The sequence below is a fragment of the Furipterus horrens genome, unplaced genomic scaffold, assembly GCF_987537825.1.
Source record: "Furipterus horrens unplaced genomic scaffold, mFurHor1.1.pri manual_scaffold_15, whole genome shotgun sequence".
NCBI lineage: Eukaryota > Metazoa > Chordata > Mammalia > Chiroptera > Furipteridae > Furipterus > Furipterus horrens.
The window spans coordinates 10,517,114-10,588,281 of record NW_028327185.1 but is presented as its reverse complement, the minus strand read 5'-3'; the positions used below and the strand labels follow the sequence as shown (position 1 = coordinate 10,588,281).

The 71,168-nt window shown below is 47.3% G+C and overlaps 2 protein-coding genes and 2 pseudogenes across 2 annotated transcripts in view; 2 read left to right on the top strand and 2 right to left on the bottom strand.

Moving 5' to 3' along the window:
• Positions 1-19,340: 19,340 nt before the first annotated feature.
• On the bottom strand, positions 19,341-19,853 carry LOC149992394 (ferritin light chain-like; annotated as a pseudogene).
• Positions 19,854-26,201: 6,348 nt separating this feature from the next.
• Positions 26,202-34,164, bottom strand: H3-3A (H3.3 histone A). Its single transcript, XM_090263231.1, has 4 exons — positions 34,068-34,164; positions 32,378-32,528; positions 30,995-31,148; positions 26,202-26,635 (listed from the first exon to the last, which is right to left on the bottom strand). Exons 2-4 carry the CDS (start codon positions 32,503-32,505, stop codon positions 26,507-26,509), a joined length of 411 nt encoding a protein of 136 aa, XP_090119357.1. The 5' UTR covers positions 32,506-32,528; positions 34,068-34,164; the 3' UTR covers positions 26,202-26,506.
• Positions 34,165-51,405: 17,241 nt separating this feature from the next.
• On the top strand, positions 51,406-51,914 carry LOC149992392 (small ribosomal subunit protein eS24 pseudogene; annotated as a pseudogene).
• Positions 51,915-65,831: 13,917 nt separating this feature from the next.
• SDE2 (spliceosome associated SDE2) overlaps positions 65,832-71,168 on the top strand; it is an 11,494-nt gene continuing 6,157 nt past the window's right edge. Inside the window, exons 1-2 of the mRNA XM_090263440.1 lie at positions 65,832-66,009; positions 70,431-70,548. Of these exons, the coding sequence (XP_090119566.1) occupies positions 65,890-66,009; positions 70,431-70,548 (238 nt within the window). The 5' untranslated portion in view covers positions 65,832-65,889. The remainder of the gene's footprint in view (positions 66,010-70,430; positions 70,549-71,168) is intronic.

Below are 71,168 nucleotides of genomic sequence, written 5' to 3'. Positions count from 1 at the left end.
GAAGCGGTGTTCCTAAGTTAGAGGATCTGGGAGAGGGAGGCTCCTGATTTGGCCTTGGACGCACGGACAGGCTGTGGTGACACGGGTTCCCTGGAAACCCGTGCAAGATTGGGACACGGGCCTTTTTCTCAGCTTGCACCCTGTTCTCCAAGGCCTTTGTCGCCATGGAAGTCCGCGCTCGCTGCTCTGCGCTCTGGATGGCCGCCTCCCCTCCTCGGGCTCTCTCCAGCTCCTGTCTTCCAGGCAGCCCAGGAGGAGTGGGTGGCTCTCCAGCAGGAGTGTCATTTCCCCAGAGCAGGAAGTGGAGTGGACTTTGGCCCTGGAGGGGGAAGGTGCTGGAGATAAGCTGGCCCTGATCCACAGCACCGCTGGGAGGTGCAGACCCCTTGCCAGGGCTGTGCAGATGGGCTGCATGTGTGCACAGCAGTGTTGGGAATCAGTCCCCGTCACCCAGGGTGACAAGATCGTCTCACCCTGACACCTGTCACTGGGTGACATGGCTAGGAAACAGTTTGGACCAGGGGCTCTACAGGTTCAATTAACAATCCATTGACCAAATAGTCCTTGTCACCTACTCTCCTAGTGCCAGACGCTGGTGATCCTGGGGGCATCGAGCCCCAAGGGCCTTGCTCTCAGACAGCTGACAGCCCATGGGGCAGAGATGGACCCGGTAAACAAGGGAAGGAGATAATGTCAGATAATGGAAGTGTGAAGAAGGAAGTAAAGGTGATGTACCCCGGCTGTGGCCACTTACTCAGCTTGGAGGTCAGGATGGAGAAAGCTTTCTCGGAGGGGATCTTTTGTCTGAGGCCTGAATGATCAGTGCCCCCACCCCTGTGCAGGTGTCAGGGCAGAGCCTTCCTGGGAGGGAACAGCCAGCATAAAGGCCCTGCCGTGGGAAGCAGTGGTTGGTGTGTGAAGAAGGATGGCCAGTGTACTGGGCCTGAGAGCTGGGCAGAGCAGTGGGGTCAGAGAGGGATGTGGGGACAAGTCAGGTAGGAAGGCTTTGTCAGCCAGCTGCTGTGGGGATCAGGGCAGGAAGGGCATTACACGGACGAGTGACACAATCTAGTTTATATTTTGAAAAGATGTCCTGGCTGCCGTGTTGAGAGTGGGGAGGCAAGAGAAGAGGCAGGAGAGGTAAGAAGCCACGGCCATGGTCCAGCTGCGGCGGTGGTGGCGTGAACCAGGGCGGTGCAGTGAAGATGGGCGTTGATGTCAGTACATTTTGGAGACAGTGCTGGCAGGTGACAAGAACGGTCCTGAGCGGCAGTTGGCAGAGGACTGCTGGGTCAAAAAGTTTAACTTTTTTTCATATGATGGCTCTAGTAGCGCTTAGATGTCTTTTAACTTCATTCAAAACAATTTTGTTAGATTGTATTGTGACAGCTGTCATATCACTGTGCATTTTTAGAAACCTTATTAAAATTGGTAAATTTTGTGTAGCCATTTTAATATTGGAGATGGAAGAAAACACGCAACATTTTCGGCATATTATGCTTCATTATTTCAAGAAAAGTAAAAACGTGATTGAACCAGATTTGTGCAGTGTACAGAGAAGGTGCTGTGACTGATCGAACGTGTCAGAAATGGTTTGCAAAGTTTCTTGAGACTATTGACTCTTTGGCCAAATAATTCTTTGCTGTGGGGCTGTCTTGTACATTGGAAGATGTTTAGCAGCACCTCTGGCCTCTACCCACTAGAAGCCAGTAGTAGGGGATAGCCCACATACTCAAAATATCCAAATCAATAGTTATTGGTGAAAATGAAAAATGTCTTTTATTTTACGGAAAAAAACGTAACAGACTTTTTGGCCAACCCGATATACCAAGGGTCACCCTACCTGTTGTGGAGGAGCCCTGAGCAGGGTCAGCAAGTCGTTGGGGTTCTTTCCCAGAAACCAGGGCTAACTGTAGTTTCTCCCACTCTGGCTCCTGCACACTTTCTGAACTTGTGTGAATTAGCCATGGCCTGTCCCACAGCCTGAATTTCAGTCCCCACCTTGGCCAGGGCTCACCTGCAGAACCATTCATGGGTGCCCCACCCGAGGTGTGTAAGGGAGGCAGCCCCACGGCTTTGGAGAATCTTGCCCAGTGATGTAGAAGTTAAGGGGTCACATGCTGAAACCTCTTAGCATCTGGGGCTTTGAAGCCAGGGCCTCAACTTACTGACTTTGGCGCCGTCTAGTGGACACGTCTGGACATGCGCGGACCCATCCCTTGCGGGCCCAGAGCAAAACCAGCAACTTACCTGTGAGTCGGACTTTGAGTTTCAATTCACAGCCCAGGCACTCTCGCACCCAGCTCAGCATGCGCGGCACGTTGCCTGTTTACAGGACCCTCAATACACCTTCGCCTCAGACCAACAGGGACTTAAACTGGGACTTCCCCTCGACTTCCAGTTCCTGTACTCAAATTTGTGCACAAAAGTGGGTATTGTTATAACAGGCCAGAACGCAACGATCCAAATGGCGTCAAGATGGTGAACACCGACCCTCTGGAATATTATTTGATTATATTATGAACGCGCTGCGCTGGAAGCATGTCCAACAAGCATGTTAAAGAAGAATACTTACCGTGTGATTCCAGCCCCTAAAAGAAACAAACCCAAACACCTGACCTCCTATTCACATAAATTTGAAAATGTGTGGTCACCCATCCCTGGGGAGGGAGGCCTTTCCTTTTACAGGCCCATACTGTCTATCTTTTTAAGTTGATAAGACAAAAGGTACATTGAACAGCGGAGACTCAGCTGCCAGCCCTCCCCATGCCATCATCCCCAGCCTCAGGGAGGAGCTGGAGAGAAGAGGGGCCCACCCGCCTGGGCAAACGTGGGCTGGTGATTCATTGTTTGCACTTACTGTAGTGAACTGTCACCTTTACAAGCAGTAGGCTTTAGGGTTCATTTCCCCCAGCCTCCGCCCCACCCTGGGAGGGACCGCTCGCGGGGCCACTCTGGGGCTCTGTGCCAGCTCGCAGCCTCCCCCCCACCTCGTCCCCACCCCGCCAAGGAGACCCAGTCTGGAGCCTTTGTTCTTCCAGAGGGGACCCTCGATGTCCTGTAACCCCCTAAGTTCCTTCCAGATCTTTTTTACTTTTTTAAGATTTTATTTATTTTTAGAGAGGGGAAGAGAGGGAGAGAAACGTCCATGTGCGAGAGACACCCATCCATATGACTCACATACACCCTGAGCTGAGGATCTGGCCTGCAACCCAGGCATGTGCCCCGACCGGGAATCGAACCGGCGACTCCTGGGTTTGCAGACTGGCACCTAATCCACGGCCCAGTCAGAGCCTGCCAGATCTTTCCAGCCCTCTCTGCTAAACCAGAACCCACCCAGCTCAAGTCTCACCTCCTTTACGCAACATATATTAGATATCTGTTTACTGAAAACCTACCACGTGCCAGGAAAAGTGCAGAGGCCCAGGTGAGGGGCGCCCTAACCCCATCGCCCCCCCTCCTCTTCCTCGGGAGACTTCTCCTGCTAGACCCGCCACCTCCTGCTGCTCCCGTGTGAGCTGTGTCTGTGTTGCTTCCGCCCCCGGGCTGGAGGGCCCTCCCCTGCCGGGGTTGCTGCTGACCCTCAAATTAAAGTGCCTGTGGTCTCAGGCCAGCACCTGGGAGCGGCAGCAAATTACCCTTTCTGTTCTGATTTCACAGGCCAGAAAGCGGCGCCTCTGACCGGCCTCGGCAAAGAAAAGTGATATTTAAAACCCAGAGGATGCCGGAGATTTATCCAGTTAACTGTGTCCCCCACAGCGACTCGGCGGCCCTTCCCTGATCGCTGGGCCTCCGCTCGCAGAGGTAGGGGGACGCGGGGGCGGAGGGGTGGATCCCTGGTTGGGGTCCTGGCTGTGCTGCGTGACCTGGAACCAGTGCCCTCCCCTCCTGGTGACAATTTTTTCGGCTGGGGAGACGGGCGATGACGCGCATCTGCTTTTCTCAGCGGCTAGGGGTTGGCCCCATGCGGCCCCTGCAAAACGGCCGCAGGCCTCCGGCCGGGCGTCGCCCACAGACAAAGAGGGACGGGCGCAGGGGGCGGGGCCTCCGGGAGGTTCCTGCTTGCTCCCCGCGCTCCCCTCTCGCCCCCGCCCGGGTGGGGCCCGGCGGCCGCGCCATACCCGGGCGGCTTGGCAATGGAACCTATGCCGCTGCGACAATGGCCACCACTTCCTCCCGGCGCTGCTCCCCATCGTTTCTGCCGCAGGTCTGGGGCGGAAGGGCGCTTCTCCCTCGTTTTACCGACCCGGTGTCCCTACTGATTTTTACAGAAGTCCGGTTCACCACCAGTGTGCTTCCTTTTTGTAGGAAAAGAATCGCAGCCGCGAGGTCTTGTCACCCCCGCGCGCAGGGGTCCCTGGTCGTTGTCGCCCCACGTAGCTGCGGGCACGGGGACACCGGGCTCCTGGCTTCTGCGCGCGATGGCCACCAGAGGGCGCCAGGGCTCCGTCCCCTTGGCCTTATGCTCCGGGACTCAGAAACCCAACCGAGCGAGGAACCCAGCCAGCCCCAGGCGGGGGCACCAAGGGTCCTCGCCGCGCCTGCCACCCCGACCTTGCGCAGGGCGGCCAGGGCCTGGTGGCGGGGAAGGGCAGGGGTGTGTGTGTGTGTGTGTGTGTGTGTGTGTTGTGTGTGTGTGTGTGTGCGTCTTGGGGGTGGGGTGGGGGGAGAGTCGAGCAGTCCCTCTCCTAAGCCCCAGCTTCCACATGCCACTAGGCAGAGAATCCACCCAGGTGGCTGTGTGACCTCGGGGCAGCTGCTGGCCCTCCCCGTGCCTGGGTCTCCCGTCTGTGAACGGAGAAGGCACACTGCCTGTCTGTAACGCAGCGCACTTCTGAGGCCCCACGGATGGACTTGCCCAGACCAAGCACAGATGACATCTTGCAAACTACCTTCTTAGTGTGTTTTAAAATCAAAAGGCATTTGAGGGTGGGAGCCAGTCCTCTAATTCCCAAGTGTACCTACTCCCAACGCTGTGAATTTTGTCATTAGTCAGTACAAGCCTAGGACATCATGAGCGGGCCCTTCCTTTAAGCATCCTCCATAAAGAGAAATCTGGCTGCCCCAAGACACACGTGTCCCCTGGTAAAAATAGATACAGGGCCAAGGACAGGCATGTGATTTGGGGAGCTGGCTCAGGGCTCACCTGATGGGGGCCAGAACAGGCTACAAAGGGCCCCCTTTTCTCCTATATCCTCCACAGGAGGGAGTCAGGGCTTGGCCCCATCCAGCCTTCGGGGCTCAGCCCCATCCAGCCTAGGATACTAAAGCTGGGCCCCTTTCTGCCTCAGTCTCCCCTCTGCACATTCCCTACTCCCCCCTCCCACATGCCCCCTGCAGCATTACTGAACTCAGCAGGCTATCTCCATGGGGTGGAGGAGGTGGCAGCTTGGGTTCCAGGACTCCAAGTGGAGGGAGGACCATATCTCTGTTCACCAGCCCCAGGCCACCCTGAAGCAAGGAAAAGCTCAACCACCCACCATGGTGAGGGCTGGTCACACAAACCTTGTCCTTCCCTGGGGCTTTTGGTACTGGGCAGGGAGCCACCTGTTAGCAGATACCACTGGGCATTCACTGCTCTTAAGTTCCCTGAACTCGGTGAATTTTTCATTAAGGCCAAAGAGCTGGCGGAACACACAAGCTCACCGGCCTTGGCTGAGGAGGAGGCAGAAGTTGGTGGATGCTGGGGTTGGGCAGGGTCCCCTTTCCTCCTATTTAGGTCAGTGGCCCTGGCCCTCCTCTGGCACTGCCCACACCTGCCCTGGCCAGAGGATGAGGGCCAGAGCCTGGGAAGCTTGTGGGGAGACCCTCAAACCCTGGGGCCTCAGGTGGGAACCCCCTGGCTGCCCTCACCAGAGTCCTCCCTTATACTGCCCCCCACCTCGACCCCCAGAACCTGGGAGGACTCCAAGTCCATCAGGAGACAGGGGCTCCATCCTCTGGGTTGCCCGGGCAGAGGGCACCTGAGGCGGCATTTTCTACCTGCGCTTCATTGATTTGTTCTAAGCACAGGGCCTGACCCTGAGCTTGAGTCAGGCTCTCTAGGGGAGGTGCGATGGGGCTTAATGGCATGTTCTTGTAGGATTCGCGGAGAGTGCTTTTTACTGCTAACGAGGGGTTATGAACTCTGACCTCACTACTTACCAGCTGTGTTACCTGGGGCAAGTCACTCAACCTCTCTGAGACTCAGTTCTCTCATCTATAAAGTGAGATGAATGGTGCCCTCCCCAGAGACCTCCACTGTGACTCTCTCCATAAGGCTGTGACAGGTCCCAGTGGAACTTCATCTGGCCACAGCAGAAAGACGGCCAGGGGCTCTGGGGGCTGTGGAGATAGCTCAGACCCTTCTTCCTGAAGCTCCTGGTCTTCCCTCCATCAGCCCTTGCCCACCTGAGGCTCCTCCAGCCCTCTGAGCTCTCAGCCATCTCTTCCCTGTTGCCTGGTGACATCCAAGGGCTGCTGCCTGTATGACTGGTGATTGATGGACTGACTATCAAGTGCCACTGAGGACTCCCATCTGGGACAGGAACAAATATTCCACAGGAGAGAAAGAGTTCCCTCAGCCCCCAAGTCAGGAGGCCCCTCCCTCTGTGCCGCAGCTCTGCCACTGTCCACTGTGTGCCCATCTCCTGTGGGCCTCACCCCTTCTCCTGAGGGCCTGCTCACATGCCCCTGCGGTCAGCCATCAGCCAGGAAAACGCGATATGCGCTGTTCTCTCCATCTTCTCCACCCACCGAAGCAGCCCACCCAAGAGCCTGGCCTCTGAGGAAGAGCCGACCCCCACCTCTGTTCCCCTCTTCACTTCCTTCTTCCCCCAGAGTGGTCAGCAGCCCAAGGTCAGAGGGGAGACAGACGCTGCAAAGCGCCGCCCCTCCCCCACAGCAATACTAATTACCCTGATGAATCTACAGAGGGGCCTTCAGAGCTACCCGCAGCGGCGCCTGGGGCTGGTGGCATCGAGGAGATGCACGGCTCAGCTCACCGCAATCGTCATCATCATTCTTCATCGCCTGTTAGCATCACGGGCTTCAGTAATGAACCTTGGAGCTGACACTGCCCCTCAGGAAGTGACATTCCCTGCAGGAACAGATAGATCCTCCTATGAGGGAGAATGCCCCCAGTTTCTGACCTAGTTCCCCAAATACTAAAGGCCCCTGTGACGTCCAGAGTACAACTGGCATTTCCTCCCCTCCCCGCAGGGACAGGTCTGTCCTCAGGAGCCACGGGGTGGGGGAGTCAAAGACCTGGAATAGAGAGAGCTCCCTGGCCAGCTTGAGTGGGAGGGTGAGCGGGGCTTTGGGACATGGGGAAGACAGGGATCAATGACCCTTGAGGCCCAAGAAAGGGAGGAGCTTTTATGTTCACAGGGAGACAAGGTGCACATGAGGCCGCCAGCACCTCTCCCCAGGGGGTCAGCCAGAGCCACAGGATTCGGAGGAATGGGAGAGTCAGGACATCACCTGGCTTTGGGTCCAAGACTAGGCCTCAAGCACCCAAGTGCCATCGAGAAAGGCTGTGCTTGGTGGTGGGGCCCCAGGCAGCGGAGGCCCACGCTGTTCCAATAAGGTGGCATGCCCAGCCTTGGGCAGGCAGGGACACAGTGGCATGGCTTCCTGTTCCCTCGGACCTGGGCAGTGTTCCTCTCATTTCAGGGGCCTCTCAGGTAGTCCCCAGGCTTCTAACCCACCTCCGTCTTTCCTGGTTCAGTGTCACCTGTGCTCTGCCCCGGTAAGGGCACCTGCTCCTTCATTTCACATCAGCTCATCAAGACCCAGCCTTTTAGGGAATATACCAACGCAAGGTCCCAAGCGTGAGATCCAAGCAGGGCTCTGTAGTGAGCTCCACTGCGGGAGCGGGACGGGGAGATAGAAGCAGGGGGAGCTGGGGATGCTCCCTCATCCTTTGGGGCCAATGTCTGCCCACCTGCACTTCTACCCCCGGCTTATCTTCTGCTCCTATCAGCCTCCTGCCCTTCTTTATCAGGGCACTCAGGGGGCTGTCTGGCAGCTGATCATTTTCCTGGCTCCCTTCCCCACTCTGACCCCCGAGCTTCCTGTACCTGAAAACCATGTCTCTGTATTCTCTTTCCCAGGGCCTGTGCCAGGGGACAGCTGTGGACTTCAGTGAAGAGAAGTGAAGTGGCCATGTTGAATTGCCTTGGGTGCAGAAGTCTTCGTTTTTCTTTTTAATTTATTGATTTTGTTAGAGAGAGAGAGACACTGATTTGTTCTGCTTATTGATGCATTCATTGGTTGCTTCTTGTATGTGCCCTGACAGGGGATTGAACCCACAGCCTTGGAGTATCAGGACAGTGCTCTCTCTAATCAACTGAGCTACCTGGCCAGAGCAGCAGAAGTCCATTTGAATGTGGCAGCGCCAAACCAGAAGTGGTTAGGAGTGCTCCTCCAGGAGCCGGGGAAAAGGCCCATATACAGGAAGTGCAGAAGCAGAGGAAACTATTTGCTTGGCTAGAGCTAAAAGCCTTATTGGCTGTTTGTAATTAGTTATCTGTCATCTTCATTTCATAATTGTGAAGCAGGTACAGTTGGATGGGGGAAGTGCGGTGGGGAGAGGTCTCATCACCCCCAAGGTCCTTTTCAGTTATCATGTCTTAGAAATGGTGCCATCATTCTATTTCACATAAATTACACTAGAAGAAATGATTGTTGGATCTTCTTCCTTTTCCTCCCTCAATATGCTCTGACTCTGTTCCAGCCAGTGATCAAGATTGGGCTGTGGGTCCACAGGACATGGGTGGGCCCCCTATGAAATGCAGCTCCCAAGTCGCCAGGCGAAGACAAAGGAGCCAGGAACAAGAAAAATAAAAGGTATTAAAATAGGCTTAGCTACTTTGGGGTTTTCCTTTGTATTTATTTTTAGCAAGGATTGTGTGCCTAACTCTGCATTAAAATAGCTGATGCTACCAGTCATTGTTCCAGGCCCTCGCACACTGCAGCCTGGCAGGCTTCCTGCAGCCAAAAGTGAGGGCAGCTGGCAGAGCCCGGCCCACCCAAGCTGGGGGAGAGGCATTTGTTTCCAAGACCCTCCCTCCCTGAAACCTCAACAGCCTGAAAGCAAACAGAATCAGGGCGCTTTGGATCTGACTTGGGGCTGGGAGGGAGCTCCCAGGAGGCAGCCATCCTTGAGTGGAGCCTCCAGAATGCCTCCCCCACAGACTGAGTCCAGCATAGGCTGAAATTCCTCCACTGGACCACGAAGCCTGGCAACCCAGGAAGACAGGCGGCAGCCAGCTGCCCTCCGCTCCACCAGGGCTTTCTCTGAGTACTTCTCCTAGCAGATGGGGGCCAGGAAAGACTTCCTTATCACCAAGTCCTACCTTATAATGCCTGAATCTGTCACATCCTCCTCTGGGCCACTGGCTAGTGGGCTGTGGCCACCTGGGAGAGGCACATGTGGCTGAGAAGGTGGTAAGAGGGTGGGTGGCACAGGGGACGTGGGAACCGAGTGAGAAGGTTTATGAGGCGACCTTGCACTCTGCCCCAGTCTTGGTCCTGGCACTCAGCCGGCTGCATGCAGAGTGGGACCCATCATCCTGAGCAGGACAGTCGCCATAGTGCCTATGAGTGACTCTGGACTGGGGAAGAGACAGTGTGAGGCTGCTGTGTGTGTGACGACTTACATTTTTTACCCTGGGGACAGTGAGTCATCATTTGAAGCACCCTGGGCAGTGCCCACACTCCAGAGGCAGCTATGCCAACCCTTCAGATATGCGCCTGATGGGCGTTAAAAAGAAATGTTCTTTGGCAAAGGGATCGGTGTTGCAGATGTGCGATTGGCGAGAATGAAAGGGACAATGAAAACCTGGTCCTCTGAGTCCAGAATCCTCCCTGTCCCTGCGGTTCCCCTTAGAGGTAATTCTGTTGGCTGATACTACAGAATACTGTGGCATTTGCTTCCAGGAGACCGGTTCTTGAAAGTTATCTGTCCAAAACCGGGGCCCTTGCTATTGGGCGGCAGCACTGTGACCTCGTGCAGGTTAACTTCTCTGAGCTCCATTTCCCGCTTGTAGATCGAAGATAATGATGACCTTGCAAGGTGGTTGTGAGGCATCTAGTTGCTTTAAAGGGTCAAGTTTCTGCTGCAGCGCCCTCCCGCAGCGTGGCCGAACCAAGGTCAGAAGTAGCGTCTTGACGTCGTCAGGGCCCCGGGCCTTCCAGTCTCCGGCTCCCAGAAAGGCAGATGCGGCCCTCGCCCGCGGGGCTACGCCTTCCGGATCTGGGTGCTCCCAGCGCCGCCTTCCCTGCCTCGCCCCCGCCCCCAGCCCCCCCGTCCGCTAATCTCCGACATCTGGCGGCCGGGCAGGCGGCCCTCTCCGCTCCCCCCATCGCTCCCGCTCCGGGAAGCCTGGATCTGGCGCCCTCGCTCCCGGTTGTAGCAGCCGCAGGGCCCGCCTCTCGCCCCGAGCGCTTCGCTCCCGAGGGCACCGGCCAGCCCTTCGGGTGGCAGCTCCCACCTCCCACGCAGGGGACGTGTCTGGGAGGCCCCGGGCCGCCCCTGGGCCAGGCCTGCCGAGAACAGCCGGCCGCGCGCAGCAGCTCCCGCTCCCGCAGCATTGAACTTGGCCCTTCCCCTCCCCCAGCACTTAAAGCAGCTGCCAGGAACTGAAATATTAATAGGCACAAACAAACTTCCTGGAAAGATTTCGACTCCAGGTTAGATGACCCCGCCTTCCTCCATCAAAATAAAGAAATGAAAGGCCGCTGCGGAGTCAGCTGGCAGGGAGCTGGGGGCACTAGCGCGGCCGGGGGACGCTCCGAGCGGGCTGCGGGCGCCGGGGAAGGGCTCTCCTTTGTAAGCGCGGCCCGGGCACGCGCATCTGGGCGCGCGCCCGCCTACCCACTCTCCCCTCCCCCAGCGCCCACGCCGAGCAGCCCGGGGTCGCGAGGCCGCGCGCCTGGCTCCGAGCGGCGGCGGTCTAGGCCAGCACAGTCCCCGGTGGCCGGCCAGCGGTGGAAGTCCGGGCGGATTTACGCGCTGCCGGGCAACCTCGGCCTCCTCGGCTGTACTCTCCAGCCTCGCCGCCCACTGCCCGGCCCCACGATCCCTTTTAGGGGATGTCGCGTCCCGCGGGGTTGGGGGACCCGACGACGGTGGGAATCGGCCATCACATGACGCGCGCGCTCCTCCTCCCGGGACAAAGCCCGAGCAGCCTTCCGCGCTCAGCCGTTGGGGCATTTATCTTTTAGCATCCTCAAAACAAGTCCGCCCCTCACCCCGCCTCCTTGTGTTTTAAAAATGCCATTTGCTTTTCGGAGTTGCCATTTGTGTCCCCGGGGTCCCCTGGGTCGGGGGCAGTTGTAGCCATGGAAGTCAACCCGCCTCTTTCTCCTGGCCCCTCCGGAGGCGACACACCGGGAAGTCCCGCTTCACTCGCTGATTCCCCAAGGCGCTGCGGCTCCCGCGCCCACTCTCCAGTTGCAGAGAGAAAGTTCCAGCGCGGAAGGTTCCAGCGCCCATCCCAGACCGCCGCACTCCCTCCGCCCGCCTTGGGCTTCCCAACCCCAGCTTCAGGCTTCTGAAGATAGCAGCTGCCACTGGATTTGCTCCATCTTTTCTCCCTGCCTGGAAGTCATTGGTTCCTCCCTTCATTTAAAATATTTACTGCGCATCTAATAGGTTCCAGGCACTATCCAGACACTGAGGACAGAGCAGCAAAAACAAAAACCTCTGCCTTCCTGGAGCTTATATTGTAACAGAAGAGGCAGAACATAAGTAAAATACACATTAGATGGTAGTAGGGGTCAAGGGAAAGACAGCAGGGAAGGAGGATGTGAAGTGTGCATTTAAGGAGAGGTGGGGTTTTGGATAGGGTGGCTGGGAAAGCCTCGCCGAGAAGACAGCCAGGAGGCCAGTGTGGAGGAGGCACTTAAGAAAACAGAGGGATGGAGAGGGCAGGCAGAGTCAGGTGTTGGAGCGCCTTGTGGGCCACTGCAAGGACTTGGGCTCCTTTCCTGCGTGACATGGAGCCCTGCAGGGTTCTGAGCAGAGGAAGGGCGCGTCTGACTTCATGTAAAAGCAGCCCCCTGGTTGGTGAACAGATTGCGGGGGGCAGGGCCAGGAGGCTCTTGCAGAAATCCCAGGAGGTGGTGGGGCGGGACTTACGGTGGTGGCAAGAAGTGGTGGGATTTTGGAAATACTTTTTAGGAAAGACTGCCAGGCTTTACTGCCAGGCCAGATATGAGGAAGGAGAGAGAGAGACGAGTCAGGGAGAGCACCAAGGTTTCGGCCTAGGCAGCAGGGAGAAAGAGTGGCTGTTAACCAAGGTGCGGAAAACTGGCTTTGCTGGTCTGATGGGTGGGGGTTATCTTCTCTGGGGCACAGTGTTGAACAGATTAGGTGTGAGGTTCCCATTCCACAGCCAAGTGCAGGGTTGAGTAGACACCTGTTAGACGGGTCTGCAGAGCAGAGGGTATGTGCTGTCTGGAAACAGACAGGGGAAATGGTCTGCACAGACTTACTGGTGTGTAGATGCACAGCTTTCTGATATTATCTGGCTCTTGTCCAATGCACTAGCCACTAGCCCTATGGGGCCGCTGAGCACTTGAAATTGGTGGGAAATATGCAACTGAAGAACTAAATTTTACATAACTTAAAAATTTAAAACTGCTATTTGATTCACTTATTGGAAAAAAATTAAGAATGTTTGGAACAACTTGATTATGTAAATCTATTTTTTCAACTGTACAGCTCATCAAATCTAAAAACAAATCAAGAATTACCAATAAAAATTTAATGTCCAACTTGAGATCTGTGTCAGCTATACACTTGGATTTCCAGGATTTAGTCCCAAAAAAGTAAAATATCTCATTAATAATTTTTATATCGAATACATTTTTAAATGGTACTATTAGGCTCTATTGGGTTAATAAAATGGTATTAAAATTAATTTTACCTGTTTTCCCTTTTACTTCCCTAAATATGGTTACCAGGAAATTTTAAATTTTGAATGTGGTTCATGTTAAATGTCTTTTGGATAGCGCCAATCTAGGGAGGGTGGGTGGGTAGGGAAGGGAAGGGGTCTACAGATTGATTGAGCCCAGGGACTGTCCATCCCACAGAAGCTGGTGAGCTGGGGAGGACCCTGTGGAAAGCCTGGGAAGGAGCAGAGAGGGGAGGAAAACCTGGCAGCTGTGTCCCAGAGGCCCCTCAAAGGGGGTGTGACCAGAAGGAGGGAGTGAGGTCCTGTATTAGGATGTAAAAAAAGACAATGTTACCCCTTCCTGGAGCCCAGGAAGGAGCAGCTTTATGGATTTAAAACCTGAGCCACAAGCAGGTTTCTTAAGAAACCCACCATGTTGAGAAACTATTCTTGACATTTTACATCTATGTTTTATAATGATTGAATCATATTTTACACATTGTGTAATTCACTCATTTCCAGGATACAATTCAATGAATTTAAAGCAAATTTACCAAGTTGTACCACCATCGCCATAAATCAGTTTGAAAATATTTCCATTACCCCAATAAGATCCCTCATGCCCATTTACTGTTAATTCCTGTTCCTTTCCCGCCCCAGGCAACCATGACTCTATTTTTCTCTATACATACATTTGTCTTTTCTTGGTGTTTCATAGAAATGGAATCATACAACATGCAGTCTCTTCAGTAAACAAAATGTCTTTGAGGCTCAGTACCTCATTCCTTTTTTATTGCTGAATACTATTCCATTACCCTGGCTGGTTTGGCTCAGTGGATTGAGCGTCGGCCTGCGAGCTAAGTGTCGCTGGTTCGATCTTCCAGTCAGGGCACATCAGAGAAGGAAAACTCTGACTCCAAAAAACCTCCGCTGCCTTGCGGCATACCTCTTCAGGGGAAAGGCTAAGGGAGTAAACCCCGACAGAAAATCCGGAGCCGGAGTCCCTAAGGCGGTTTGACGTTGTAGTCAACACCGGCAACTCCTGCGGCGCACCTGAAGCCAAGCTGTATTGACTCCGTCTTTCCCTTGGGCCCTTCAGCTGCGAAGAGAGGGGGGGTCTGCTGCATGGGCAACAGCAGACCCTCCATATCACCCTGCCCAGGCTCTGTAGCTTCAGCTTCACTGGAGAGGACACTCCAGCGTCATCGCAAGATGTCGATTCAACACGGGAGGAGACAGATAACGTGTCACTCCCGAGTCGGACTGCACAACCATTCTCGGCGGTGCAGATAGACTCTTAAGAAGCTACACCATCGTCTCTCGAGACGGACGGCTGCGGACGACTATTCCATTGTGTGGCTATCCCACATTCGGTCTGTTCGTTCACCAGTTGATGGACATTTAGGTAATTTCCAATTTTTTGACTGTTAGGAATAAAGCTGCTTAGAACATTTGTGTGTAGATATCTTACATCTGTTAGTTCTAATCCTCACAACCCTGTAAGGTTGGTATTAACATCCTTCGATGATATAGATTAAGTAAGTCATCTGATTGCACACAGCTACCATACTTCATCAGTTCTAGAAAGTACTTTTTTCCCCTGTTTTCTTGTTTCTGAAACCAGATGCATCTTGTAATCAATGCTTTGTCAGAGCTTATTTGGCAGCGTCCTCCTCTTGGTAACATGTAAATATTAGTATACTTTACAATCAAGGCCATCTTACTTTTTAAGATTTTATTTATTTATTTTTAGAGAGAGGGGGAGGGAGGGAGGGAGGGAAAGAAACGTCAATGTGTGGTTGCCTCTTGCACACCCCCAACTGGGGACCTGGCCCACAACCCACGCATGTGCCCTGACTGGGAATCGAACTGGCGACCCAATCCACTGAGCCACACCCACCAGGGCTCAGGGCATCTTGAATTTGATGAGATATGGTATGATGTGGTTGACCCTACCAGCCTCTCAAGTTTACCCTTATGTTGTCAGGACTCTTGGTTGCAAGTGACAGAAATGCAACTCAAAGGGGAATTTACTGGCTCAGTAGTTGAACGGATCCTGGGAATAGGCCATTGGATTGGAGGAAGAGCTGCAGGGGCCCTGAAAATGGAACTCAACACCATGAAGTGCCTGTCCGTCTTTCATCTCTGCTTGTCCTTGCCAGCAGGATCTCTTCCTCCAGGGGGCAACCCCAGATTAATAGTCCTGGGAGTAAAATAACCCCCATACCTCTCTTCCTACCTTTGTGCATCAATCCTAGAGAATAATTCTGATTGGCCCTGCTTGGGTCACAAAACAACCTCTGGTCCAATCATTGTGGTCTGGGGAATGAGACAGAGCAATAGTCCAGACCTGGCTGACATGTCCTTCCCTGTGCCCAGAAAGTCTGTCACCTGAAGAAGAAGAAGGGCTGGAGTAGGTGAGCTGGCCACCATCATCATTGCTCCCTTACGCCACTATCATGTGGCATCACCTGGTGTCACTACAGACATTACAGACTAAGGGGGTCTTTAGAAAGAATATCTCAAGTTTATGGTTCATTCATTCTGTTGTGAGGTGATGTTCTAAAGAGGTTAATTATACTTCCAAGAACTGTTGTTTGAAGGATTTAATAAAGCAATGAAATATGCATGTAATATACCAGATGTAATTATGCTTAAACTTCTCATCAAGCAAAGATTTGTTTGCAGACAGTTATCTAATAAAAACAAGAAAAAATATTTTAGGATACAAAACCTGTGAATTTATTATGTTGAATTGAAGCTCCAAAGTACTGGCTTATATTTAGCTTTACCTTTAAACTGTGTACATCTCTTCGGCACCTCCCCTCCAACAAGGATCAGGCACCTTCCTACCTCTGCACTTTGACTCATTTCCCCTTTCTCTGAACTACCTGCACCCCGATTCCATCCATCCAAACCTTACCTTCGATTTAATGTCACTGTCTCTGCAGAGCCTGCCCGAATAGTCCGATCAGAAGGGAAGTTCTCCCTCTTCTAGGTTTCCATATTTCCTTGGCTAGGATGAATTCTATGGCCATCATCAGAGTAGACCTTATGGCAGGGTAATTTCTTGAGCATTGGTTGTATTTTCCCTCCCGGTGTTTTTATTTTCCCATTTTAGGGAGTAGCCAGATTCTTCCTTGCCCTTGACTCAGGGAAGGTTAAGTTGCAGGGCTTGAGACGCTTACTTCCTGTATTATTTGGGTAGAGGCTAAGCTACTTCAATGGAGATATCCCAAAATACAGGCATTCAAACAGAATAACAGCTTATTTCTTGCTCTTGTACCAATCCAGAGGCAGAGAGCAGTGGTTCAAGATGGATAAGCCGCTCTGCTCCACACGGGCACTCAGGGAACCAGGTTTCCTCTGCACTGTTGTTCCTCCATCTCCTGCTGTTGGGTATGGTGATGACTTCTTGGACGCAACATCCGACGCTGGCTCATCACGCGGAACGGCAATGAGAGACCAGGCTGGAGCAGGTTCAGAAGGCACAAGTTGTGTGAGCAGGTGACTCAGACGCCTTCGACAGCAACTTTTGCTTCATGATCTCTTTTTCCTTAACACTAGGACTTCATAGAAAGTTCCTGTGATCAATTGACTAAGGAACAAACTCAGATCTGCTTACAGATGGCTCTGCACACTATGCTGACACCGACAGAAAGGGGACAGCTGTAACCCACAGCTCCACTCCAGGGTGGCCCTGAAAGGCAGAGGGGAAACAAATCCTCACAGTGGGCAGAACTTCAGAGGCACATTTGTGCCCTTTTACTGGACTGCAGATGGTTGGAAGAATGGCTCTATACAGACTCGTGGGCAGGGCATGTGGAAGGAATATGATTGAAACATTGGTGACGAGGTCTGGGGAGGGAGCATATGGATGGATCTCTCCAAATGGGCATGGAATGTGAGCATGTGTCCCACGTGACTGCTCATGAGAGGGTATCCAGAGCAAAGGAGGTTCTTTTCAGTTAGGTGAATGAAACCTGTTCTATGGATGTCAGGCAACCTCTTGTCCTACCCACCCCAGTGCTGGCTCGATGGGCCCATGTAACCAAGTGGCAGGGTCTGAGGCTATGCACAGACTTCCCCTCACCAATGCTGACTTGCCTACATACTGTCTAATGTGCCAATGGCTGAGACCAACACTGAGTCCCTAGTTATAGGTCCATTGGGGGGCTCAGCCAGCCACCTAGTGGCAGATTGATTACACTGGGCCCTTGTATTTATTGGTTGATTTTAGAGAGAGAGGTAAGGAGAGAGAGGGACAGGGAGGGAGAGAGAGAGAGAGAGAGAGAGAGAGAGAGAGAGAGAGATTTGTTGTTCCACTTATTTAAGGATTTATTGGTTGATTTTATATGAGTCCTGACTGGGCATCAAACCTGCAACCTTGGCATATCAGACGACACTCTAACCTACTGAGCTACCTGGCCAGGGCTACATGATGGAGGGCCGGAGATTTGTTCCCGGTCGATTACACGTAATTAGATAGGATGCGCTTTTGTTGTTCACAGTGCTTCTTCAAGGATCATCAAGGATGGCTTTGTGGAGGGCCTTACTCACTGTCGTGATATCCTGCACAGTAGGGCTTCTGATCGAGGAAGTCACCTGACATCAAAGGAAGAGCAGCGAAGGACGGATGCCTGTAATGAACTGGTTTAACCACATGCCCTGTCTCTCAGAAGCATTAACCTAATAGAAAGGTGGAAGGACCCACTGGTGGCCCAGTTATGGTACCTGTTGGGAGATACCCCCTTGAAAGGATGGGGCTCTGTCTTAGACAGGGTCCAGCGGATGCTCGAATCAGAGACCATCAGTCCTATGGTGATGCCTGTTCAACAGCCACAGCACCTGGGCCTGCAGGTGAAACGTGAGAGTGCCCCCCTCACCCTTACCACCTCTACACTCCCCCTTGTGGTCCCCATTTCCCTCTCAGTGAAGGGCCCGTCGGAGACAGAAACCACACTAGTTGTTTTAACAGAGAAAATTTATTTTAAAGAATTGTTGAGAGTAGGTTTTAAAATTTTTAACTAGTGCCTTGACTGGTGTGGCTCAGTTGGTTGGAGTGTCGTTCTGTAAAGGGACGGTCGCGGGTTTGATTCCCGGCCAGGGCATATACCCAGGTTGCGGGTTCGTTCCCCGGTTCGAGCATAGATGAGACGCAGCCGATCGATGTTTCTCGCGCGCACATCTATGTTTTTTTCCCTTTCTCTCTCTCTAAAGAGCAATGGGGAAAAAAATCCTCGGGTGAGGATTTATAAAAAGTGTTAGCTAGTAGCTGAAAGAGTGAGATGAAATCTGTAAGGCATCACGAAATCTGTAAAGCGGGAAGCAGCTACTCCGAGGGCTAAAGACTGGAAGTGGCTGCGATTCTGAGCTGCGAGGAGAGGCCGTGGTGTAAACACACAGACCGCCCAGGAGGGGGCGCCGCTCAGCGGACGCGAGTGTCGGGGGCTCGGCAGAGGGGCCCTGTGGGTCTGGGACCCACACTTCTGAGGAGGGGACATCCCTTCAAGCAGCGCTATGGTCTCTGGTGGCCAGATGGAGGTGCCCGACGAGGAAGTAGGACAAACCAAAGTGCAGTTAGCTGCCGCTACAAGAAGGAAGGCTGCCTGCCGATGGGGTGTCAAGTTGAGGCTAGGGTGATGCTTCCTGAAGCTGGAAGCAGTTCGAAAGCCCCTTGGAAACCCACAGGAAGGAGCAAGTCCCCTCTGCCTCCTCTACCCTGGCGGGGTCCTACTCTGCCCTCTCAGTGGAACCTTCTAGGGAGCCAGGGGAAAGCAGAGGTGGCTCCATGTCACAAAACAGCACCATCACAGGGCATTTCGCAAGCCCAGGCAGGACTCTGGTCGTCTTGGCTGGGAAAATACTGCTTACTAAGGCTGAGGGTGGGTCCTCGTTTGTCCTTCCATGCCTCACAAAACCTAGCTGATACTTCATACACTTCTTAATGATCAAAATTCATTCTAACAACACTAAAGTCAAGACCTGTCTTATAGTTCCGCCTCCGTCCCTTAATAGCTGTGTGATAGGGGCCTGTCATTTCATTGCTCCAAGCTTCTGTTTTTGGATCGCTTACATAGGGAAAACAATACTGAATCCTCAGGGCTGCTCTGATGTTACGAGAATATGAGCTTAGCGTGGCACTTGGCACATGAAGAAGAAGATATTCAAAAACATCTGTTCACCCTGAACTTGAAGCCAAATATCCTCTTTAAACTGTTTGTCAACCGTTTTCAACATTAAGTTCCAGGGTCCCTGGAAATTTGGGGCAAAGCAGTTCCTTTTTTTTTTTTTCTCCTGCTGCAGAAAGCTTTATTGTTTCCATTTGGTCCAATGCATGGGAGAGGCCCCAGGGCGGTGTAAAGGGTGCCTAGCGGTTGCAGGGAGAGGCTTGGGCAGAAGCCGGACACCAGGGGGACACACAGGGGCCCCTCAAAGGCCTCTGGGCTCCAAAAGCTCTCAGTTGTGCTTGAGGTCGAGCCTCGGGAAGAGATAACCACCCAGCCCAGCCTGCAGAGGAGAGTCAGGTGTCACCATCTTCTTGACGAGTTTCACCTGCTCATCCAGGAAGTGGTTCTCCAGGAAGTCAGAGCTGAGGGTCTGTGCGGGCAGGACCCGGGGCCTGCAGGTCCACAAGGGCCTGGTTCAGGCTCTTCTCCGGGCCCACGGTGGCTTCCATGGCGTCGTGAGTGTCACCCCACTCATCGCGGGGAGGCCTCCGCCTGTCCTGGAAGAGGGCGCGGCCACCACGCTGGTTTTGCATCTTCAAGAGATGCTGGGCAACCCCCTGGAGCTTCTCTTCCGCCAACTCTGGGAAGAAGGGGCCCCCACCCTCCAGGCCACATCGTGGTGGTGGAAAAAGAAGCCCAGAGAGAGGTAGGTGAGGGAGGCCCGGTGAGAGACACCGTTTTACCGGGGGGCGGGCGGGCCCTCCACCTGCGTGGAATAGTTCTGACGAATTTGGGAGCTCATGGCTGCTCGGTAATGGAGTTAAGCTCAAAAAACAGTGTCTGTCTCGGATGGTACCAAAGGTGACGACTGGAAAAGAGGCTGGAGGGTGGAGGGTTGTCAGAGACTGTAAGAAGGGCATCCCTCAAAAAAAAAAGAAGGGGCGTCCCTGAGTCTGTTCTACCCAGACACTGTTGAAGCAAGAGACAGATGGAGGGGACTGCGAGGGGGGTTGAAATTGATTGTTCTTTATTTCCCAAGAGAGGGAAGCTGGTAGACTTTCTAAGTGACACCACCCCCACTCCCAGTGGAAGGGGGGGACCCTGGGGAGACCCCAGGTAGAATCTAGCTGAAATCCCTCAGAGAGGAGGTGCCATCTTGTCTGAGGATGTGCTGCTGGAAAGGTCTCAGATTTATTAAATAGTTCTGTAAAAACTTCTGGGGAGGGCTGGGGTGGCACAGAGGCCTGGGTGTTTATCCTAGGGTCCCCTCCCCAGGGCTGCCACAGGCCACTCCCTAGTCAGTGGGGGAAGCTGAGCAAGGCCTTTAAGGTGATATTGGGAGACAGCCCCCATCTAGACTGGTGAGGGTCATCTAAATACCCTTCTACCTTCGGGGTCCCCAAGGTCTGGCTCCTCCAGCACTTAGGATTCCCTCTTCCTGGGGGGCAGCTCCTCAGGCACTTTGGTCACTCATAATTGATCCCTTTGGCACAACCCCACAGGATTGCTATTTAGGGAAAATCTGATCCTGAAGCCTGCCTCACTGATGTCTCTGGTCCTGATGTGTATAAATCCTGCGCTCAAGCACGCAGCCATCAGAAACGTTAACCTGGCGGACCTGCCAGCCCTTCCCTCAGCGCTGGCCTCTCTCCTGAGTGTCCCCTAAGGACGTGGCTCCCCAGGACTGAGGACCACCTGGTCATTTTCCTCCCATCCGTTAACCAGGAGGGCTAGGAATTAGGCGCTCAGAGGCGGCTGCGGGCGCTGTAACTATCCCTTTATAGGCCTACGCTTCCTGATCAGTTTCAGCTAGGTCCAGGTGGTTTAAAGACTGAAGCCCACCTTCGTGGGGTAGAAGGGACAGGGCTGCAGTGGACAAATTGCGGGCGCCACCGACCAGGATCTAGTGCTCCGTAACAGCTGCGGCGAGAATGAGCGCGGTATTTACATGCTAATAGATCCTCCGTTCATAAATATTACATATTCATCCATCTAGTCAGGAGGCAGCTGAGAGCTGGCCAGCTTTGTTTTCCAAAAGGCCACGTGTAGCCCCTCGACTGGAAGTGGGGCATCTTCAGTGACGCAGCTGTAGCTCGTGGGCCTCCAGGCAACCACGCAGCCCAGCCAAGTCCTGTGAGGCCCTGAGCTCGGAGCCCTGCGGCGCGGCGGCCCCTCACCCAGCAAAGGGACCCCTCCAAACCCTGAGGGCCAGGAGGGGTTGCGGGGACAGCGAGCCGGGGTCCTGCTTGCGGCGAGGCCGAGATCTTGGAAGCTTCCCCAATCCTGAGCGCTTGTGGTCCAGGCGGGGCGGCAGAGGCCGTTCAGGGTCGTGGGGCACTTCCCTCTCGAGGGGAGCGCGTTGGAGAGATCGAAATACCGAACACTGTCCCGGACCCTACCCGAGTGGAGGGGCCGGGCTGCACCCCGGGGGGGACAGGGTCTGGAGGGGCGTGATGAAGTCAGATGGGCGTGGCGAGACCCCGAGGGGCGTGGCCTGGGGCGCGGCGAGACCCCCCCGAGGGGCGTGGTCTGAGTGGGGCCGCCTTCTACGGCGGTGGAGGAACGCCGTGGTCTTGCAGGGCCCCGACATGTTAGGCTGCAGGTAGCTGGTTTAGCGTTTTAAGGTCTCTAGCACCTAAAGGTGAGGAGGGAGAGAGCCCGCGTCAGGAGGCGATTTCAGAAACGCGTGGAAAAGGGGAAGCCTGTACCAGAGCGACATGGGCAAGGAGGGAAGGCGGTGGGCTCCAGAGGCATTGGGGTCAGGGATTTCAGTTCTGATGTCGAGGATGTGGGTGCAAGGAGCAGGCAGGACCCTGAACGCTAAGTTCTGGAGGCCCTGACAGCGACTCCCCGTCTCCGGATTGCTCCCGAGGACGGGTTGGTGGGGGGCAGCCGTTCCCAGCCCCGATTTCCCGAGACTGGGCAATGCCCACCCGAGTCCATCCTTGGCAGGGCCACGCTCCGGGTGCGCAGTAAGGACTGGATGTGCGGCCTTCTGCTGACCATCCTGGAGCCAGTGTGGTCGCCTCGGCTCACCTGGCAGTCACCTTTATCTGAAACAGTTTCCCTGTCTGTTTCCTTTTGCAAAGGCCAGTTGTTTTGCAGAATGTTTTACACCTTGGCTTTATCTGGTTGTTCATGATCATAGTCAGCTTAAACATTTGGTTAATGTGTGTCCTCGCTGTTTTACATCAGGAGGCTCACGATGTCAGGTTGTCCCTTTATTGACGATGTGAAGTGTGATACTTCAATTTAAAGCTCCAATCTCTTGAATCCACTCCAGTCGCATTTTATTCCCTCGGGTTCACCAAAACTGATCTTATCAAGATCACCTACTACCTCCACGTTGCCAAATCCATGGTAAATGCTCATACCTGGCTCTGCTTGACATCGTAGTATTTGACAGGTAGACCGCGTCCTCTTCCTTGGAGCACTTGCTTCTCCTCGCTTCCAGGTGCCTCTGGGTCTGGCCTTCTTCACCGCGCACTCCTCTTTCCTTAGAAGTTCTCCCTCACTCCCTAAACTCTGAGTATTGAGTGTGTCAATCATTGGACCTCTCCTCTCATCTCTCTCCACACCCACTGCTTTGGTGATCTCGTCTAGCTTCTTGGCTTTAAGACCATGTATTTGCGGATGTCTTCTAAATTACTATCTATAGCTCAGACCCATTTCCTAAACCCCAGGCTCATATCCACAATGGAAGCGAGATCCCCGCTAAAGTCTAAGCTTCTCCATCGTCACATGTCCATAACCAAGCTCCTTGTATTCTCCAGGCCTGCTCCCCTCGGCCTTCCTCACCTCCAGCAACAGCAACTCATTCTCGGACTTTGTTGCTTAGGCCCAAACCTTGCACCCTTAATCCTCTTACTCATGCCCACATCCATCAGCAAGTCCTAACCGACTCCTACCTTCAGAAAGCATCCAGGATGCACCCTGACCATGTGTGGCTCAGTTGGCTGGGTGTCCTCCTGGGAGGTGAAATGTCGCCGGTTGGATTCCCTGTCAGGGCACACGCCTGGGTTGTGGGCCAGGTCCACGGTTGGGGGCACGTGAGACACAACGGATGGATGTTTATCTCCTGCATCATTGTTTCTCTCCCTTTCTCCCTCGCTTCCCCTCTCTAAAAAGAAATAAAATCTTAAAAATCCAGGGTGCCACTTCTCATTGCCACCACCCAAGTCACTATATCATCTCACAATTAGGTTCCTTTTCTTCCTGCTGTCCCTTTATTCTTATTTTCCGCAGAGCAGTTGGACTGATTTTGTTAAAATGTCAGGCCATTTTATCTGGCTCCAGCTCCGCAGACGCTGTCCTCACTCAGTGTCCCTCTCAGGACCTATAAAGCCCTGCATGGCCTGGCTCCCATTCCAGCGTAATTTCCCTCTAACTTCTCTGCTTCCTCGTTCCGCTGCAGTCACGCCTGCCTCGCTGGTGAACCCTCATGCTTGTCCCCAACACGACCCCCAGTAGGGCCTGTGACTTGTGCTCATTTTCTTCAGGTCTTTACTGAAGGGACACCTCAGTGATGCAGCCTAACTCCCAACACCTACCCACCTCGTGCCAGTTCTTATCTACGTTTTCACTTTCACACCTACCACCACCTAATATACTACGCATTTTACTTCCTGTCATCTAATCCCTCACTAGAATGTAGCTCCGTGAGGACAGGGAACTTTGTTTTGTTCATGTTGGTATTCCCAGAACAGTGCCGGGTCCATAGGTGTTCTGTACTTAATCTGAAGGAGAGCGGCAATACTCCTTCATTCTAGTATGAATTCAACAGATTTTATTCAGGTTTACTGTGTACCAGCACTGAAGCTCCAGTGGAACATGCAGCAGACCCTTGTGGCAAGGTCTAGTGGGGGCGGTCAAGAAACAAGTAAAAAATGTAACTTAGATTTTGATAAATACAAGTAACAAAGCCAAGGGATGTGACAAAAGGGTATGTGGCCAGTTTGGCTACAGCTTAGGAAGCCAGTGGTGGAAACGGGAAAGGTTGGCAAGGCCATTGCACACAGGGCCTCCATAGCCAGAGTCCAGGGGTTCCTTAGCGTGCAATGGAAGCCATTAGCTAAGTGGGGAGGTGACCTGAAATGACTTGTTTTAGAAGCATTTCTCTGGAGGCTGAGTGAAGAGGCCAGGGGAAGTGAGTGGATGGATGCAGACCTGCTATTGCAACAAGAGCAGCTTGGCCTAGGATGCTAGCAGTGGTGAAGCAGAAGTTTCTGGACACACTTTTGGAGGAAGTCAGCAAGATGTAACGGAGGGGAGGGAGAGGAAGGAATTAAAGCAGGTATCTCAGAGCGAGCAGGTGATGAACAGCATGTTTTCAAATGCGGGTTTTCTTGTGATTTGTCACAGCTGTTCCCAGTTGTCTTCCCCCCCTTACTTGTTACTGCTGTCAAGACAGTTGTCACTTCTAGCACCCCCACAAAATTAACTAATTTATTGCACAGAGCATGGGAGTTAGAGCAAGGCCCTGGATACAGTCTACCAGGGAACAGATTCCACCTGTTTACTGTGATCTTGGCATTTCACCTTCAACAGGGTATGCTAATAGTACCCATTTCATAGGGCTGTTGAGAATTAAATGAGTTGGAGCACCTTTATGCTTTTAAGTTCTCAGCATCTAGCAAATCCTAAATATATTCAGATTTGCAAATATGGATTTCCTGTTTCTAGCCTATCAAGATCAGAGGGGCAAGAACCTGGGACATTGTTCAAGTGCTCACCTCTTATTAGCCAAGTAAGATTCCCTTTTTGCTTAAGAGAATGTTTCCAAATTCCTTAAAACATTCTTCTTGCTACAGTACAGTAACTCCCAATTTCACCAAGATCCACTTACTTAAAATTATCTTGCCATATAATTTCTTTCATTTGTAAAAAATTTACTTTAGGAATATTTTCTGGTATCTTAATGTTAATTAGCTACTTTCATAAGTTACTTTAATATTCAAAAGCTGGTTACTTTGATGTTAAAAGTGGTGAATTTTGCTCGTTTCTACTCACCACTCTGGACCCAACACGAATTCATCAACATTTGTTACGTAGCAACCCCCACACATAGTAGTTATCAGCCTGTCATGAGCATTAACCCAGAGATCCATGACGTGGCAGTTCACACAAACCTGAGTCAAAGATGGTCCTGAGCTCAAACTACTATGTATATTGTCCAGACCTTAGTCAATTTTAATCCTAATCAAACTGCCCGTTCTATTGGAATGAGAATACACATCAAATTTTAAGACCATGGTAGAGACAAGCTCAGTACATTGACATGTTGATACAATGCCAAGTTTTCCACTTTGTGCCAATTTTTTTTCTAACCGGCCCACTTTGCAATATATGACTTATTGTATATTATAGTGCCTGGTCAGCACCTATTACTCAAAACTTGTTTAACAATTCATTTTTCACTTCACTTCCAAGAGAGCTTCAGAAACTCAAATTTAATAACTAACGTTCAGTACTAGAGGTGTTACAGGTCTTAAAGGTTCATTATCCTCATTTCACACTAATTATTTTAAGGCTATATAAAACTCCTAAGGATTAATTATTGGTGTTTGACCAATTTCAGGATTAATACACATCTTAAAATAAGCAAATCTCCAATGCACTAATTTTGGACTAGACTTACTATATAGTATGTTTATAAATATACTTCCACTATTTAAGCAGATTTAACTATTTCCACGTGATTCTGTTGGCTGGTTAGGTAGGGGAATTATTGGTTTAGAATACAACATAGCCAAACATTGAAGATATGGTTTTAGCAAATAAATTCATTATACAAGGATTACATTTTCCCCATCTCTCAGCAGTCCTAGAATCGATTCAGATCTAAGGTGACAAATCAATGATGCGAAAACTACTTTGCATACGGACATTTCAAGTGAAGTATAAGGGTAAGGCCGATAATAAAGACCAAAAGCAGGTATAGTTTAATGTATTTTAATAGCAAACTTACAGGAACAGCACAGAAGACAGACAACATTAAAAACATGTACTTGCATGTAGGACAACTCAGTTAGAAAAGTATAGCGAATGGATGGAATCTACTGTATGATAAAAATGCTACAAACACCATTTAGTTGCCATCAATAAGAAATTTACTTGTTTTAAAAAAATCCAAATGCTGGCATTGTCCAGAAAAATTTAACAGGTTTATTTATATTGTTATAAAGTTGAACTGCTGAAACTTGTTCACTGAAACATCTTTACTTGCATTAATGCTTTATGTCCCCGCATTTATATTAAAAAAATTCACACACAAATGAAAATGGAAAAACTGCCAATACCTGATTTCTGTCCCCTATTTTCCACTTGCAATCATATACTTAGGTACCTTTTGACCCCATGGAAAAAAAATATCTAACGTTCAGAACTACCAATAACAGGAAGAAGAGAATTTTTTTTTTTTTTAAAGAATGAAATGTTTCCCATCATAGTGGACTCTTAAGCACGTTCTCCACGTATGCGGCGTGCTAGCTGGATGTCTTTTGGCATAATTGTTACACGTTTGGCATGGATAGCACACAGGTTGGTGTCTTCAAAAAGGCCAACCAGATAGGCTTCACTTGCCTCCTACAAAAGGAATAAAGAAAAAAAAGTTAACGGTATTCCCAACAGTTAAGATATATCTGTACCAGTTAAGATGATGGGATTACTGACCCCTTTAAAAACCTACTTCAGAAGACATTTACTTTACAAAGTGCTTACATTTAAAAACCGGTGGGACACAAAGCTAAACGGCAGCTTATGAAAAGGGCAAGGCTCAAGTATGTAAATCTTTATAAAATACATGAAAGTCAAATTACTTCATTACTAAGAAAGTTTAATATTTCTAATATTAATATGATTTCTGAAATGTGTCTGTAGTAAAGCCAAGAAATCGAATTTAAACTCTCATCTTCTCACCCTTACAAAGATAAATGGAATCATGTATACAATCCAAATACCCCTTTCCCACTAAGTGTCTCCTTATTGTGAACCATACTCACACTCCAAGATGTCTGAACCTTTGCTTTGCCAAAAATTGTTATATAGCTGACAAGAGGTTTTCATCCTATGGTCCTAATCTACCTTTCCTTTTACATCTCAAAATTAAAAATTTTTTTCTTTTATTGATTGTAGAGTGGGGAAGGGAGGGGGAGAAACCTTGATTGGTTGCCTTTTGTGTGCACCCTGCATGGGGCCCAAAACTGCAATCCAGGCACGTGCCATGACTGGGAATCGAACTGGCGACTTTTCAGGATGACGCCCAACTGAGCCACACCGGTCAGGACTGCACCTCAGATTTTATCACAAGAGCACTACAGGTGCAGAACATACATTCTGACCTATTTTTCCTAGATGTGACCCCCGCAAGTGTACCTTCCTCTATGTACTCTAATCTGTGATGGCATTTGTTATCCTCTAGTCATCAATACCAATCCATCGGGTTTTTCCTATTATAAGATTCTTGGAAGGCATCTTCGTAACCCTATCACCCCAAAATGGCTACTCATGTGAATCATTCATTGATATTTGGCATATGAAGAAAAAAGGGGGAGTTGCTATTTTTAACTCTTAACTCAAACTCTTAGTGCATCTTATAGTTGTTTGAAAAGTAGAAGGATCCTTTAGTTTAAGTTAAAATGTCTGTTTACTCATTTTAAAACGAAGAAACTGTTTTGGCATTAGCCAAACTGTTTTAATGGATTAGGAGCATTAGCTGACCTTGCCTCATTATCTAGAAGGGAGATACTTTTCTGTTCCAGATATTTAGGAAGAAACAGACTGGTATAGTTGCTATTTTTGTCCTAATTTAAGTTATTTCCATTTTGTAATCTTAAGGTAATGATGAAGCTAAAAAAGAAACACAAAAATACTTGAGCAAGTCAAGCCCCATACTATTACACAATACATAAGACAACTAGATGGGAATAGCCCGAATTGCTTTTTTACAAATATTCTGATTCTGCAATAAAACCACAAAGTTCTGCTTTTGAAAGCATTAACACAGCAACACTTAATTCAAACGGTTTACACTACTTCATCTCATAAATAAAGTATCCCTTCACCTTTATTCCCTTAGCCTAGTATCTCCTGTAAAACCCCGTTTCACCCAGGTTTTCGGTGCCTACAGGCCTTTCTGCAGCACACGTTACCAAAGCCGGGTCTCACTCGCGTCCTCTTTAAGAAAGACCTGGCTCAAGGCTGTAACACAAAGACCACACAGCCAGCCACTCCCCTTGCTCCTGGTTTCCGGGCGTGGGTGACCTCGCACTCTTCTTTCCTTGGCACTCACTGTTCTTGTACACCTCCGTCTTTTAATACCCTTTGATTACTTAACAGATGTCATTTTATAATCATAACGCCTTGCTCTCAAGTAATGTTATTAAGTATTTGTTGGTCTGTTTTTATATTTAACCCTAATTTAAATTTGCATATTTCCTATACAATTAGTCCCTCATATTATACCTATTCCAGAGACTGTATTAACAGAAAAGCGCTTAATATTCAGGGAATCATTCTTGAGATATTCGGGAGATGGGTCAAGTCTGGAAAACAGGGCCCACTGTAGCCTACTTGTACGGGTTTGCGATGTACATCAGGTACACGGACTGAAGTTCCTCAGGAGAGAAAAGTTCTGTTGCACCCATCTTATCTCGGGACCGTGCAATTCTACAATGCTTTTGCAGAATGCAGGAGTATTAGCTGCTTTCCGGACAAGCCCACAGGTCCTATGATGCGGAGACCATCTATTTAAGAGTGGTATGATCTGTAGGCTCCCAGGGCTGTCTCTGAACCTGGTTAGCGGTCTGTGTCTGGTCAGCTCTGGGATAAGGTTCCATACTCACAGGGGATCTGACTATGACCCACGTATTTGCAATTCTATACTCAATGTCCCAAAGACTCCTAAACCTTAAGGCTGTAATGGGAATTAAAGACTGCCATGTTAATGTATAGCTCAATGAATATAACTGAGATAATGACAAAAGAAATCGTATCTTACAACTCAAAGGAAACTTTAATTTACAACATTTTTAATATATCCCAATGTCTGACTCCCCCTGCATTTTAACACACCTATGTCCATTTATTAACATAAAAATACCATAGTTCAAGCCCTTAGACATTAAATCCAAAAGCTAAATTTTAAGTTACTCCATTCTGGATTATCTCTGGCAAACCTAGATTAACTTTTCTACCATCCTCATTTTAGCTGTATTAAAAAGTTGTAAATAGTGTTAATTCTAAAGCCACTTCTGTAATCAATTTCAACTTTCTTTTATTATTCTATTCCCATTAGCAAATTCTTCGCTGCTCTATCTTTAAAAGAACTGAAGTGTATGTATAAAGCAAGAAAACACAAAATGAAAAACTTGTAATGAAGATTACTCTTTCTAAGAAAAACAAGAGCTATCTAAATGCTAGAATACTATGGGCAGCAGAGGTGAACATTTTGCTCAGAACTAATACAACCGTACCTACAAACAGCAACAGTAAACTTTTGAACATTGTATTAAAAAGACAACAGTCTTATACCCGGATTGTTCAGTAATCCCAGTTTACAAGGCTGTGTAATGGCATTTAAACTCAGTAAGTTTACTCAGAATGTTTAGTAATCTCAATTGACAAGGCTCTATTATATATTATAGCACTGACAAACTCAAAATGTTGAATTTCCAAATATAATTATATTCTCAAAAGCACAGTCCTGCTAACTCTTAACTAGGAAACAAAATTAGCAGCTTTGAAACAATGCTAAGATTCTTAGTAATAGTACTGTATTAAAAGAGTAAGGAAAATGTGATTTGCAATTGCAGTGATAAATGAAATGGAACCTGAAGATAATCACTGATTAAAACAGAAAATAAAGTTTTAGATAACACCACTAGATTTTAGTTTGAAATTCCAATTCATTGAGAATTCAACAGATGCCTATTTCTGGAATTCTCCAATCAAGCGCAATTCTGACTACCCATAGAAACAGCTCAGCCAATTGCACTTCAGTGCAGAACCCACCTATCAAAGCCTCCTCACTTATAAAACAAAAGCCTGGCACAGCAACAGCAGCCTTGAAAACCGCCCAATGGAGTGTATGTGGCTCCTAGACCCTCCCCGCAGAGAGATTCTGAGTCAGGTCCGTGGTGGTGCCTAGCAATCTGCCTTTTTAATCACCTCTGAACCCACGCTCTGATGGAAGAGGTGGCTTTACCATATTTTGAGACACACTAACCTGAAGAATGCCAATCATACATTATCTTACTTGTGGGCATTTCAAGTTTTCACCTCAGCATAAATCAGATATTTCAAATACATAATCCCTAAAAGAGTGCTTCTCAAAGTTCTGACACCCTGGAGCCGAGATTAAACTCAGCATGGTTCCCATTTAAGCTGAAACCCCTAACCCCCTTCAGCGAAGGGCAGCCTTCAAACCCTCCTCCCTCACAAGCCACCACCTTTAGGCACCTCCTTGCTGCCTCGGCCTCACCACACGGCTCCTTAGCACGGCCACGGCCACGGCAGCTGTTTCGCACTCTGCCCCGCGTCTGCCCCCTCGCTGCAGCAAGGCTGTCTACTCTAACATTCTTTCTCACCGGCCACTTTGAACCTGATCACCAGAAGAGACTTTTATCCCATGTCTTTTTATTGCCCTGCAGCAGCCATAAGCCAACCAGAGCCTGTCTCTTCCCATTAACACTGTCTTTAGTGCAATGTTTAAAATATTTAAATGGTTTAATAGGATGCACAGTCGGCTTTGGAGTCAAGTGGATTCAAACTACATTTTCTGTGTGTATAACCTCTCTGCCATCTCAACACTGAAATAAGGATATCACCTGTCTTGCAGGCTTGTGATGATTCAATTATAGATGCATGTGGAAAGACTTAGAGTTATTCTTGGCACACAGGAGGACCTCCAACTCCTATTAGAGCCTTTCCTACCCGCCATTTTACCTGCAAAGCACCAATAGCTGCACTCTGGAAGCGCAGATCTGTTTTGAAGTCCTGAGCAATTTCTCGCACCAGACGCTGGAAGGGAAGTTTGCGAATCAGAAGTTCAGTGGACTTCTGATAACGTCTAATTTCACGGAGTGCCACAGTACCAGGCCTTTGAAAAAGAAAACAATGTAAAGAAACAGTTAAAAAATACATAAAAAACACAAAAGGCTAAGCGGTCAGCTTTAAAAAAAAAAAACGCAGTCATTTTTCAAAATAAATAAATAAAATAAACCACCCAAAATTTCTTCAGCTTTTGTATCAAATTTCACTCATCAATTTAATCACTTAAATAGACTATTTAAGTCTACTAAGAATAATATAATATTTTTAAGGCAAAACATGATTTTCAAGGTTTCTGACTTTATCAAAGTACCATTTATTTTATTCACCTTTAACATACACATCACTAAACTTCTGTTATAATTACAGCTTGGAAAGGTATTAGGCCACTAATAAAGAAGTCAAATTGTTCAGACTCTTCTCAATTTGCCACCACTCCCCCCACCCCCACTCTCTATTCTTCTATAAGACCTGCCATACAACCCAACCAACTTCGTTTAAAAATACCCTTCTGGTGTTTAAGTCTGATTTCCCAGAATATCTTTACTTTGACTACTGCCCATTCCTTAAGATTCTTGATTGGGCAGTTATATGTGGAAGGTTTGTTTTTTAAAAACTAAGTAACTGTTAGCAAGAAATTACCTCAATTGACTTATGAGCTTTTATTTTGCAAAGGCTACCTAAGTATGGACAACTTCTGCCCTCTTATGGCAGATGCCCTTAATAACACAGCTCAGGGTAGTTCAAAAGGAACAGAAGGAAATAAACCAATTAAAGTAAACAAGGGATGGGAACTTTACTAAAATAAAATGACATCAATCTTGATTAAATCATTATTTTGCCAAAAGCAAGGATATCCTCAAAATGCATTTACAAACAACACTTCACTATTTAAAAATACATATTACAGCTAAATAAAATGTTAAGCTCTTCAACTTTATTAGTGATGTAGTAGGTCTCCTTTGGGCTATGGGTAAGATTGTGGCTTCAAATTAAATACTCTCCCAATAAAACCTAAACTTTATATACATTTTCAAGAATTAAAAGAAAAACATAAGTTTCTCTAAATCAAGAAGCTTGCTTATTACATACATATTTTTGTTAGATTATATGGAACTGTGGTTTGAGGCTTTGTTCATTATTTTCCTGTCTTTTTTAACATGACCAAAAAAAAAAAAAAAAAAAAAAGACTGTGGATGTGCCTCACCCTCCCTCAATTCCTGTTATGATTTGATAGCTTCCCCAAACTGGCCATTATTTTCCTCTTATTTTTAATACCTGTAACGATGAGGTTTCTTCACCCCTCCAGTAGAGGGCGCACTCTTGCGAGCGGCTTTGGTAGCCAGTTGCTTCCTCGGTGCTTTACCACCGGTGGATTTGCGGGCAGTCTGCTTTGTACGAGCCATGGCAGAGAGATCTCTTTAGTTACCTACCAGCAGCAAAAAACCAAAAATCACCACAAACTACCAAACACCCAAGTTTTCCTGCCACTACCACCGCCACCCCCCCCCCGCCGAAAATCTGGAAATAGCAGCATAAAAAATGTCGGTAATGTTATATAATTCGAAAGGGTAGGGATTACATTTACCACCCAAATGCGACTTCTTGAAACAAACTGTAGTACTAGAAAATTGTTCCCACTGAACATCAATCACGTCTCAAAATGCCAAATCTGAGCGACAAACGGCAACACAAAAAAGACCCCTGACAGCCTTTGCTTCAATTTCTTTAATTAAAGCAGAAACGAGAAACGTCTGTAAACATTCGACTCATAAATACGTCAAAAAAAAAAAAAACCAAGCCACAAACCACAGAAAAATCGAGTCAAATTACAGCAAAAAAGGTCTTAGCCCCCCCCCGTCATCCTGCCCCTTTGCATATGGCAGTTAGATTGCTGTAAATATCTGAAAACATTCCTGCTTTAGCATCTCTAGTTACGCTGACAAAAAGGCGTCTTGAAAAACGAAAACCAAGAGACGAACAACAGCCAGCACCGGCGAGCATTCTACAAAGCATCGTCCTCGCGGCAGTCCGACCAGGCTTCGCAATGGAAAAAAAAAAAAAAGTGCCCGCACCCAGGCTGTAATTAACGCACCGGCCGACCGGGCCACCCCAAGCACCACATAAACTTTTGGTTTCGCCTCCCGGCCCCTCGGCTCGGGGTCCCCCAGCCTCCCGCCCCGTTCCCAGCGTCTCGCGCAAGCCCAAACTCGGCTTCTAGACCAGAACAAAATGGAAACAATCGCGAAACGTATCCGATTTCCTTCCAAAGAGACAAAACACCAAAACGCTCGAAAAATACCCCGATCCCCTGCCACGTGCCGCCCTCCAAAATGCAAAAGTTTTTTTTTTTTTGCTTTTAGGATGCATCAAGTTTCCGCTTCTCCAAAAAAGGAGAAAGAAATGCCCCTCTTCAAAGAATTTTCCTCCTTTTCTGAAATGGGGAACAGAGAAACGGGGGAAAAAATATGGTCGGTGACCAGAGAGGAGAGACAAGATGGTGAAGCTTAGCAACAACTGTGGGGAGGCTGCAAAAAGCGAGTTACCCCACGGTGGGAAGCGGCGGCGATTTCCCCCCCTTTCCCGCCCTAAAACCGGGGGCCGGAGCCCGGAGGCGGCAGTTAAGAGGCCCGCGCGGGTCGTGGTGAAGGTCTGGGGTCCCGGGAAGGGGCAGCGGGCGGGATTTCACCGAAGAAAAAGGAGCCCCGGGCGCGGGGAGGAGGGAGAGCAGGCTCGGCGCCGCGGCCGTTGCTGCTGTTGGGCTGAGGCGGCGAGAGACTGGGGAGCCGCCGCCGCCGTCGCCTAAAGGGAGAGAGAAACTCGCTTCCCACCTCCATTTCTGGGCCAAAAAGTTTGTGGGCCGAACCGGAGGGGCCGCGGGGACCCTCCCCGCACCGCCTGGGCCCGGCCCGGGGCTGACGGCAAGCGGGGCTCGGTTCCGGGGAAGCGGGCAGACGGGGAAACTTACCCCCCTTTTCCTTCGGCTGGAGCTCTGTGAGCTGAAGGAGGCGCTGGCGTTAGAGAGCGACGGCGGCTGCGAACACAATTGAAAGATGGCTGACACCGAGGTTATCCCCCAACACACGCCGCCCCGCCCCCGCGCCGCGCGCCAACCAATCACACACAATGGAGGGAAGGCTCGGCCCCGCCCCCGCGCCCCCGCTCGCGCTCCGCCCCCGCCCTTCCCCCCGCGCTCCCGTTCGCTGGCGCGCGCTCGCCCCTCCCCCGCGAGCCGCCCGCTCCCTCCTCCCAGCCACCTCGCTCGGTGTGTATACAAACACAAAAGACATGCCGAGGGGCTGACGGCTCCCGCCGAGACAGCCGGCCGCCCCCGTTTTAACTCGCGCTCCCGGGCCCCGCACTCCCACCCGGCTCGGTGAACACACGTCATCGAACTCGCGAAGCCAGGGTTTGGGGCGCCGAGGGGCAGGTAGGGGGGAGGGGAGGGCGAGAGAAGGCGCGGCGGGTGAACGCCCGGCCTGCGGGCGTCTCGGGCCGCGGCGGGGAGAGGGCGGGGGCGCCCCACTCCCGCGCGGGCCCTGACGCGCGCCCCCGAGGCGCCCCGGACAGCGTCCGGACGGAGAAGCGGCCGTCCGGGTCGCCTCGCCCCAGTCGAAAGCATTCACCAACAGGAAGCTTGCAAATAGAAGTCTGGTGTACTGCTCCCACTTTCGGATCGCGCTGCTTGGCAGCTGGCTGCGCGCACAGCCCTCTGCTTGCTCTCGCTCCGGTCCAGGTGCGGCCGCTCGGGCCGCGGGCAACTTGATCGGCTCAGACCCCGACCCCGACCGAGGCGCGCCGCCCGGGCGGGCTGCTGGCCGTGCAGCGGCCGGTGCGCACGGGCTCGGCCACCGGGCACTGCCAGCCCCTTGCAGGTAGCGTCTCCAAGACCAAGGGGACGAAGCTCGCCTTCTTTCTGGGCTGGGTGTCTGATGCAAGATGGCTGTATTTTGTAAGCCTCTAAAACAGTGTACACAGCTCGGTGCGCCAGGGCCTGACTGCCAGTCCCGGCAGCTTGTCCTACCAGCTAGCTGGGCCCTTTAACCGTGTCAGCGTTCGGTAGAATTGCCCCATCAGGGTCGTAAAATATTGTCAGGAGATTCTGCGTAGTTTAGGTGCCGCGGGAAGGGGCAAAAATAAAGAAAACGTGGTTTGGGGATTGTTAGGTTTACGTACTCAATTTTCCAATTCTCAGTAGCATGAGGAGCAGACTTTGTACGGCTCAAGTTATCCACGTTTTCAGTTCAGTGGCCTAGAATATGTAAATCCTCCCCAGGTGGAATTGACAACTGTCTGTGAAGGTTTTCAGTGGACGTGTCATGCAGACCACCCATAGGGTAGTGGAGGGCACTATTTCATCGTTGAAGGGCACTATTTGTAATGTGAAGATCTTAGAAAGCATCTTAGTCATAAACATTACCCTGAAACGGATATATGGAAATGAGGGAGGGAATAGATTTGTCCAAGGTCACTTAAGTGAGAAACAGTCCCAGGAGAAACTAAAAAAGAAATCCAGGCCTCCTGTTTCATTATTATTTAATGAATGCTAAGTGTCCGTGGTTGCTGGGCTGCTGTGCAGAGCCCACGCAGTCTGCTGGCTTATCCTAACAGCACGTACGCCAGAAAGCCCAGGCGAAGAGTCGCCCGTGATTCAGGCCAAGAAGAGATTTTTTGGTTTTGCTTCCTTTTTATTTTGTTTCCAGGATACAAAATAGGTATTGGCTTTATCCAGGAAGGCGGTTCTACATCAATTAAATTCATCATATCTTCAAGAAATGTTAAGTGACATGGGCAATAGTCTCTTTACAGGCTAGATTTTTCTATAGCTCCCATATATATATATATTTTGGGGGGGGCTTAAAAATATTTCTAAGGAAGGGAAAGACTATTTGCCACGAAACAGTTCTGATCTTGGATTATCTGAACCAACGCAGCTGTCTGTCTATAAAATGGAAGTAATATTTGGCCTCAAGTTCTTCCCAGTTGTGGAATCGAGTAGGTGGTAAGCACCTGGGTAGGTGTCTGCTTATCTAGTGGCTTCAGGAAGTTCTCTCACTGAGTGAATAATGAGTGCCAGCTATGTGCTGGGCACAATCCTGGGTGCTAGTAATAAAGCAGTGAACAAGACAAGCAATGCTCCTGCCTCCCTGCGGCTTGTGATCTCTGGAAGCATTGCTTTACACAGGGAAGCAGCACTTGGAGGCGAGGATGGGAACAAAAGCTTTTAAGTTAAAACATTTCTTCCGAGCATAGAACACTCATGGCCACTAATTTAGATTTGTTTATCAGTAAAAGTTTCAAACAGTACAAGGGGATGGATTTTAAATCACTATTTTATTACATAACATCGCTTCGCTCCTGAGTCAGTCAAATGCAAAGATCACGGCCTCGTGGAATTGCTTTTTCTGTACATTCTCCCCATTCCCACTATCATGTCACCATTTTCCTTTATCACGTGGGCTTAAATCTATCATATCTGTTGTTTTTTAAATTTATTTTTTTAGTTTTTCAATTTCAGTTGACATATATTAGTTTCTGGTGTAGAACATAGTGATTAGACATGTATATAACTTGTGAAATGATCATACCGATTATGATGTTTCTTTGTTTATTATCTGTCTCTTCCCCAAGCGATAAACAGTCGAGGACAGTAGTGGTCTTACCCGTTTCTGTCCCCCGGACTTGCACTTTGATACTTTCATACACCTTGACACTTTCTGCACTATACAGCTTGCCGAGGACCTCACCCCCACCAGCCAGCCTCACTTCCCACTCAGGGTGGGGCCTTTCTCAGTGTGCTGTACCTTCTTACTAGGTGAGCTCCTTCACTTCCATGGCAATTGTCAAAGACATGCCCAAAGTAGAGAGAATAATATAATGAACCCCAATGTACCCATCTCCTAGCTTCGAAAGGATCAGCTCGTGACCAGTATGTGTGTCATTTGTACCTCTACTCACTCCCCCTACCGCCCCACTATTTTGAAGCAAACCCCAAACTTTTAAAACCCATTTTGTTGGTAGATATTTGAGTACTGTAAGAACCAAATGAATTGTTGATATGCCTATTATATCTTTTATCATCTATAGGTTCTCTCTCTCTATGTGCACTTTGTTAAAAATATATCCTGAGGCTCTGGAGTCCAGTCCTCTCTTCAAAACTGTCCCTCTATCTGTCTTGCTCAGTACATGGCGTTATGATTTATTGAACTGCTCAAACCAAAAAGCACAGGCAGCCTCCTTCAGCCTCCCTTCCTTTCACCCCCATAGTCCTATTGGTCCTACCTCTGAAAAGCGTCTTGGAGGGACCCACTCCTCTTCGCCTCTCACCTGGCCCCCCAGTCCCTTCCTGTATGACCCCTCTCCACTCCTGCACCTCTGTATTCTCTACTGCAGCAGGCCGAGATTAAGGTTAGAGAGTGTAAATCAGATTAAGTCACACCCTTGCTTAAATCTAATCAGTGGCCTTCCACGGCTCTTGGTTCAAGTTGGTACTTGCAGGACTTGGCATCGTGCCTGCCCTCTCATGGCACTCGGGTGCTGTCCCCCAGCTTTCCGTAGGGCTGGCTCACTCGTCTTTGAAGGCAACTTTTCCCGCTTTTCCATGTCTTTTTACTCTTAGAAAGTGATGTGATTTGTAAGGTATACCAAAGAAAAGTGAAGGAGTTGAAGCTATTCATATGGAACTTGATTAAGAATTTCATCATATATTTCTATATTACGTAATCACTGTAAAAGGAAACATTTTAAGGAAGATATTAATATGAAACTTCTGTAAAACTCTGGAAGAAAATGTTTTCATGGGTTTTAATTAGACGTTGAGCTTACAGCCATGAACATAATTGTTTATATCAGGTTTTATACCTGAGATGGCCATGTGCCATTCCTGATTAAGACTTTATGATGAAGATCTCTTCAAATTCCTATGATCTAATCACTGAAAAACTTTGTTCACACATGTAGGGGAAAAAATTCAAAGTAATCGTTTTCAGTCCTTCAAAATGTGACAGTTGAAGTTATATATTGAAAATTCTTTCCTTTTTTTAATAGTTCATATTCATTGTATTTTTTCCATGACCATTTATCCGCCTATACCCTCTTCCACCTCTTTCCACCCCCTTCCCTCTTCCCTTTCTTTCAACAACAAATGTAGTCTTGAAATTTCTTGTGAATGGAATTTGAATCCAATTAAACTTTTTAAAGGTCAAGTATTTAAAAATAGTGATGTAGCTGAAATTTGCAAAATGTACCCTGCAGCTGCCTTGGTCACCACCTACAAGGGTCTAGACACTAAAATGGAGAGAAGTACCTGAGAGAAGGAATCAGGTCGGCACCAGGAACCCTGTTCAGCCTCCTTGTTCCCAACCCTGACTGGCTGCAGTTTGGGCTAGACAAGGCTCTGTGGGCACCTGGCATGGCTATTCCTTAGGCTCCATGTTTCTGATGAGCAGGACCAAAGCAGGAGTCCAGGGGCTAGGACCCCTCCTGGGCTGCGCTCACCATACCAGGAGGAACGGTGTGGTGGGCACTGCGCATTTTGGTGCTTGGCACTGACTGCAGTGACAGTGGGACAAAGGGCAGATCCATGCTGCCCAGGTTGTTCTCCAAGGCGACCCTAGGGCTGAGGGGACCTACTTCCTGGCACCCCCGTAGCCCATAGGGAAAGCTGTTGTGCTGCTCTGAGGTCACAGCTACAATGTCACTCCTTAGAGAGCCCTATTTTCCCTGCCCTGCCCCTCATCTTAAAGTGTCACATTTCCATGCTTATTTCCTTCACAGCAACTCTTACAAGCTGACATTTTGTTGATTTCTTTGCTGATTTGTGGGCTCCCTAACTAGACTATGAAGGTGGTGACAGCAAGGACTTTGATACTTTCATACACCTTGATATTTGGTGCACTATACAGCTTGCATAGGACCTCACCCATGCCGGACACTTAATAGATATCTGATAGATGAATAAGCAAAAGTGACTATATTTTATAGCGTTTTACAATCGATAGTAAGATGCATTTTATTTACAGGATATTCACATCTGAAAAAAATCAAAAGAGGTCTGTCCAGAAAGTATCCAGCCACATACTATGAAAAACAGACATTTATTGAAGAAGATACAAAAAACATTGTGCTGTGGCTGGTGTCGCTCAGTGGACTGAGTGCTGACCTGTGAACTGAAAGGTTGCTGGTTCCATTCCCAGTCAGGACACGTGCCTGGGTTGCAGACCAGGTCCCCAGTTGGGGGCATGCGAAAGACCCTATTGATGTATCTCTTGCACATTGATGTTTCTCTCCGTCTCTGTCTCCCTTCCTCACTCTAAAAATAAATAAATAAAATCTTTAAAGAAAAGCCTATTGTACACAGGACAATGATGCCTCAGTCCCCTTCAAAGTAGGCACCTTGGGACCTCACACCGTTCTCCCGATTGCCATCAGCTGCCCCGTTGTATTTTCCTGAATCTCATCAATGGTCTGAAATGTCTTCCCTTTCAAAGGTGATTTTAGTTTTGGGAAAAGCCAGAAGTCACAGGGTGCCAAACCTGAGTCACCTGGGTCGTTTGAGTAGTCACCAAACAACCACACAAGGTGTGATGCAGTGAGCGGCGTGTCGTCGTGATGAAGCTGCCGGTCACCAGGTGCCCACAGCTGCGGCCTCTGAACCGTCCGAATGCCTTCTGGGGAGGAGTGTTCGAGCTTAACGCAAAATTCGATACAGATTTGTTGCTCTACTTGCTCAATCATTTTGAATGCATCACAGGCTCGCTCAACAGTGTCTCCTGTCTCCACTGACTAGTACAGTGAAGTTGTCATTGTTCATGCATAGGCATTCCAGTCCACTCTCCTTGGCTGCCAGGTTACATTGATATCCTGAAAACCATTCTCGTTATTTTAACAATGGTTGGACTTTTTCTGGACAGACCTCATGTACCTCTTAGAATTAATGAACTATATGATCTGTTTCTCAGTATTCTCATTGGGAAAAGAAAGAAATATTTTTCTCATGGTGAAGTTGTGAGGATGTAATGTGCCCATTGGACCAGGGCTGTCACTGTTAATGTTTTATTAATTTTGAACACTTGTTAAATGATTAATGGCATCTCTTCTCATCATTATTCCCTGCTCACCAAGCAACCTAGGGATCGCAACTGGGCTGTCTGTGTAGACCCGAGTTACCCGCTCTGGTATCCACAGATCTTCACATTGTGTAAATGAATAAATGGGTGTCCCGGTGAGATGGGTTAGCAGAGGTCTGCCATGAGGAAGGAGTGCCAAAAAGTTCAGGTGATTTCTGAGACCGCAAAGCCCAGAGCCACGCCTTGACCAGAGTGAATTCACAGTGTAAATGGCATCCAGTGAAGCTTCGTGGGCATTAGGTAGCCTTTGAGACACTCCCCAGCCCCTGCCTTCAAACTCCAGCATTTCATGACACTGCTTAAGTATTAATACACAAGTAAGAAAATCCTAGGGGGAAAAAAAAGCCTTTACAGGATCTGCTGGCCTCTCAGTACACGTGAACAAGGACAATTTGGGTCAGTTGAGCAAACCTCTATTAAGTGTCCACTGTCTGCTTGGCACTGTCCTAGGCACTTGCTGCAGAGGTGAAAAGATAGCCTTCCCCATTTCAAAAGTATGACACATTCACCAGTGGAGCCATTTTGGGAGTTCTGCGGGGACATGAAGGAAACCTCAGGGGCTGGGAGTGGTTGGCAAGAGGTGATCCCTGAACTTTCTTGAATATGTATTAAAATTTTTAAATATTAATTTTTTTTTCTTGTGGCAAAGAAAGAATTACAGATAACTAGGGTTGACTCTTGAACAACATGGGATTGAACTACGTGGGTTCACTTATATGTGGATTTTTTAAGAAGAAATATGTACAGTACTATAAATATGTTCAGAGGGATTACTATCTAAAGGCAAAAGCCCTCTAGCAAAGAGAGTGAATATCAGCCATTTTCCAAGTATCAGCAATTAGCCTATTAGTGTCATTTAGTAAATATCTTTATTATTCTTACTTCCTTAGGGTGTAGAGATGCTGCTATTCCATGGCCTGCAGAGAGGGGTGCAGTGGCTGAGCCTTGGGCGTCCCAGACATAGGACCCCCAAGCTCAGTCACTCTGTGCCTCTGGAACGTGGTTTTCAGAGCTGTCAAGAGAGGCTGAAGGGCCAGCACACGTGATCCAAGCTTATTAAATGGACTAAACCAATGTGATCTTTGTAGGTACCTTGTAAATGTTATTTTTCCCTTCCCTTAGTCAATGAATAGCTTATTCGGTTTGTCTCCGGCCACTGTTCATTGTTATATGAGAAAAGGATAGTCATTCCCATATATCGCACCTGTGAGCAGAGCTGGGGCAGCAAGGCAGGGCAACAATGCTTTCCAAGGTATTTACGTAGAAAGAGGACCCTTTGTGTGAGGCAGTGCATCTGGTGCTGGAGAGAGTTTGGCTTCAGACTCAAATCTGCTAAAAGCCTTTTCTTCTGAAAAAGCTACCCTAATTGTGGTCTCCTGCATGCCGTTTATTTGTCTGCCATGGCTTTGTTTCAGATACATCACTGAAAGTTGTGGTTTGGAGTATCATTTAAGTGCCTTCCCCCCTCTAGACACCTGGATTAAAAAAAGACACATGTCTTCAGCATCGGTTTATTATCCATTTTGAACCTGTACTTGACCTTCTAAAATAGGGGGGCATTTTTCGATGACACTGTTATAAGAATGATTTTAAATCTTCATCTCAACACATCGGTTTGCTGCTGGTGATGAGGTACATGGAACAGACACACTCAGGTGCTGTTGATGGTCGGTTGTTGGTACAACATTTTTGGAAAGCAGTTTCATACTCTGAGCCTATAATTCAAATTCTAGAATCTAAGGAAAAATTAAAAATATAAGAAATATATGCAATGATCTTTAGAGCATATTTATTAATACCAATGAAAATTATAAACAAAGAGAAATATGATTAATGTATGTTAGTTACCTCCTGAGTAAAATAGTATCCTTCCATTAGAATACTTTCTTTAAAACTGCTTACTAGAAATATTTTATTAAAATGTAATGTTGGGGCACATGCCTGGGTTGCAGGCTAGGTCCCCAGTTGGAGGTGCGTGGGAGGCAACCACACATTGATGTTTCTCTCCCTTTCTTTCTCCTTCCCTTCCTCTCTCTCTAAAAATAAATGAAATCTAAAAAATGGTAAACAGAGAAAAATAGAAGAAATTTATTTAAAAAAATGTAATGGTTGGAGAAAGTAAGATATAAAATTATGTGTTTATTTGGGCGAATGCTGGGAAAGTTGTACACTAGTGTATACCTATACACCAGGATGGTGGTTTTATGTATGATAGTTTTTCTTCCTAATTTTCAAAATTTTAATAATATGATTATATTATTATCTATTTGTTTATTTTTTAATTTATTTTTATTAATTTTTTTTAGAGGGAGGAAGGGAGAGAGAGAGAGAGAGACTGATTTGTTGTTCTACTTATTTATGTATTCATTGGTTGATTCCTGTATGTGCCCTGGCCAGAAATCGATTATATTATTTTTATAGTGCAAAGTTTTAAAATAAAAACTCATAAAGTACAGTTAGAATCATATGACATTATGATGAGAATCTACAGACCTAAAAACACCAGGACACATGGCCTTACTTATGGTCTGGTCACAAGACACAGGGTTTGGAATTGGAATTATTCCCACAGATCCAGGACACACATTTATATGTAAACTGGCAATTGATGGTTGTAAGCCAGCAATGAGTAGGGGGACTTGATTTTGTTTGCAGCAGCCCCTCCAGACACTGTGTTGTAGGTGACTCAAGGCCACCTGCAGTGCCATAGTCCCAGGGCAGTGCAAGCTGTCAAGGGACCAAATAAAATCGATACTTGGCAGTGGCTAAACCAATGTGTCTCTTCGGCACCTGTCCCACCCAGGAAGCTGCTGTGTTGGTAGCATCTTCATTCCATGTAAAGGAAGCCCATCAGTCCCAACTAACATGAATACTGGTGCAAAAGCATCATGATGTCTTCTCCACGATTTAGAAGCTGGTAGATGGGGGGACACATGACCACATTCTGCTACTTTTCTCCCCTGCTGGCACTTCCACCTTGCTTGTCCTGGGAGAGGGCCCTCCTCCTAGCCCTGCACTGAGTAGCACATCCAAGATGGCGCCTGTCCAGTAAACCAGACGTCATTGTTGTGCTCTGGCTTCTCTGCCCCTGTCTCTCTGCGTCTCTGTCTCTGTCTCTCTCCTATTACATAAACTCTAAATTAACTTTAAATGAAAAATTTTTGCTGAATGTCCTGGCAATTCATTAATTCAGTCAGTCGTTCACATATTAAAGGATAATTAAAACAGGCACAACTTATTACATCCTGGAATTAAAGAGCACAGAAAAACACCCCTCCCGCTGCAGTTTATAGGCTCAATCTCAGTCACAGGAATTGCCGGGGAAGACGGGGCCTGTGATCAGTGTGAGATGTGCCGCCCGTTCCTTGGGGAGTAGGGCTCAGTGGGGGAAGGGAGAACTTGGAGAATCGCTTGCAGTAAGTGGCCCTCATGGGCGGGCCCCCAGGAGGGCCTTGGGAGGCTGGGGACTCTGGTGTGAGGAGATTAGCCAGACATTTAGAAGGAGATATAGAAAGGGGAAGGAGACACTGAGGACAACTGTCACATAGTAGACAATTTTGCCCCTATCTGTCTTTTGAGTGAGGGACAGCAGTGTTGCTTTTTCTTTCTGGATCCACTTCTGGAGTTTGGCCCCCTTTGGGTGGTTCAATTAATAGGAGCGTGTCCATGGCCACCTGCCTAGGAAGCTTTGTAGGAATTTATTGAGCAAATTTCTTTGATGCCCGAGAGCTGATGCTTACCAAATTAGCCTGAGCAAATTCCTAAGTGTTGGACCTGGAAAGAACATTCTCAGGATCAGCAGGAGCTGTTAATTGCTTATTTTCCTACCAGCGTCCTGCACTAGGACAGGCTACCTCTTCATCCACTGAACGCACACCTTCAGGGGGTCTGCCCATCCTGTTCTGGTCTTCGACAGGATTTCTGGAGACTACCAAGCAACGGTCTCCTCCAGCCTAGGCGGTGGGCAGGTGAGGGGATGAGCTCCCAAGTTCTTCTTTATCAGCATTAATTCCACACCTTGCCCTTCAAGGTTCTTCCTTTTCCTCTCCATCTCCTTTCCTCCCTCTTCGCCCCTCCCCCTCATTCCCCGTTTTGGCCAAATGGATTGGGGAGGGGAGGGGTATGGCCAGGTCTGGGAAATCCATTCTTATTTCATTTTCCAAGGAAGCACGTGGGGAATTACACCTTTGGGTTGCTGAGGTCGCTCCAAGCTGAGACATGAGAGGAACCGATAGGGAGTTCAGAAGAATGACATAATTTTAAAACAGATGTGGAAAGAGGTTCTGGAAAGGGGAACCCTTGGTAGGGGTTCGAGAAGGTCTGAGGAGAAAGCAAAGGGAAAGCACAGGCCGCCACTGTCATCATTCAGTTCCTCTGTGGCCAGAGGAAGTTCTCACTGAGCATGAAACACCTCAACAAAAATCACCCCAAGTGTCTGTCTGTACTTCGACGCTGCACCCTGGCAATGGACATGCAAACTGAATTTACAGGAATGCTAGCTTTGTAACGAGGTCACTGGGATGAAAGGGGGCCCTGCCCACTGCTGACGGACCAGGCTTGGGTACCTGGACCCGAGGCCGACCATCCACCAACTGTCCTGCGAACTGACTGCCATCGTTTTGTGTATGAGAGAAAATTAAGCAGAAGACACTGGCGGAGAGAGGTGAACAGAGCAGCTGCGGGAGGCGGAGCTGAAGGAACCAGGAGCCTTGGCAGAGCAGAAGGGAGCCTCCCTTCCTGTCCAATGGTCCCCTAAAGCTCCATCTGTGTCACCCCATTTCCTGCTTTGAATCTAAGCATCTGTAATTGTCACTGTGTCCTCCGGCACAGCCTGCCCACCCCACCCTCGTCGGGCTGAGCTACGTCCAGTGGGTACCTGCTTCTTTTAACCCGAACCAGCTGGCCTGGAGAGGCATCTCGTCCTTCCGTGGCTGCCCAGCCCCTGGGGAAACCCCCAGCAAACGACCGAACCCACCCATTTTTGTCATATCCCTGTATGCGCGGACTAAAACTCTGTTTAGTTTATGGCTGTGATTCTAGCACAATTCCTGGCCCATAGTAAACACTCAAAGTCTTCGAAGGAATGAAACGCCTGGCCCTAACCCTGGCGAGCTTCCGGAGCTTTGTCTCAGTGGCTTTTGGCCTGTCCTTGCTCAAGTCTCTCTCCTTCCTTGCACTGGCTCCCCCACTTATCCAGCCACCACCCCACTGCGTCTCTCTCCTGGCAGTAATTATAGCCGATATATACTGAGTGCGCAATATGGGCTGGGCTCAGTGTTTCTAAGTGTTTCATGTGTGTTGACTCCTTTAATCCTCCTGAAACTCAGGAAGCAAATTCTGTTATTAGCACCCCTGTCCTCGGGATGAGGAAGCTGAGACACGGGGACTAGGTTACTTGTCTAGCCTCACGGAACAGTGATAACGAGGATTCAGAGCAGGCAGTTTGGCTCCAGCGTCAGCATTCCTAACCCCCTTTTTAGTTTTGTGATCATCAGACCCAGTAATGCTCAGCAGCCTAAATAAAGGAGCAGAGGAAATGCTTCGTTCTTCTGGAAAGAACAAGACTCTTCGTTCTGGAAGCACGGCTGTGAGGAGCGATCAGCTTTAGCTCCACTACCTAATGCAGTCGTTGCATCTCAGTTCGCCAGAGAAACTGCGGGCACCGGCCGAGGTCCCGGCTCCTCCTCCGTGCAGACGTCTCGTCGGACCGCCCTCCCCTGCCTCCCTCAGGCTCCCTCCTGCCTGCCCTGGGGCTTGCCTCCCTGGCCAGTCAGGTCCCGGCAGAGGGGAGGTGGCTGCTGAGCAGGGCAGGACTTAGCTAAGGGGCCTTGGGCACAAGCAACAGCAGGGAGGGGCAGGGGAGAGCTGGTACCTCGAGGAGGGGCTGCCTGAGAGAACGGGGGCCTGGACGCGAGGGGAGTGGAGTTGTGTCTGCGGGTGGCAAGGCTTGCCTCTCTCCTCCTGCGCATTAGTTGAGTAGAGAATTCTGGAAGCTGGAGGGCGAGGAGCCTGACTGAGGACTGAAACCTGTGCTGAATAGCTGGGCAAGTGCAATGCATTTTGCTGTGACACACGACGGTTACGATGTCACTAGGTGATGGGGATTTTTCAGCTCCATTATAATATTATGGGACCAATATTGTATATGTCATCCATGATTGACCGAACTGTCATTATGCGGCGCGTGACTGTATTTGCTCAGTGTTTCTCTCTCCCACTGCTTGTAAATTCGTGAGAACGATGTGTGTTCTCACCATTGAATCTATAACAATGCTTGGTTCTTAATAGGTTCTCAATATACATTTGTTGATTGACTGAGAAAGAGCAACCTTTCTACTCTAGATAAAGATGGGACTTTTATTCTTACAATGTCCCAAAACCAAATACCATTAGTTTTTATTTTTTAATTAAAAAGTTTTCTTTTTATTGATTCTAGAGAGAGGAGAAGGGAGGGAGAAAGAGAAGGAGAGAAATATCAATGTGAGAGAGAAACATCTCAGTGCCCCACCTGAGAACTGAACCAGTGACCCTTTGGTTTGCAGGATGATGCCCAACCAGCTGAGCCACGTGGGCCAGGGCTCATTAGTTTTTATTCAAACAACTTTGATTTCATTCAAGCCAAGAACATCTTGGTCCTTAGACAGTGGATTCAGGAGGGAACCTCAGGGCATCTTCATCCTGTCTCATTGTGGAGAAATAGCAACCAGAGCACCAACTTATCCTTCTTTGTCTCCCACTGTCTTCCCAAGTACCAGAGCAGGGCTGGGGCCAGTGCTGTGGACCAGAGATTAACAAAGCAGAGGTACAGGTGCTTTGGCAGCTGTGGGCTCACCTGCTGGCATCGTAAACATCTAACCCCAGGAACACATGGCTTCACATTCCTGGAGAGGCGGTGCTGGGCTCCAGTCTGCTTCCGGTCTCCCTGAGCTGTGCTGCCCACTGCTAGGGGGTTGCTGTGGGAATATGTGAAGCTTTGGGGTGCGGGTCTCGAAGTGCCCCTGAGTTGTTATCACAGAATTAATACGGGGGCCCAATGCCTGAGATGACCTCTGGGACACTTTCTCCCCTTCTCCTTCAGTCTGTTTTGGAGGGGAGGATGTGGCTAAATGAACTTCAGGCTCATTGCTTCCAGCTACAGAGGGAGGGCATAAAGGGGAAGCAGACTCCTTTTCAAGTGGTAAGGCCAGCCTATCTATCTCTCTAGACAGAATCGTGCCTTGCCGTGACAAAAGGTCCAAAGAACATTGTCAACTCATCATCTTTGGCCCGGAATGAAGTCAGTGAATACTGAGAGGCAAGGGATCTGAGGGCCTCATGTTATCTACATACTTGTCACCTCTACCTAGAACCCATCAGGCCCAATGAGCCCCATCACAGAGAAACTTAGAACCTACCCATACCGAGGTAGAGATGGACAACAGCCTTTGTTTGTCTATAAAACATGTACTTTTTCTTTCTTTTCTTTTTTCTTTTTGGTGGAAAATGAGGAAGTAGAATGAATGTAACCTTTGGAGTCAGACGGACCTGGGTTCCTCTCCTGGCACTGCCCCTTCCCAGCCGTATGTCACTTAAGCCTTAGCTTCCTGTTCTGCAATGTGAGAGAAAAGTCCCGTCTAACGAAGCAGTAGGGAGAATTCAGCAAAAGCACTAAGTGTTGTGTATGGGGAACAACTGGATCCCCTTTGTCTGAATTTGGAGACAGTACAAGTTCTGAGTCTGGGTTGTGCCCGGGAGAGGAGGTAAGTGAAGTGAAGATCAGATTCTAGCAACTATACCAGCCAATGTGGTCAACTGGCCACCGCCCTCATCTGGTGGCTGGTAGAGGCCTGCCACCTGAGAGTCGGCTTGTTTTGATCCTACAAAGTAAATAAGCCACAATGATGGTTCAGTATTTGGGAGCGGCCTCCCTGACTCACCCACTCTGTCACCTCGCCGGGTGAGACTCCAATCTCAGGCCCACACGGTGTTACGTTTGGAAGGAGATCAGTTTTCCTTTTCAGAGGAACATGGACACCATGACCTCCAGGCGAATATGGAGCTCCAAAGCTGCTTTTTTATTGAATTTATTGGGGTGCCTTTCGTTAATACAATTATATAAGTTTCCTTGGAGCTTCGAAGCTTCAAAGGTAACTGGTTATAACCTGTCCTAAGTCAGAAAGGCTTGAAATGCTGCTGTAAGACATGTAAGGGATTTGTTTGTCCCTATCAGCTAGAGGGGACTATCAGAATCTCTTCTCCCTCTCCACAGCTGCAAGAGCAATTCTGTCACCTGCCCCCAGCCGGTCATCAGCCGCGCTTTGGCTTTCGTCTTAGCAACATTCTCAATGGGCAGAACAGCTGGGTTCTGTAATTCCACCTCTTTCTCCACCTTCACCCACGGGTAACTCTAGGCTGAACAAACACTGCCAAAGGAAACATACATTATTCAGGAAATGTGAGCTTGTAGGTCCCACGCCCACAGCGCGTATCAGGCACTCACCCGAGGGGTGTGTTGCAGATGCTGAGTTTCCTATTGTTTCAAAAAATATGGAGCTAACAATCATTAAAGGAAGATGCCCAAGTGACACTCCTGTGGATTGTTCTTGTAGGAAAAACAAAAAAATTTTGGTGGGCAGAGTTCAAGCCGATAACTTGTCTACCTAACCTATTCTTTTAGTCCTTCCAAGCTGGTTTCACAAGGTTTTAAATAAGTCACCCAGTTGTGGGCAGAGCATTATCTTCTGGGAACTACTCCCAGGTACTGAAATACTACTCAAGAATGATTAAGGCATGGTCCCAAGGCCAAGGGTTTAGGGCCACAATCACACTTCACTATGTGCTGATCACACATGAAGTTCTTTAAAATAATAATTTATTTAATTTTTTTATTTTAGAAAGAGGGAAAGGGAGGGGGAGAGGGAGAGAAACATCTATTGGCTGCCTTCCATATGTACCCTGACTGGGGACTGGACCCGCAACCAGGCATGTGCCCTGACCAGGACTTGAACCAGTGACCTTTCAGGTCATGGGATGACACCTAACCCATTGAGCCACACTGGCTGGGGCTGGATGTTTGGTTTGACTTGTAAACCTTAACAGGTTGTTGCTTAGCAATTCAAATATATATAGAATCATAAAGTATATGATATTTATCCTTTTTTTTTGGTTATAACATTATTGCCCTGCAGTGAAGGTGGCAGGTATCAGAAATATTTGCATATAGGCCATGTCTTGTATGGTGTGCGCATTCTAGATTCCTGCCTTGGCACGGATGCTAACCACGCAGATGCCAATTAGGAAACTCAAATCCAGTCATTACTCAGAGATTAAATATTTCAACACTGTGTCTCCAACGATAATTAAAGGCAGGGAGCCTCATTGCTGGGAGAACAGAAACACAGAGAGGCAGACAACTATTTTTGGAATTGTTCTTATCTCCAATTCAGTCCACTGTACATTTTCTCAACTTGTTCATAGTATTTCCAACCTTACGAATCAATCAAAATAAAATGCCATAAAGTGACATATATGTCATAAATGGCCTAGGGAGGGGGGAGGGAGGAGGTAGAAGAAGAGATGGTGAGAACCAGAGGGATGGGCCTTTCCTCTCCCAGAAAAGGTTAAGAAAGGAAAAGGAATAATTAAAATCCATAATGTGTATCGAATTTTAAGGGGTGGTACAATTCAGTATTTTTTTAAAAAAGATTTTATTTATTTATTTTTAGAGAGGGGGAAGGAAGGGAGAAAGAGAGGGAGAGAAACATCAAAGTGTGGTTGCCTCTCACGCACTCCCACCTGAGGACCTGGCCCACAACCCAGGCGTGTGCCCTGAGTGGGAATCAAACCAGCGACCCCTTGGTTCACAGGCCGGTGTTCAATCCACTGAGCCACAGCAGCCAGGGCTGGTATAATTCAACTCTGACCAAAATTTACTCTTTGTATTTTGTTGTATCATCGAATTCAAATTATGTTTGCAAGAGTATAAAGAAAACACAAAGGATGTGCATGTCTATTTAATGAAACTCATCACTTGATAAATATCAAGGTTTCTGTCATTTTACAAATAGCAGAATATACATATATTCAGAAGAATGATTTGTTGAGAGAATTAAATTTTAAAATTCCATTTCCTATCACCTAAACATTTGGTTAACTATCTTCTGGTTACATTTTTCTCTTAAAAAAAATTATCTATTGATTTTTGAGAGAGAGAAGAAGGGAGAGAGAGAGACAGACAGAGAGACACATGAATTTGTTGTTCCACTTACTTATGCATTCATTGGTTGCCTCTTGGATGTGCCCTGAATGAGGATAGAACTTGCAACCTTGGCATATTGGGATGATGCTCTAACCAACTGAGCTACCTGGCCAGGGTCACATTCTTCTCTTTTTATCCTGCTGTTTTGGCATCAGGTAAGCACCTGCTTAATGGCTTTAAAAAATAATAATAAAATAAGTCAGTATAGGTAAAGTGTTTTAAAGTACCATATTAGTATGTACAACTATTATTATTTCTGAGTCTAGAAATTGAGAGAACTAAAACTATTTTGAAGGTAATGAGAATAGTTTACTGTATTTTTAATACCCGTTACAGCACAGATATTTCTAAAGTGGTTCAGGAAACACCATACATTTCAATAACACATGTTGACTGTACAGAGCGTAAGGCAGGTAGACATATAGCAGGAAGCTCTACTTACACCAACTAAGATTCATCCCGGTTGGTTACTTTTTCTGACAAGTAGCATGACATCACAGCATCCAAAATGCGCACTTTTTCACAGGTGATATTACATAATCCATAGATAATAAGGAACTGCTCTTAAAAACTTACAAACCTATCTCTACCCGAAAAGGAATATATATATATTTTTAGTGATATTTACAAAGAAAAATGTTTAAAGTCTTTTCCTTCTTATTCAATATCCCTCTGAATTTTATTGTTGTAGGTGGGTATCGTAACATAATAAATAGCCAGCTACAATAGAATTAGACTTATTTTATTTCAGTTATCAAAAAGAATTGATTATAGTGTGGGTACTAGGAGAAACAAAGAAAGTACTGTTCTTTCTGTTAGGTTGATATTAGCATTGTGGTCACATAAGAACATAAGTATATTTTTAAGATATGCGCACTGAAATAGGTAGGAATGAGTTGAAATAATTTCTAGTGTTAAAATAATTCAGAGACAGTCTCTCTTTTCCTCCCTTGCTGCTTGAAGATTAGCCACCATCATGAACGACACAGTGACTATCCGGACCAGGAAGTTCATGACCAACAGACTACTTCAGCGGAAACAAATGGTCATTGATGTCCTTCACCCTGGCAAGGCAACAGTACCCAAGACAGAAATTCGGGAAAAACTAGCCAAAATGTATAAAACCACACCAGATGTCATCTTTGTGTTTGGATTCAGAACCCATTTTGGTGGTGGCAAGACAACTGGCTTTGGCATGATTTATGATTCCTTGGATTATGCAAAGAAAAATGAACCCAAACATAGACTTGCAAGACATGGCCTGTATGAGAAGAAGAAGACCTCGAGAAAACAGAGAAAGGAACGCAAGAACAGAATGAAGAAAGTCAGGGGGACCGCAAAGGCCAATGTTGGTGCTGGCAAAAAGAAGGAGTAAAGATTCTTCAGTGACTTTATCTGTGCTGATGATGCAGATTTTTCATGAGGATTAATAAAATACCTTTTATGTTTCTGGTTATTTGAAATATAAAAAAAAAAAAAATTCAGAGACAAAGGGATAGTATAGTAAAATTTCGCTAGTTGTTAATCTAGGTGATGGGTATATGAAGGTTTATTGCTCTTACTGTCTACTTTTGTGTAAGTTTAAAATTTTTACGTAATAAAAAGGTTTTTTAAAAAGACTAATTGGTTTAACAGTTATTCATTTATTTTTGCACATGCGCAGCGTGAATTAGGTAGAGAATTCTGCTGTACTCGTTTCTCTAGCTCAGGGGTTCCCATACTTGGGTGTGCAGGTTTGGTTAAAACATGGCTGCGTCCCATGCCAGAGCTTCTGATTTGATGGTTCTGTGCAGGGCCCAGGAAACTGCACTTCTAACAAGTTCCCGGTTGATGCTGATGCTGCCGGTCACGGACCACGCTCTGAAAAGCATCTGTTCTAGACCATCCTGGTTGGTTTTTCTGCAACCAATTTCATTTCCTTCATTTCAAATCAAGCACGCATGAGTTTTAACTGCTCACATGGACCAATTTCTAATCCTACTCCTTTTATTCTGGAATATCCTGAAAGTAAACAATTTGAGAATTTGTTATTAAGGCTCTTCACTGTTTGGTCCTGACACACCTAGCTTTCCCATCTCACCTTTGACTATTCTCCAGCAATATCAGGCTCTCTGACATTTAAACAAGCCGCATCAGTACCTTTGCCCATGCTATCATCTCCTGCTGCTGGAAGGCGCGCACACGCGGGCACGCGCGCGCGCACACACACACACACACACACAGACACAGCATCCAGGCTCCAATCAGAACCCTTCTTCCTCCATGAACCTCTTCTAAGCTATCAGCATCCATGGTGATCTCTTCCACTGAAAACCTTTCATTTTACATTCATTATATCCTGCCTTGAAAGAATCTTTTATTATTGTTAATTATATGCATGCATTTTATTTCTTCAATAAACTAAACTCCTTGAGGGCAGGGCAGGGCTTTATACAGAACATCTTTGTGCGGCCTACAGACTGTGGCCCAGAACTATGTACTTAATAGGCAAGTTCATTTTCCCTACAAACTTGTGGGGCAGGGGGCGGGGGGGGTGGTGGTGGGGTGGCGCGTATTTTTGTCTCTAAAGTAAATAATGGGATGGAACCTGAAGGCTCTGAGTGTGGAAGCAGCAGCGAGTTCATCAAATACTAATATCTAGTGCTCGGAGGATAATTACTTTTTATGTGGGTCTCTGAGACCTTTCGATGAAAGGCACTTGAAAGGCGCCCCAAACTATGATGATGATTCTTGTATCTCTTTCGAAGCTTCCTACCACATTTCACAGCACCCCCAGGTCTTCTCTGATTGGGAGGAGTCGAGGGCTTCTCCTCTGATGGTGGATAACAGGAGACTTCCCAACACTGCCCAGGATTTTCAGGGAAAATGACTTTAAAATAAAACGGGAGGTACTGAAAATTTCGACATAACAAACACTTGGCTTCTTGAGCAAAACTGAAGCCGAGATGCTCCGTTTCATCCTCCAGCAGAGAGATCCCAGGCTCTGGCCTCCATTCTGGGCTTTCTTCCCTACATTAGTCTCACTCATGGGTTCTCAGGCATCAGGATTCTGCCTGTTACCTGGATTCAAACCTCCATGTTCAAGTTCCTGCAGCTCAAAGGTGTTTTTGCTGAGTGTATAGATTTTGGCCTGTGTACTTCAGGGAGCATTATGGATCTCCCTCTCCCTCTCTCCCTCTCTCTCCCCGCCCCCCCCCCCCCACTTCTGATGTAGGATATAGCTCAAGTGGTTTGTTGACTAATTGAAGGTTGCGTCAACCTCTAAGCTCAGGCTTCTCTCTCTAGCCTCCATTTTCCTGGATAACAACTTTCCTCTTGCTTTATTCCTGCATCCCTGTTTGGGTTGACTTGGCTGGCTACCACTTGAGAAATCATTCATCAACCATAAAAAAAAGTCTCTTCTGAATCCCTAGCTATAACTGCCTATGTTAGATGAAAAGAAAAGGTATCCAATACTTGCACAGGCCCAGGCAGACACGGGCATGGTTATAATTAAGCAGTAAATCATAACAAGGTACTGTTAGAGCTTGCCTTGGATGTGCTGAAAAAAGTCAGAAGTCCTCACCTGCCAATGGGAAATGGAAAAAAAAAAAAAGGAATAGCCTGATCAAGCTTGACCAGACAGGGCTCATACCTGGCACGATCATAAAGCCAGAATGAACAACCCAGTGTGCAAAGAGCCAGGGTTATATTCCAAGCCAGAGACTAATTCCCTCATTCGAAGCAAGACCAGGTCAAACCATTTCCTGGTTGGCAAGGAGCAACTTCGATTTGACTAATGCATGAGATTAGAAGTCCTTGAACTGCTATGACTGGTGTGCCATGGAAGCCTGCAATTTAATTAAAACAACACCAAAACTCCCGTAACAAGGAATCCAGAGCCTCAATTAGAAGGTGCAGGTTTTGAACCTGGGTCCACCATCAGTTAACCAGGATCTCAGTGCTCCGCGGCTCCCTGCTGAGACCTCCAAGGCACATTGTTGGCATTTGCCCCTCCTTGCCCGGGGACTTCAATGTGGGTGGCCCTTGAGTCCTGACTCAGACTTTAGGAAAACAAATAAACAAGCAGCAAAGGAGGCCCTGACTCTGAGTCTGTAACTGCCCTTTGAGCCCAATTCAGGATATGCTTCCGTCAAAGAGGGAGGTCACTCTCCTAGGCAAATGTAACCATGATAACTTAATGATGCCTCCTCCCCACTTGACTTTCCTAGGAAAATGCTTCCTGAGGTATCACAAAAGGCTCGTTGCCTTTGGAACGAAAATCCCTCAGTAATTTGCAGGCTGGGTCCTCATCAGAGGATCTGATTCTGGAAGAGACTTTGGAGATCATAGAGCTGAATGGCAGGTTTTTAGTGCCTTCTTTTAGAATGCTCCAAGGTAAAGGGATAAAAAGGGTTTGTCACAGCTGACAAAGTGCCACGCCTGGTGTCATAGCATGTCATAGCACCACAGTCTGAAGCATGGTCACAAAGTGTGGCCCCTGACCATCTGACAGCCCAAGCCTCGCCTGGAACTTGTTAGAAATGCAGACTCCCAGGCCTCCCCCAAGACCTACAGAATCAGAAACCCTGGGGGTAGGACCCAGCAATATTTTTAAAAATTTTAAAAAGATTTTATTTATTCATTTTTAGAGAAAGGGGAAGGGAGAAAGAGAGGGAAAGAAACACCAATGTGTGGTTGCCTCTCACGCTCCCCCAACTGGGGACCTGGCCCACAACCCAGGCATGTGCCCTGACTGGGAATTGAACCAGTGACCCTTTAGTTTGCAAGCCAGTGCTCAATCCACTGAACCACAGCAGCCAGGGTGGGACCCAGCAATATTTTAATAATTTCTTTGGTTGGCGAAAAAAAAAAAAAAGTATATTTCTATAGGGAGGAAGTTGGTGGGGGGAGTTTTATTGTCTACTTTGAGTGTGCTTAATATTTTTATAAATAACCATTTCTGTCCTTTTGCAACTCAATTTTTTCATGTAAACATCAGAAATGACCTTAATTTGTCATCTTAACCAAGAGGAGGAGGATGCGGTAGCAGGACATTCTCTTTTTACCAGCCCTTCAGCTCATGGTGAAAAAAAGATTCCACTCAGAGAGTCTTCCTGCCCAACCCGGACCCGGAGGCCCCCAGGCAAGGAGTTTCCCCGAGCAGCTCAGAAGAGCCCTGGCCAGCTGAGGTCAGGGAGACAAGGCTTGGCTGTCGTCCGACAGGAAAGAAATCTGGGAGTGTGCTCAGGAGCCCCACCCGGTCCTCTGGGGCAGCCCGCCAGCCCGGGAAACACCTGGTCCACATATGGTGAGAGGAGCAGAGGGCCTGGAGCCTCGCAGAACCAGAACCAATGTCCTCAGTAACCTTCCTGGGGCTGATAGCAGAATAACATGGTAAGGCGGGGTGTCCCCAGAGGGCTCGGAGAAAGGCATAGTGTGAAGACTGCTCATAGGACATATATTTATTTATTCCATGTGAGTGACATTTTCCTATTTATCTTTCTGCCTTCTACAGATTCAGCTGGGATTTCTTTCTTTTTTTTTAAAGAAAGCTGAGGAATTTCATTATATTTTATTTTTGAAATACTTTATTTATTTATTTTTAGAGAGAGGGGAAGGGAGGGAGAAAGAAAGGGAGAGAAACATGGATGTGTGAGAGATCTATCAATTGGTTGTCTCTCGCACCTGGCCCACAACCCAGGCATGTGCTCTGATTGAGACTCGAACCGGTGACCTTCAGGTTTGCAAGATGGCACTCAATCCACTGAGTCACAGGAGCCAAGGCTCAGCTGGGATTTCTTGAGGGAAGGGTGCCACGACTTGGACTACATGTCCTCTGGGTACCTAGTGAAGTCATTCACCACTGCTGTGTGTGGGGATAAGTCACTTGCTTAATGAAACACTTGGGGAGGCAGTGCAGCCCAATGGTTAGGCGTGTTGATCCAGGAGGACTGGCTTCCATGTGAACTAGCTGTTGAAACTTGGGAAAATTACTTAACCTCTTTGTGCCCCAGGTTTCCACCAGAAATAAAAACTCAGCAATAACCATGTTTACCTTGTGAGGCTCAAAGGAGACAATTCACATCAGTGCCTGGTATGTACTAAGCGCTGAAAAGGTCTCTGACCCATCCTGCCCCTGCCTGCGTCCGCCTCTCTGGTCCTGCCTTCTGCTCTGTGGGACCCTCCTTGCCCGGCCCCCACCAGACACGGATCCCCTGGGCCTCCTCATTCTCCAGTGTTCCCTTAAATGTCACTTCCTCCCTAGAGCGCGGCTGGATCCTGGTCCCCTCAGCCACACAGCACTGTGTTTTTATATTTTTATGACAGCCATCACACCCTCCCTCAGATTTCATAACGCACGAAGGAGCTCAGGCCCGCCGTTGTGCCTTGCGTTTCCGAACCCCGCTGCCGCGCCTGGTGGGAAGCCCCCTAGGACGGGCATATTGAACCCGAAACCCGGCTCAGGTTGACTTATAAAGCGGGAGGACCCCCTCTCCACCCCCCGCAATCACCACACTGTTGTCTGTGTCCGTGAGTTCTTTTTCTCTGTTTACTCTGAAAGTTTGGAAACAAAAATCATTGGCCTTGGAACACTTAGAGCTCAACATACTTTCTCAAAGCCTATTTCTATAGTTTTCATGTTTTCTCATTTTTTTAAACCTTGGAATCAGATTGAACATTATCCTCATTATTCAAGCATGTCTTTTATTGACTTAGTTATTTCCAATCATGTAACAAGCATCCATAAACCCACCCCCAGGGGCCAGTTTGGTGTTTAATCTTCCCCTAGAGGCTACCAGGTGCTGTTGCAGAACTGGGGGCAAGAGAGCGACGTCATTAAATCTGGCCCAAACTTGGTTTCAGGGAGATGGCTCTGGCAGCAGTGTGTGGGATATGGGCGGAGGGGTCTGAGGATGGTGGCAGGGAGCTCCCCCAGGCCCTGAGACCATGAGGGCTGAGACACGGTGTTAGCACTGGGGACACAAGAGCTGGGAGAGAGGTGCGAAGGGTTTGCCCATGGATCAGATTTGGGGGACCACAGAGCATGGGAATCTGTGACGATTCTCAATTCTACAGATTAAGCCTGGGTAGATAGATGGTACCCACTGAGTCAGGGAATTCAAAAGAGAGAGCAAGCTTTGGGGGAAAGGTAACTGACCTTGAGATACATGTGCTACATCCAGATGGCAGAGCGCTGAGAAAGGGTGAGGGAAGAGGCAGGACAAGCACAGGGAACCCCTCTGAAGGGACATCCGGAGGGAGGTGACTGAGAGTGGGAGTATCTGGAGGGCACAAAACTGAGGACGGTTTTTCGGTTTCACACATGTGAAACAGAACTATGCATCCAGGCTGCGAGAAGGAAGCCAGTAGAAATGGAATAGTTAAAAATATCTGATGGAGGAATCTCTTTTTTCTGTCTTATATCTTTGTGAGTGTTGGAATGTCAAGGAAAAGATAATGCTGTTTCCAGGAAGCTACTCTTACTCTCAAATAAGTCCTAGACAGTATCAAAATTATAACATAGACCCTCTTATTTCACGGTCAACAAATATCAATTTCGCTCTGCAAACAAGGCAGATATCCAACATTATAATAATCACACAAAGGAATGTAACTCAGACTGACAGGTGCAGGCCTAATGTCTACATCCACCTCTGCATTTCATGAATATCGTAACAGTATCAGCCCTTCTCATTGGGTTTTCTATTTACACAGATCTATGATGCAAACACACAAGCATTTTCCAGATTCATGCAGATAATAACAGAATATCATTATGAATTCATAACAGACATTGACAGGCTGCACGTGGGGCCCTGATATATATGTACACAGGGAAAGGCAACAAGAAGGAACCTGGCAAGAAGTACATTAAAGATAAAGGCACAACAGAAATGAGTTCCTGAGTGCCGCTCAGGGCTCAGCAGTGACCTTGAGGGTTTCTGGCAGGAGGAGGACACTTGTGATTCACCAAATGTCTTCTTGTCTCTTCCTCCATGGTCTCTCTTCTAGACTATGTGATGTCTCTGTAAGGACACCAGCCGTTATGAGTAGACAGGGAACCGTCTACCCATTCCGCTTCCCTTGTCTCCCACCTGTTCTCTGCTGCCACTGTCTGCAGGCCTTCATTCCCTCTGACCTTGGCAGCAGCCTAATTGTAGGACCTGATAGTAGGCCTTTGTGCTGTGGAATCAGTCAGACCCAAGTTGAAATCCTGGTTCTGATACTGATTGCTGTGTGGCCTATGTCAAGCCACTTAACCTTTCTGAGTCTGTTTCCAGGCTAGCAAAATAGAGATAGCTCCTCAACAGAGGGCAGCTGTTCTTTATACCTCCAATCTCTCCACAGGGCTATTTTTCTAAAATACAGATCTGATCATGTCTCTTTGTTCGAAAGCTACAGTGACTGTGGTCTGGACGTCTGAGCCTGGAGTTAAGAGCCCTCTCTAACTCTCCAGCCATGATCTTCTATGGTTTCCACCCTTTCTTCTGGCTATACAGGCTTTTGCAGTAACTCAGACTTCTTTGTATTCTTTTTTTTAAAGACTTTATTTATTTATTTCTAGACAGAGGGGAAAGGAGGGAGAAAGAAACATCAATGTGGGGTTGCTTCTCACATGCCCCCAATTGGAGACCTGGCCCACAATGTAGGTCTGTGCCCTGATTGGGAATCAAACTGGTGACCCCTTGGTTCGCAAGCTAGCGCTCCATCCACTGAGCCACACCAGCCGGGGTTCAGTAATTCAGACTTCTTGCCATGACCTGAACTCTGTGCTCCCCTCATCTGTGCCTTTCTATAAAGTGTGTGTGTGCTTACTTAATCAGCCTGTCCGATGCCCATCTCTTCAAAACCCAAATTCTCTGCCTGTCTCCTCTCTCTTTCAGTCTCTTTCTCCCGTGTACTCCTATAGGATGTAATTTGTGTTTGTCTGTTATAATGCCTATTACAGCATTTGTTGGTCTGTTATGTGTTATTATGGTTCTAAAACATCTGGAGAATAGAATAGGCCCTTACCGTTTAAAAAAAAAAAGATTTTATTTATTTACTTTTTAGTGAGAGAGGAAGGGAGGGAGAAGAAGAGGGAGAGAAACATCGATGTGTGAGAGATACATTGATCAGTTGCCTCTTGTGCTCCCCCAACTGCGGACCTGGCCTGCAACCCAGGCATGTGCCTTGACTGCGAATTGGTGACCTTTTGGTTAGCTGGCTGGTGCTCAGTTCACTGAACCAGAGCATCCAGGGCAGACCCTCCCCTTTTTGATCTTGCTATCTCTCTGCCCAGTCCCCTCTGTCTCATCTCTCTTTTCCCACATTTAGGATGTAAGAAATAAAGAATTGTGAAATTGAATTGAACAACCCACTCAGACAGCAGGTTTCTAAATCTCAAGTATTAGCTATGATGCTACAGAGGCTCATCTTGACACAGGGAATTCCTTTGTGTTTATTGACTCTGCACATGGGCATGAAGAAGACAGGAATGTCATTGTGTTCAGTTATTACCTTATCCTCCAAGAGGCAGAAAGAAGGACTTAGCTCACCAGCATTGGTCCTAACAAGAAAAATATGTATGGTAAAGTGGAGGGAAAGAAGTCTGTTTGTTTTTAGTACTTAAAGTGAATTGAGCCCCAGAGTACCCTCAAGAATTGCAAGCTGTACCCTCTGGTTTTTTGTTTGGAAATCCCATAATTAACCTCAGACTCTCCAACCTCAGCCTTTTTTGAATACTAATCCCAGGGCATGCTTGCTAATAGATGTAACTTGAAAAGAAGTTCCATAGTCAAATAAGTTTATGAAATATAGGATTTTACAAAGATAACAGCATTTCTCAGGGCTTTTATCATGTTAATGACCTTTGTGAATCCTCTGCTAGGGCGCATAGGTATGGGAGTCTTCTCAAATTTATTTGAAAATGATTTATTTTATTATAGTGCATTGTGGCGACCTAGCATTTCATGAAACACACTTTGGGAACACCGCTCTGATTGAATATTAATATCATTTTGATACTATATATGAATTTTTGGCATCTCCTAATAGCAGCACAAAATGTGCATTATTCCTCTCCCTTTACCAATGTCCAGAGGATTTCAACAGTGATTACGGGATAAATATGCATTTGTATCCTGTATGAGTCCTTTATATAGCCATTACATGTGGATTGTAAATTTTTAGTAAATATTCAAAGAAAAGCCCTCTGCCAACTTATGGAAAGTGAGAGAATTTTTGTGCCATTTCCATCCTTGTCTTCCTACCCAGAGTGGCAAAGATTGTCTACTTTTCAAGACTCTGGGTAGCTGAAAGAGGAGTCCTGTGTTGAAATAAATGTCCTATTACAGTAACAAGGAGGAAATTATTTCTTTGTACACAAAGCAGTTTGTCTTGTCCTTATTTGAAATACATTGAAATAGAAAGTTGTCTGGGGAGAATCTTGATAGCCGAGACTGAAACAGGTTGTTCTGAACAGCCGAGTTTTCGTGACGGTTAGGGTTCACCCCCATATATTCACGAATGCTCAGAATTCTACCCTTTGCGGTGGACAATTTTCTAACATGTGTATCCCCTGCCTTGTCTTAACCGGGGTGCACTGAACCCGAGAGCCTCGGGATTTTTGTCCATGCTCTCGCTCCGCTGTGCTTTCGGGTCTCTTGGGGTGTGTTTGACCCAATACAAAATCTTCTCCAATGGCGGCATCTGTTTTGCATTATCTTTTCATATCACCACTCTGGCTGCAACTGTTACTTTCGCTCCTGTCCCCACACCAGCCCCTTGCAGCCCCTGTTCGCTCTCCATTCTTCTTCTCTCTCCATTTCCTATAATTCAATCACTTATTTCTCATTAATTTACCGATTTTCTGTAGGCTGTTAAACAGACCACCACACTTGTTAGAATCCTTTTTAAAACGAGAAGAGCCTAGAGTTCTGTAAGAAAAAATGCACAAACTTTAGCTGTGTAGAGACTTTTGGGCTTCTTCTTATTTTTTAAAAAATGTGTTCTAGGTAGGTGAGTTAGCCAGACAGCTGAGTTGTTAAAATAAAGTTAGTTACTTTATTTAAACCAGAACCCTAAGTCAGTTGCCTAATGACTCCTGATGTTTTCATTGATAAGGCACACAACTTACTTTTTAAAAAAGACTATATTTATTTACTTTTAGAGAGAAGGGAAGGGAGGGAGAAAGAGAGGGAGACAAATATCCATGTGCAAGAGATACATCAGTGATCCGTTGCCTCTCTCCTGCCCCCAGCTGGGGACCTGGCCCACAATCCAGGCATGTGCCCTGACCGGGAATCAAACCAGCGACCTTTCGGTTCGCAGGCCAGGGTTCAATCCACTGAGCCTCGCCAGCCAGGGCAGGCACACAACTTTCATTCAAAAAAATCTTAAAGGATTTTATGAATATGAACTTTGACCACATCCGGTGGTGAAAAGCTAAATTCTAGCGGCAGGTGGATGACAGCCCTTCAGCCACCCAGAGGCAGGCGCACAAAGCAGTAAGGTGAGTTTCCTGGGCTCACATGGTGGGACCTCTGGGGAGTAAGAAACACTGACTTCTGTTCAGTCTCTTTCTAGTCACCAAATAACGTTTCCTCTTTGGTTGTCAAAGTGAAATGAAATAAAATAGTGAAGGTTATTTCTTTAACAAAGATAACCCCAGCTAGTGGATGTGATGGTTAATTTTATGTGTCAACTTGACTGGGTCAGGAGGTGCCCAGACAATTGATCAAACGTTATTCTGGGTGTTCCTGTGAGTGTTTCCTGATGAGATTAGCATGTGAATTGGTAGGTTGAATAAAGCAGATTGCCCTCCCTAATGTGGGTGGGCCTTATCTAATCAGTTGAAGATCTGCCTGGAGCAAAAATGGCTAACCCTCCGCACAGTAAGGAAGAATTCCTAAATCTTGAGCTTGCTGGTTGGTCTTCAGACTAGAACTGCAACATCGGCTCTCCTTGATCTTCAGCTTGCCAACTCACCCTGCAGATTTTGGGACTAGTCAGACTCCATAATCGTGTAAAGAATGAGCCAATTCCTTAAAATATCTCTCTCCATATATATATAATAAAGATAATATATAATATAATATAATATACAGGAAGGGGAAAAAGTAGGTTTACAGTGGCTCATATAGCAAATAATACAATAATTAATAAATAATAATACAAGAATAAACTGTGTTTCACATATTCACAACTGTAAACCTACTTTTGTCCTGCCCTGTATATATCTTATTGGCTCTGTTTCTCTGAAAATCCTAATACAGCAGACAGATTCAAATGTCAGGTAATTAAAGAAAAAATAACTCCAAAGACCTGTCATTTCTCCAGCAGGAAAATCCCCTTTTGGAAGGTTTGGCTATGCAGAATTTATAAAAAGTTATGGATTTTTATTGAGAGAATCGAATTTCAGTGTTGAGAAAATTTCAGTGCTGAGACCCTAAATTTCTGGAAGATGGGTGCTATGCCAGTTTTGCTTTACAGTTCTGGAGCACTGAACAGTGAGACAGAAATGAAAAATTTTCAATGCAGCAATATTATCTGATGGTGATGTAAGAATGATGGCAATCAATAAACCTTTGGAGACTAGCGTTGTCGTGATAATGCATACAAGGTAGTATCTGGGGCAATCAGAAGTGATAGAATTTCTTGATTTAAGTCCAGGCTGAATGAAGATCCTTTCCTCTTGCTGATACGACAAAGAGGTCTTCTATGTTCAGCATTGACCTTGGGTGCAGCTTTTTTATCTCTGTTCCAGACCTTTACCCCAGTCTTCTCTTCTCCCCTTTCAGGCTTCTTCCTAGCATCAGTGCTAAACACAAACCTCTTCTATATCTCAACTCCACCTCATCCTTGACGTGTCTTGTTTTCTTTTGTCCAATAAAGGAAGGAGGGTGGAGCTGTGCCTTCTCTGGCAGCCAAACATCTCCGGTCCTTGCTTTAGGCTCCAGCTCCCACACCATCCACCACCTAGTGTGGACTACCCAGCTCCCACCCAGAAGCTGTTCTTTCATCCTAGGTGCTGACCTCATTGTTTCCGGGGCGGAGCTGGAGCCATCTATAAGGTGACGCTTGCCAATTTGGGAGTTTATAGCAGTTTTGTGTTGGTGGCACGGGAGAAGCCTGTACTCTTGTCTTTCGTCATAAAGACAAAACAGCCTCTTTCATCTCCTCTGAGCATGAACATGGCTGAAAACACAGATGTGCAACTTGCTTGCCACACATGAATATAGCCTGCATTCCCTAGTCTAGAAGCTTTGCTGTCATTTACAGAAATGGCCAGTGTGCCGAGCTCTGCTTCCTGTTCTTGCAGACCAGCGTGACATTTGGGCTCAATGGAGCCCCTGTCATGGATTGCCACACAAACCCTGGTGCTGTCATTTCCTGGCAGTGAACAATTACTCCACATTGCCTCAGGATGCTCTTACAGTGTCTTTGTGGCAGCTAAACCAGGCCTCAAAAAGCTAGTGGACAGCCAGGCTGAATCTTTTGGAGAAGCTGGGCAAGAACAAAGCCAGTGAGGTTTATTGGAAGGAAACCTAGGAGCACAGTTACACCATTTTGATAGTACAGGAACTGGCCCCCACCCACTCCCCCCTTAGTTGTCACACCCCTACCCGAATGTGACTTCCTGTCCCCTTCCTACCTGACACGATGAGGTGGGGAAGGTAACAGCAGTTGTCTCGGTTTTTCCATAACCACTGACCAGCCTGGCCACCTAACACCGTTTACTGGACACCACCAAAAACTCTCAGCCACCCAGCTCATCAGCTGTCTTTCTAGATTTTTTTCCACTGATGTGCATGGTGTTCTTGGCCATAACCCTCATTTTTGGTATCTTAATTTCTTCACTATTTAAATGAATTTAATAATGACCAATCCAAATGGAATTCTGCATCCTTAGGAGAAAAGTTGTTACATTAGTGCAAAATAAATTTCTTCAGATGTATAATGAAAATAATCAGACCTTAGTAATTCATGAAATATCTAATATTTATTTAATGTCTACTTTGTGTACATCATGGTGCCCTGTGCTTATTGTGAAGGTTTAGCAACAGATTATATATATTGCTCAGAAATTTTGTGTCTTTGAGAAGTTAATAACAATAGTTATTTCATACTTTAAATGACAAATGCCTATTCAATAGTTGGGTTTTTAAAAACTATATAGGAATTTAAATGCACGGAAGAGATACAAATTGAATGACTATTCAGATTTCAGGTTTTGGAAGGACTAGATACAATGTTAGTAACAAACGATGAGGCCCTTTCTCTCCCACATTCTCCCCTGTGTAAGTGAAATAAAGACAACAGTTAGAATCTAATTTCACAGGCCTCTGAATTCTATTCTGTGCGTATCGCCACAATTAAATGATTCCTGAATTTTCTGTTGCTTTCCCTTTGGCCATGGGTTTAACCACTTTGCCAAGTACCATAACAGCAGAGAACTCGTTTCCGTGGGCCAACACATTTGTGTTTAGCAGGCGCAGCGATCCCCTAATAACCCTCCTATCTGCACGCTAGCGGGTTTTAAATTGTTCAGGATTTTAGAAATACCATAACCTCAGCATAGTAAATATTAAGGGACTCCGGACTCCCAGAGCCTTCAAGTTACGCTATGCAAATCTGTGCGAGTGTGTTTCCATGGTGCCGAATAAAAGTTATGGCAGGGTTTCGTGAAGCAGCATTGCTGTGCGCGTCATCCAGCCGCTGCCTTTCACAAGGGCCCACTTGCTGTGAAATATTTTGGAAACAGAGCTGAAGTGGAGACAACGCAGAGCGCGAAAAGGCGGAAGTAAGAATAAACTGAGCGTGTCTGGCAGAGGGCGAGAGGCTGGCAGTTTCTGCAAAGGAAGAGAACGCGTGGTAAACAGGGAGGAAAAAACCCACCCAGGGGCCGTTGTTTAGAGGCCTCTTGAGGTCGTTTCCCTCGCCCCTCGGGTTGGGGGAGCTCCCCAGCGATGAGGAAGCAGCCCCCCCTCCAACCCCCGCCAACCGTTTCCGGGACTGCAGCCTCGGCCCCCAGGGAGCAGCGCCTTCTCAGGCTACGATTCCCCGCGACCCAAAAATAACTGCACAGATGTAAGGAAAAGGGCCAAAGCCTGCGGCACAGGGGGGTGCTTAGTTACCGTCTTATCGCTTACAGCCAGAAAGCTAGAAACCTAACCCCGCGCCAGCCTTTTATAGAGGGTCCCTGGAGCCCCGCCCTAGCAACTTCCCCTAGCAACGCCTCGCCCTGGTGCTCCGCGGCCTTATCGGCCCGCTCCAGGCTCTTCCGGTTCCCCTCCCGCTGCCAGATCGGCTCCGCGGCCCGATCACGTGGCCTGGCCGAGGGGAGGGGCGGGGCGGGGCGAGCGGAAGACTCGAGGGGCGGGGCGATGATGTCATCAAGGAGCGCCAGGCCATTTGTGGCGCTTAGGCGCAGGGAATCTCAGTTTCCGGGACTAAGTGAAATGGCGGAGACGGCGGCTGTAGTCTGGATTCGGGGTCCCGGCTTCGGATGCAGGGCGGTGTGGGCTGCCTCGGCCCCGTGCTCCGTTCGAGACTTAATCCACCGCCACTGCCAAGATCAGGTGAGAGTTGCGGTTCCCGGAAGGACGGGGAAAGAGGGGGACAGGGGACAGGATCGGGTGCGGAGAGGGACTGTCTGTTTGAGGTTTTCAGTTTTTCAGGCTGAGGGTTCCTCAGTTTTAAGGAGCTTGACCCTGATGGTGAGGCCTGCCTTTGCTTTTGCTTTGCGGTGATAGTTTCGTCATCGCACAGAAAAGGGGGAAACTCCGCTCACAGACGCCTAGCCCAGCCCCCAGCCTTGCCTAGCAGAAAACACTGTGGTTTTCTGTTTTTCCTCCCGTAAATGAGGCAGTTGCACCAGGTGGCTTATAGGCTCGTTTCCTTACACTTAGTTACATTCATTCTGTGATTACCTGTCGTGCATGTTTGTCCCCTGATCAAACATTCCAATTAGCTCCAGCCTAGAGGAGCAGTATGTCATATCCCAGCCCCAGCGAAAGGATGGTTAGGGAGGGAAATGGGCCCATCTGCTCACTCACTGGTTGGGAGGGCCAAACGCTCACACATGTGTCCTGTTGAGTTCTTAGGGCCTGTCATTGAGATGTTTTCAGGAATCGTTTGATGGTCTCATTTGTCATTGCATAATTTTGAAAACCTGTCAAGGACTTAGGAAGTTACAAGTGTGGTTTCCTTAATTATCAAGCAAGAAGCTTGATAACTGTTTAGTTATCTAAAGACTTGGGTGGTCTCCCTGAATCTCATTTTAATGTTGGCACTTGATCTAGTATTGTTTTTCTTTACAACCGCCTCATCCTTGCTTCCTTAGGCTGTTTTCTCTGCTTGTTACTTGTAAGCTTACCCTGTGTTACCACTGCAGTCCAAACCAGAGCTTTATGCTTGGACTGGTTCCATGGAAAAGCAATGTGTGTTTCCAAATAATGTTGTTTTTCAGCTTCCCCATTTTTCTTCCACCCTGCAGTCCAGTCTAAAAGTGGTCAGAACTGTTTTGGACCCTCTAAATGGGGAAATATTTTCCAAAATAATTGGGTTTTAATGTCTCTGAAAATAACTTATCTCGGGAGTACAGTTTTCAGACTTATTGACAATTGATTCAAGGTGAGACCAGAAAAAAATAGGATTTTAATTATGAGTAATATGGGGAAAATATTTTTTATTACAAAAAGAAGAAATATAAATGAATGGATTCAACTGAGTGCTTACAAAACATGACCATAACAAACATGGACACAAAACTTACAAAAGGGTAAATAAAAATAGCTCAGATTCACACCTATGCTTTTTAAAACAAAACTGTTCTGACGCATGATAGAGTTAGTGGTGGCTCCCTGCTGTTTATCTGGCTGGGATAACAGACTCAGATAAAGCCAGCTGCAGGTTAGTAGGAAACAGTATTTCTCCCAGGGACATGGAGGTGAAATATCCTAATGACTCCCTTGAAAGTCTGCTGCTTGCTTCTTCACCGGGAGACCTTGATCTCGAAAATCATAGGCTATAAGAAACTTTGTTGTTTGAAATTATATTGGTAACAACGAAGCATCCCACTCTTGCCTGAGAATCTTAAATCACTTTGATATAGGGCAGCACTCTTGATTCCCACCCCAGGGGCAGGGGCTTCAGATTAGGGGTTTCTGACACAGCGTTAGACATTTATCTTAACTTTGTAGTTTCCAAGGACACAGGTGGCTGGATCTGCTTCATAGCCTAGGCCTGATGTTGCCCCTTTTACAACAGCCCTGTTTTGGTTGAGCCCCTCAAAACACTTCCTTTTAAATTTCACCTAAACTCCACCCTTCCCCCAATCCCTTCATATCTCTGTCTTTGTTGCTGCTGTTGAGACACTCCGTGATTCCTCTGGTGCGCAGGTCCCCCTCGTTGCAATGAGTCAGTAAATTTGACTTTGATGGACTACAGGTTTGTCTTTGGTGGCTTTAGCCTGATTAGCCTGAGACACACATAAATACTGTGTTTGAAGTGCTTTATAGTACACAAATGGTTAAAAACAGTTACATGGAATCTAAGTTTGCTTTCTTGTTTCCTATTAGATTGTTAATTGAAAATAATCTTTAACAAGTAGAAAATGCAGTTTTGTCTTGTTCAATAGGCAGTTCTGTTCGGAAATGAACTATGATCTTCCTGCCTTTCAATTAATGTCTTTTGGAGTTATTTAGAATTTTGGAGCTACCGTACCCATTAGGCATATAAAATAGTAAAAGAAACTGAAGTAGCTTTTAAGTTATACACATTAAGCAAATATGAGGTGCATTACATATCTTATTTCATCTTTACAGCTGCCCTTTAACGTAGATAGTATTTTACAAACAGGGGTAGGCCTTCATGCTAATCACACCACCGCACATAGCCTGAGCCCCCTTGCTCCTCTCTCCTGCTATCCTGTTTGCCTGGGAAAACAGCTGTCAACTTAAATCCAACTCTCTGCCTGTTCTGCGTGGCACCTGGATAGTGGCTGTCACAGGGAATCCAATCACACAGATCAATCTCACTATGAGTTCACAAACTCCAGCCTTTATGCTCCTTGGCAATTCTGCTGTATTTCCCCAAGTCAGAGTGGGCCTCCACTGGGTGGCAGGATGGTTGGGAATATTCATCCACATAGCCCTCAGGCAGCTGGACGGAATCGGGGGCTGCCCAGAACCTCAACGAGTCTTCAGTAGCTTTGCCCATTTTCCCCAGAGTGTCACCCAGATGTTTTTTATATGTGGCATAGTCCGAATAGGGTAGGGAAGCACTGCTTACTTACTGTATTTCCCTCCTCGATACGCTCCGCTCACTCGTCCGGACATCACCCTCTGCTCTCTCCCGTCTCATTGGCCTCTCCTGTCCGTTCCCTTTCCCTGCTTTCTCCTCATCTCCATGGCCTCTAAACCTTGGAGTGGTCTGGGCTCAGTCTTCTGATCTTTTTTCTGCTTTCTGCTCCACCCCCCCCCCCACCCCCCGTTCCTCATCCAACTGATTTCATCCATTCTCATGGTTTAAGTATATACCATCAGAATGCTGACAGCTTTAAGATGTAAATAAATCTAGCCCAGACCTCTTCTCCAAACTCCAGACTTGTATATCCTCTGGTTTGCTTGATAATCTCCCCTTGGCAGTCTACAAGGCACCTCAAACAAACATATCCAAAATGAGGCTGACTTTCTCCCCAAAACTTTCTCCTCCCTGTTAATAAATGGCAAAACATCAAATGACCCAGGTGACTCAGCCCCCCTACAGCCCAGATTTTAGCACCCTGTGACTTCTGGCTTTTCCGAAAACTAAAATCACCTTTGAAAGGGAAGAGATTTCAGACCATCAGTGAGATTCAGGAAAATACGACGGGCAGCTGATGACAATTGGGAGAACTTTGTGAGGTCCCAAGGTGCCTACTTTGAAGGGGACTGAGGCGTCATTGTCCTATGTACAATGTTTCTTGTATCTTGTATCTTCTTCAATAAATGTCTCTTTTTCATATTACATGGCTGGATACTTTCTGGACAGACTTCATATAACTTGTTCATTATCTGTCTTGCCCCATTAGAATGTAAGCTCCATGCGGCAGGATCTGCTCACTATGTTATTCACTTTAGTATCTCAGCACCTGAGAAGTACCTGGCAAATAGTAGGCACTGAGTATTTGTTGAATGAATGAATAGTTCCCATTGAAATAGCTGTGTGATATGGTTCAGGAAGAGACCAGTAATGCATTTGTCCTTCTGCTGGTGTTGAGAGCTGTTCTTAGTACTGTAAATTTAATCCCGTACTTCCTAATTTCCATGTAACTTTGGAGAATACTCCTCTGTTGTCTTAATTTTACAGCATCAGAAACATGTTCAGAAAGACTTAACAGTTCTTATAATTTTCACCCCTTGATCTTGAGAACTTTTGCAATATACCGAATGGGTTTGGGTCCTTGGGCTTCGGCAGTGATGCGCTGTAACTCGGGAGGATGCTAGCAGAAGAGAAGACCGGGTCCTAAAACTGTTAAAGCGTACGGAGCTGTGTTAGACACATACCCTTGTCTCCGTCCCTCCCCTCTTCTTATCCTTCTTCCTGCGCTTTTCCGGATGTGTGTTTTCACTTTTAAACCTGGGCGCCACTCTTGATTTTATTTCTTTGAAAAAGTCAGAGGAAATAGGCGGGGGCCCCCAGAAGTACCAGATCTGTGCCCTTTATCGCCTTCTGCCTTGACTCCGGCTTCCTGTCAGAGAAGAAGAAAGAAGCAGTTTTTATTTTCACCCAAAAGATGAAAAGTTCTTAAATATATGTCATGATTAGGTAACAGAAAAAAACTGTACCCAGAATACATCATACGAAATGACTTCATTTCTTTTAGTGGTTTTCATTTTCAGTTAGACAAATATTAATTGTCACTGGAGTAATAAAAAGATAGTAAGCTAGGACCCGTCCAGCAAGGAACTTGTAATGCCTCGTAAACAGAATTTTTAAAAAACCCTTCCGTCTCTAGGATGTCCCACTGGAATGCTTCTTTGTGAAGTGCGACGGATTCCTCGTTGGCGCCGGTGACCCTGTGCGGCATGGGGCCGTGTACAGTCTGGAGCCCCGGGTCCGCGGCGGGAAAGGAGGTAGGTCCTGAGCATCGACCGCTTGCCTAGTAGTAACAGCTGCAGTCTTCAGCCAGATGTGTCACATTAACTCCTCAGTCTCTGTAATGTGCCAGCCTTCTGGTTTGCCTTAGGAGATCCTTTATGTACTTCCCTGGTTTTGAGTAACTTCTCTTTGGTTCCTTTTGAGGAAGATACGATACGATACTACTGTTCCCACCTCCTCCATCTGGATGGCTCTTAGGCATCCTGGGCGCTAAAGATCAGGTGAAGAGAGATGGTGGTTATTCAGTCCAGTTTGCCAAAGAAAGTGTAAAACAATCAGATCTACTTTTATTAAGATTTGGTCTCATTATCGTATTTCCAAGGGCTGTCCACAGTCACTTTATGAAATACAGCTAGTTTATTTATTGGGATAGATTAAGGTCCTGGTTGTATTAACACATCTAAGAAAAGAGGAGAAACTAGACTGGCAGAAACTGAATATGAACAGTTCTTAGTCTTTCTCCTGATGCACTAAAATGCAATCCCTAAGTGTTCTCAAAATCTGCAGTGATTTGGTTGGTTTTCAGAGAGCTGACATCTTAGATTATAATCATCCTGCTGCTTGAAATTGTGTCAAGAATGAAGTTTGTCATATC

Bases quoted from the DNA above. Each gene is read 5' to 3' on its own strand.
- H3-3A (XM_090263231.1), bottom strand. From the start codon at position 32,505: ATGGCTCGTACAAAGCAGACTGCCCGCAAATCCACCGGTGGTAAAGCA. The intron at 31,149-32,377 runs GTATTAAAAATA...TCTTTTTCAAAG, and splicing joins AAGAAACCTCATCGTTACAG to GCCTGGTACTGTGGCACTCC. The intron at 26,636-30,994 runs GTAAAATGGCGG...TTCCTTTTGTAG, and splicing joins CAGCTATTGGTGCTTTGCAG to GAGGCAAGTGAAGCCTATCT.